The sequence below is a fragment of the Pseudophryne corroboree genome, chromosome 5, assembly GCF_028390025.1.
Source record: "Pseudophryne corroboree isolate aPseCor3 chromosome 5, aPseCor3.hap2, whole genome shotgun sequence".
NCBI lineage: Eukaryota > Metazoa > Chordata > Amphibia > Anura > Myobatrachidae > Pseudophryne > Pseudophryne corroboree.
The window spans coordinates 18,443,895-18,515,983 of record NC_086448.1 but is presented as its reverse complement, the minus strand read 5'-3'; the positions used below and the strand labels follow the sequence as shown (position 1 = coordinate 18,515,983).

The 72,089-nt window shown below is 48.8% G+C and overlaps 1 protein-coding gene across 3 annotated transcripts; it reads left to right on the top strand.

Annotated features, from left to right (window-relative positions):
- Nucleotides 1-47,123: 47,123 nt before the first annotated feature.
- Nucleotides 47,124-54,081, top strand: LOC134927104 (uncharacterized). Of its 3 annotated transcripts, none has more exons than XM_063921112.1 (2): nt 47,124-47,338; nt 51,855-54,081. In XM_063921112.1, the coding sequence occupies exon 2, from the start codon at nt 51,919-51,921 to the stop codon at nt 53,110-53,112; it is 1,194 nt and encodes a 397-aa protein (XP_063777182.1). In that variant the 5' UTR covers nt 47,124-47,338; nt 51,855-51,918; the 3' UTR covers nt 53,113-54,081. The 3 variants fall into 3 exon arrangements, with proteins under 3 accessions (XP_063777182.1, XP_063777183.1, XP_063777184.1); XM_063921113.1 differs by having other exon boundaries at nt 47,124-47,356; XM_063921114.1 differs by lacking the exon at nt 47,124-47,338 and adding an exon at nt 47,402-47,460.
- Nucleotides 54,082-72,089: the final 18,008 nt, after the last annotated feature.

Genomic DNA, 72,089 nt, shown 5'->3' with positions numbered 1-72,089 from the left:
AATGCTCTGCTCCTGGTCCTCCCTCTTACTGTATGATTACCATCACCTGTGCTGAACCCTAATACTGACCCAGTGCTCATACCTATGTCATACCTCCCAACATGGCCTCTCCAGGAGGACACAATGCTCTGCTCCTGCTCTTCCCTCTTACTGTATGATTACCATCACCTGTGCTGTACCCTAATACTGACCCAGTGCTCATACCTATGTCATACCTCCCAACATGACCCTCTCCAGGAGGACACAATGCTCTGCTCCTCCCTCTTACTGTATGATTACCATCACCTGTGCTGTACCCTAATACTGACCCAGTGCTCATACCCATGTCATACCTCACAACATGACCTCTCCAGGAGGACACAATGCTCTGCTCCTGCATTTCCCTCTTACTGTATGATTACCATCACCTGTGCTGTACCCTAATACTGACCCAGTGCTCATACCTATGTCATACCTCCCAACATGACCTCTCCAGGAGGACACAATGCTCTGCTCCTGCACTTCCCTCTTACTGTATGATTACCATCTCCTGTGCTGTACCCTAATACTGACCCAGTGCTCATACCTATGTCATACCTCCCAACATGACCTCTCCAGGAGGACACAATGCTCTGCTCCTGCTCCTCCCTCTTACTGTATGATTACCATCACCTGTGCTGTACCCTTATACTGACCCAGTGCTCATACCTATGTCATACCTCCCAACATGATCCTCTCCAGGAGGACACAATGCTCTGCTCCTCCCTCTTACTGTATGATTACCATCACCTGTGCTGTACCCTAATACTGACCCAGTGCTCATACCTATGTCATACCTCCCAACATGACCCTCTCCAGGAGGACACAATGCTCTGCTCCTGCTCTTCCTTCTTACTGTATGATTACCATCACGTGTGCTGTATCCTAATACTGACCCAGTGCTCATACCTATGTCATACCTCCCAACATGACCTCTCCAGGAGGACACAATGCTCTGCTCCTGCTCTTCCCTCTTACTGTATGATTACCATCACCTGTGCTTTACCCTAATACTGACCCAGTGCTCATACCTATGTCATACCTCCCAACATGACCCTCTCCAGGAGGACACAATGCTCTGCTCCTGCTCTTCCCTATTACTGTATGATTACCATCACCTGTGCTGTACCCTAATACTGACCCAGTGCTCATACCTATGTCATACCTCCCAACATGACCTCTCCAGGAGGGACAATGCTCTGCTCCTGCTCTTCCCTATTACTGTATGATTACCATCACCTGTGCTGTACCCTAATACTGACCCAGTGCTCATACCTATGTCATACCTCCCAACATGACCTCTCCAGGAGGACACAATGCTCTGCTCCTCCCTCTTACTGTATGATTACCATCACCTGTGCTGTACCCTAATACTGACCCAGTGCTCATACCTATGTCATACCTCCCAACATGACCTCTCCAGGAGGACACAATGCTCTGCTCCTCCCTCTTACTGTATGATTACCATCACCTGTGCTGTACCCTAATACTGACCCAGTGCTCATACCTATGTCATACCTCCCAACATGACCTCTCCAGGAGGACACAATGCTCTGCTCCTGCTCTTCCCTCTTACTGTATGATTACCATCACCTGTGCTGTACCCAAATACTGACCCAGTGCTCATACCTATGTCATACCTCCCAACATGACCTCTCCAGGAGGACACAATGCTCTGCTCCTGCTCTTCCCTATTACTGTATGATTACCATCACCTGTGCTGTACCCTAATACTGACCCAGTGCTCATACCTATGTCATACCTCCCAACATGACCTCTCCAGGAGGACACAATGCTCTGCTCCTGCTCTTCCCTCTTACTGTATGATTACCATCACCTGTGCTGTACCCTAATACTGACCCAGTGCTCATACCTATGTCATACCTCCCAACATGACCTCTCCAGGAGGACACAATGCTCTGCTCCTGCTCTTCCCTCTAACTGTATGATTACCATCACCTGTGCTGTACCCTAATACTGACCCAGTGCTCATACCTATGTCATACCTCCCAACATGACCTCTCTAGGAGGACACAATGCTCTGCTCCTGCACTTCCCTCTTACTGTATGATTACCATCACCTGTGCTGTACCCTAATACTGACCCAGTGCTCATACCTATGTCATACCTCCCAACATGACCTCTCCAGGAAGACATAATGCTCTGCTCCTGCTCTTCCCTCTAACTGTATGATTACCATCACCTGTGCTGTACCCTAATACTGACCCAGTGCTCATATCCATGTCATAACTCACAACATGACCCTCTCCAGGAGGACACAATGCTCTGCTCCTCCCTCTTACTGTATGATTACCATCACCTGTGCTGTACCCTAATACCGACCCAGTGCTCATACCTATGTCATACCTCCCAACATGACCTCTCCAGGAGGACACAATGCTCTGCTCCTGCTCCTCCCTCTTACTGTATGATTACCATCACCTGTGCTGTACCCTAATACCGACCCAGTGCTCATACCTATGTCATACCTCCCAACATGACCTCTCCAGGAGGACACAATGCTCTGCTCCTGCTCTTCCCTCTTACTGTATGATTACCATCACCTGTGCTGTACCCTAATACTGACCCAGTGCTCATACCCATGTCATACCTCACAACATGACCCTCTCCAGGGGGACACAATGCTCTGCTTCTGCTCTTCCCTCTTACTGTATGATTACCATCACCTGTGCTGTACCCTAATACTGACCCAGTGCTCATACCTATGTCATACCTCCCAACATGACCTTTCCAGGAGGACACAATGCTCTGCTCCTGCTCCTCCCTCTTACTGTATGATTACCATCACCTGTGCTAAACCCTAATACTGACCCAGTGCTCATACCTATGTCATACCTCCCAACATGACCTCTCCAGGAGGACACGATGCTCTGCTCCTGCTCTTCCCTCTTACTGTATGATTACCATCACCTGTGCTGTATCCTAATACTGACCCAGTGCTCATACCTATGTCATACCTCCCAACATGACCTCTCCAGGAGGACACAATGCTCTGCTCCTGCTCTTCCCTCTTACTGTATGATTACCATCACCTGTGCTGTACCCTAATACTGACCCAGTGCTCATACCTATGTCATACCTCCCAACATGACCCTCTCCAGGAGGACACAATGCTCTGCTCCTGCTCTTCCCTATTACTGTATGATTACCATCACCTGTGCTGTACCCTAATACTGACCCAGTGCTCATACCTATGTCATACCTCCCAACATGACCTCTCCAGGAGGGACAATGCTCTGCTCCTGCTCTTCCCTCTTACTGTATGATTACCATCACCTGTGCTGTACCCTAATACTGACCCAGTGCTCATACCCATGTCATACCTCCCAACATGACCTCTCCAGGAGGACACAATGCTCTGCTCCTCCCTCTTACTGTATGATTACCATCACCTGTGCTGTACCCTAATACTGACCCAGTGCTCATACCTATGTCATACCTCCCAACATGACCTCTCCAGGAGGACACAATGCTCTGCTCCTGCTCTTCCCTCTTACTGTATGATTACCATCACCTGTGCTGTACCCTAATACTGACCCAGTGCTCATACCCATGTCATACCTCACAACATGACCCTCTCCAGGAGGACACAATGCTCTGCTCCTGCTCTTCCCTCTTACTGTATGATTACAATCACCTGTGCTGTACCCTAATTCTGACCCAGTGCTCATACCTATGTCATACCTCCCAACATGACCTCTCCAGGAGGACACAATGCTCTGCTCCTGCTCTTCCCTCTTATTGTATGATTACCATCACCTGTGCTGTACCCTAATACTGACCCAGTGCTCATACCTATGTCATACCTCCCAACATGACCTCTCCAGGAGGACACAATGCTCTGCTCCTGCTCTTCCCTCTTACTGTATGATTACCATCACCTGTGCTGTACCCTAATACTGACCCAGTGCTCATACCCATGTCATACCTCCCAACATGACCTTTCCAGGAGGACACAATGCTCTGCTCCTGCTCCTCCCTCTTACTGTATGATTACCATCATCTGTGCTAAACCCTAATACTGACCCAGTGCTCATACCTATGTCATACCTCCCAACATGATCCTCTCCAGGAGGACACAATGCTCTGCTCCTGCTCTTCCCTCTTACTGTATGATTACCATCACCTGTGCTGTACCCTAATACTGACCCAGTGCTCATACCTATGTCATACCTCCCAACATGACCCTCTCCAGGAGGACACAATGCTCTGCTCCTGCTCTTCCCTCTTACTGTATGATTACCATCACCTGTGCTGTATCCTAATACTGACCCAGTGCTCATACCTATGTCATACCTCCCAACATGACCTCTCCAGGAGGACACAATGCTCTGCTCCTGCTCTTCCCTCTTACTGTATGATTACCATCACCTGTGCTGTACCCTAATACTGACCCAGTGCTCATACCTATGTCATACCTCCCAACATGACCCTCTCCAGGAGGACACAATGCTCTGCTCCTGCTCTTCCCTATTACTGTATGATTACCATCACCTGTGCTGTACCCTAATACTGACCCAGTGCTCATACCTATGTCATACCTCCCAACATGACCTCTCCAGGAGGGACAATGCTCTGCTCCTGCTCTTCCCTCTTACTGTATGATTACCATCACCTGTGCTGTACCCTAATACTGACCCAGTGCTCATACCCATGTCATACCTCCCAACATGACCTCTCCAGGAGGACACAATGCTCTGCTCCTCCCTCTTACTGTATGATTACCATCACCTGTGCTGTACCCTAATACTGACCCAGTGCTCATACCTATGTCATACCTCCCAACATGACCTCTCCAGGAGGACACAATGCTCTGCTCCTGCTCTTCCCTCTTACTGTATGATTACCATCACCTGTGCTGTACCCTAATACTGACCCAGTGCTCATACCCATGTCATACCTCACAACATGACCCTCTCCAGGAGGACACAATGCTCTGCTTCTGCTCGTCCCTCTTACTGTATGATTACCATCACCTGTGCTGTACCCTAATACTGACCCAGTGCTCATACCCATGTCATACCTCCCAACATGACCTCTCCAGGAGGACACAATGCTCTGCTCCTGCTCTTCCCTCTTACTGTATGATTACCATCACCTGTGCTGTACCCTAATACTGACCGAGTGCTCATACCTATGTCATACCTCCCAACATGACCTTTCCAGGAGGACACAATGCTCTGCTCCTGCTCTTCCCTCTTACTATATGATTACCATCACCTGTGCTGTACCCTAATACTGACCCAGTGCTCATACCTATGTCATACCTCCCAACATGACCTTTCCAGGAGGACACAATGCTCTGCTCCTGCTCCTCCCTCTTACTGTATGATTACCATCACCTGTGCTGAACCCTAATACTGACCCAGTGCTCATACCTATGTCATACCTCCCAACATGATCCTCTCCAGGAGGATACAATGCTCTGCTCCTGCTCTTCCCTCTTACTGTATGATTACCATCACCTGTGCTGTACCCTAATACTGACCCAGTGCTCATACCTATGTCATACCTCCCAACATGATCCTCTCCAGGAGGATACAATGCTCTGCTCCTCCCTCTTACTGTATGATTACCATCACCTGTGCTGTACCCTAATACTGACCCAGTGCTCATACCTATGTCATACCTCCCAACATGACCCTCTCCAGGAGGACACAATGCTCTGCTCCTGCTCTTCCCTCTTACTGTATGATTACCATCACCTGTGCTGTATCCTAATACTGACCCAGTGCTCATACCTATGTCATACCTCCCAACATGACCTCTCCAGGAGGACACAATGCTCTGCTCCTGCTCTTCCCTCTTACTGTATGATTACCATCACCTGTGCTGTACCCTAATACTGACCCAGTGCTCATACCTATGTCATACCTCCCAACATGACCCTCTCCAGGAGGACACAATGCTCTGCTTCTGCTCTTCCCTATTACTGTATGATTACCATCACCTGTGCGGTACCCTAATACTGACCCAGTGCTCATACCTATGTCATACCTCCCAACATGACCTCTCCAGGAGGGACAATGCTCTGCTCCTGCTCTTCCCTCTTACTGTATGATTACCATCACCTGTGCTGTACCCTAATACTGACCCAGTGCTCATACCTATGTCATACCTCCCAACATGACCTCTCCAGGAGGACACAATGCTCTGCTCCTCCCTCTTACTGTATGATTACCATCACCTGTGCTGTACCCTAATACTGACCCAGTGCTCATACCTATGTCATACCTCCCAACATGACCTCTCCAGGAGGACACAATGCTCTGCTCCTGCTCTTCCCTCTTACTGTATGATTACCATCACCTGTGCTGTACCCTAATACTGACCCAGTGCTCATACCCATGTCATACCTCACAACATGACCTCTCCAGGAGGACACAATGCTCTGCTCCTGCACTTCCCTCTTACTGTATGATTACCATCACCTGTGCTGTACCCTAATACTGACCCAGTGCTCATACCTATGTCATACCTACCAACATGACCTTTCCAGGAGGACACAATGCTCTGCTCCTGGTCCTCCCTCTTACTGTATGATTACCATCACCTGTGCTGAACCCTAATACTGACCCAGTGCTCATACCTATGTCATACCTCCCAACATGGCCTCTCCAGGAGGACACAATGCTCTGCTCCTGCTCTTCCCTCTTACTGTATGATTACCATCACCTGTGCTGTACCCTAATACTGACCCAGTGCTCATACCTATGTCATACCTCCCAACATGACCCTCTCCAGGAGGACACAATGCTCTGCTCCTCCCTCTTACTGTATGATTACCATCACCTGTGCTGTACCCTAATACTGACCCAGTGCTCATACCCATGTCATACCTCACAACATGACCTCTCCAGGAGGACACAATGCTCTGCTCCTGCATTTCCCTCTTACTGTATGATTACCATCACCTGTGCTGTACCCTAATACTGACCCAGTGCTCATACCTATGTCATACCTCCCAACATGACCTCTCCAGGAGGACACAATGCTCTGCTCCTGCACTTCCCTCTTACTGTATGATTACCATCTCCTGTGCTGTACCCTAATACTGACCCAGTGCTCATACCTATGTCATACCTCCCAACATGACCTCTCCAGGAGGACACAATGCTCTGCTCCTGCTCCTCCCTCTTACTGTATGATTACCATCACCTGTGCTGTACCCTTATACTGACCCAGTGCTCATACCTATGTCATACCTCCCAACATGATCCTCTCCAGGAGGACACAATGCTCTGCTCCTCCCTCTTACTGTATGATTACCATCACCTGTGCTGTACCCTAATACTGACCCAGTGCTCATACCTATGTCATACCTCCCAACATGACCCTCTCCAGGAGGACACAATGCTCTGCTCCTGCTCTTCCTTCTTACTGTATGATTACCATCACGTGTGCTGTATCCTAATACTGACCCAGTGCTCATACCTATGTCATACCTCCCAACATGACCTCTCCAGGAGGACACAATGCTCTGCTCCTGCTCTTCCCTCTTACTGTATGATTACCATCACCTGTGCTTTACCCTAATACTGACCCAGTGCTCATACCTATGTCATACCTCCCAACATGACCCTCTCCAGGAGGACACAATGCTCTGCTCCTGCTCTTCCCTATTACTGTATGATTACCATCACCTGTGCTGTACCCTAATACTGACCCAGTGCTCATACCTATGTCATACCTCCCAACATGACCTCTCCAGGAGGGACAATGCTCTGCTCCTGCTCTTCCCTATTACTGTATGATTACCATCACCTGTGCTGTACCCTAATACTGACCCAGTGCTCATACCTATGTCATACCTCCCAACATGACCTCTCCAGGAGGACACAATGCTCTGCTCCTCCCTCTTACTGTATGATTACCATCACCTGTGCTGTACCCTAATACTGACCCAGTGCTCATACCTATGTCATACCTCCCAACATGACCTCTCCAGGAGGACACAATGCTCTGCTCCTGTTCTTCCCTCTTACTGTATGATTACCATCACCTGTGCTGTACCCTAATACTGACCCAGTGCTCATACCTGTGTCATACCTCCCAACATGACCTCTCCAGGAGGACACAATGCTCTGCTCCTGCTCCTCCCTCTTACTGTATGATTACCATCACCTGTGCTGTACCCTAATACTGACCCAGTGCTCATACCTATGTCATACCTCCCAACATGACCTCTCCAGGAGGACACAATGCTCTGCTCCTGCTCTTCCCTCTTACTGTATGATTACCATCACCTGTGCTGTACCCTAATACTGACCCAGTGCTCATACCTATGTCATACCTCCCAACATGACCTCTCCAGGAGGACACAATGCTCTGCTCCTGCTCTTCCCTATTACTGTATAATTACCATCACCTGTGCTGTACCCTAATACTGACCCAGTGCTCATACCTATGTCATACCTCCCAACATGACCTCTCCAGGAGGACACAATGCTCTGCTCCTCCCTCTTACTGTATGATTACCATCACCTGTGCTGTACCCTAATACTGACCCAGTGCTCATACCTATGTCATACCTCCCAACATGACCTCTCCAGGAGGACACAATGCTCTGCTCCTGCTCTTCCCTCTTACTGTATGATTACCATCACCTGTGCTTTACCCTAATACTGACCCAGTGCTCATACCTATGTCATACCTCCTGACAATGCTAAATTCCTTTGTCGTATAAACAACCCTTATGAAGCTAAGAACACTGTACGCTGTTTACTTAAGAAATACCGTAATGATACGCTATTTGCGTAACGATCGCTCAGCCGTAGGCGAGACGCTCAAGCGTCACGTTCGCTCACGGCCCAGTGATCACAGGACACGTTATTGGTTATGTCTAGGGGAAAGATTCGCTGTAACGTAGCATACGCTAGAGACCACGAGGAGGTCACCAGCGGTGCAGACGCTCACAACACTATACCTTTATGTTAAACCTTATACCGATGAAACACACAGAATACCTTAATGTGAATACAGAGTGTAAATGCAACCTTGTGTAACCTGACTATCTACAAAGCTGTTTAAGCGTCACCGACGCTCAAGTGAACACTTAACACTATAGTAAATACACAGATACTGGTTTAGGGTTCCAAAGCCTATTATCTGTATTATGTCTAATATACTTGTAAAAGGGGATAACAGTACATATGATACACTACAATATAACAGAGACTTCCTAACCACAGAACTAAACAATAAATACAAAAAGACAATACTACACTGACCTAAATGCAATACGATACAATACTATAATACTATAAGGTATTTAAGAGAAAAAGAGGAGAGAGAGAGATAGAGAGAGAGAGAGAGAGATTGGCTCGCAGAAAGACAATGATTATGGAGAGAACTTACGCACAAAGGGTATGATCGCCAGCGCCTCGATATCCAGCTCCCGATTATCAGCAGATAACCGTTGATGAGAGAGTGAGAGCTGGATGTGGTCGGCCTGCCTATTTATGCTCCACACACAATGCAATCTCCTGGTCCTACAATCCCATTGTCCATTGGCCGAAGGAATTCGGCCCTGCATCATAACAAAAGGTCATAGGGTGATTCATACAGGTGGGCTGTGACGATTTCCAACAGCTCAGGTGGGTGGGAAACTGGGTTTCCCGCCGCATACCTGAGTATGTGCAAATCATAGAAATGGACATAAACTTCTTATGTCCATAACTATTCGCACGAGCGATTAATACGCTCCAAACCAACACCGGAATATTGCTAATTAAATACTCTTCCGATGGGTACCAAACACTGCAGTATGATTCCTGTTAAACCCTTCGTACGATGCAAAGAGGGATTCCTCAGCTCTGGGACATTATACTTTAACCAAACTTACAGAAACTATCAAAGGGATCATGATCTATAAACTACATTAATTGTGAACATTTGTAACTAATGAGTCGCACGCTACGATCACATAAACTCTACCGTAAATGCGCATACTGCGCGTGCGAGTGCACGCTATTGCGGGTATGCGCTTCCACGGGAGAGCGTACGCATGCGCAGCACGGACCAGTGTGCGGTGCAAATATGGCATCGTGCATAGAGACATTTTTCTGACTTCGACAGTCCACCCTTTGGCAGTCAATAATAACTGCCACAAAACATTTAAGGAGAAAAATGTAAGTCAGGGGTTAATTGATTTCCATGGTGGGGTAAGGAAGAAGAGAGGAGTAGGTGTGAAAAGGGTATGACCTAGTGAGAAAGTAGAAGCATGTGTGTATGAGTCCATGTTTGGAGGGTCATGTATCATCGTGCCGTACGTGTGGTAAATCAAGCTTCGAGGTATTGCGAAGTATACATTTGAATTCCTTCTTATCCTGTGGTACAGGTCTGTGGATGGGCTGTCAAACTTTACCGAGCTCATTTCGGCTGTAGTTGTAACAAAATGGGGATGCACATTTTAGTTGATGATACATGAATGGGGGAGGTATGTGGTTGCTGATATCTGTGCCTGAATTCCCTATCGTCTATGTGTGTCATTACCTGAGGGTTGTAGAGATGAAGATAGAGAACACTTATGAAAAATGCAATGGTATTCTATGTCAGGGAAATGTACATTCGTCGATTGAGGTCTTGATTGGTGTCGGTTGATTGGAGTCTTCTTCTTTGTGCTTTTGCTCATAAATCGTGAGTAAAGCAAACAACGTCCATGGATTTACAAAAAAATGTTGGGCTATCGTGATTTTAAAGTTCCTAGGGAAACTGGGGTACCCATGGCATTGTCCATCAAAATCTTGTATATCAGGTCGACTGCTCTTCTTCTTTCCATCTTTCCGTTGTCGGCCCCTTGGCTCATCAAATCCTTCGTCTACGTGGGTCTTTGTACCTCGGAGGAAAACATAGAAATGGGTGAAAGACGGACCGTATACTCATTACATCATTACGTCATGGTTTCTAGCATTGGGTCATAAATCAAATCCAGGTTAATTACAGTTTCCTCACTCCTTAAGCTCATCACTTTCGTACTTTGCTTGCACCTCATCAAAGCCTGCCCGCATCTAAATATCAATCCAAACGATATAACGACACCCAAAATACATAGGAGAAACTTTCCAACATCCATTATGACTCCTTGAGCCCAGTCTCCTAAACCGGAGAACCAATTTCGCGGGTTCAACCATGACACCCAACCAGTCAGCTCATTACCTACAGCAGCAAGGGTGAGATTGTGTTTTCGACGAAATTCCCACTTTAATTGCAGAATATCGTCCATCTTTTGGTCTATGACCTCTACCGGATCCTCGGTGCTATTTGTGATATACGTGCAACACTTTATGCCGTACTGTGTTGCCAATGTAACACAATATCCGCCTGTTACTGCTGTAAGGTAATTAAGAACCATCCTATGCTGAACTAGTTCTGTTTTATAAGCTTGAAGTTCTCTTCCAGTGTATCTAAACGTGTCATCATACATTTCAGTGATATTATCTAACAAATTGGCGAGTGCGGAAATGTATCTATAATTCATCACACCTCGAGCGGTGCGAGTGAAATCTAACGCTACCAGAACCTGAATCCCGGTGGATTCATGGATAAGATCAGAGGCCGGATGCTCTAACCTTTCTGACAGTTGTCTTTTAACAAGGTGCTCGTAGTGAGTGTGAGTATAAGGAGTTTGGGCACCACGGTGTATGTCCTTCATTTTGTCATGTGTAACAGTCATTACTTCAGGCAATACTTTTCCAATATAACACAATCCTTCAGAGTTTGGGGCAAGCCACTTGTACGCCTTTCTCCCGCATATGAAATATGCATCATCGGGGAGAACATAAGGGACGGAGAAGGACATGACCATGTTACAAACCTTCCAGGTGAAATCTCCTGACCCTAATTCTTCCATCTGTCTAATGCACGTATCAGTTTGTACGATATGTGCACAGTACCCTGGTGATACCTCTCCAACTCTAGTAATCCTATTTCCTAAGGTATATCGATACCGGAAAGATTTTCCTCTACTGGCTATGTGGCGTACGAGCTCTGTATCTGTAGGCATTCTATCTGCTCTGTGTGAAAAGGTCATGGTAAGGTTGCTCCATGACACTTCCCAATTTCCCGGTTTTCTGGGATTGGAGATGTTAAAACATAAGAGGGACCTATCCACATGGTATTGGTGGAGCTTTAAACTAGGAGGGCTGGAGATGTTAAACCTCCGGTCCACCGGTCTCCCACCACTTAGCTCAAGTACCTCCCCTAACGTTAAAGGAAATGGTACTAGCCCTGATTTACTGTGACCCTGAGGTACTTGAGAGCATACCCAACAATCTGTTTGGTTTAACACGTTACCCACTAAGGAGTGATAGTCACTCAATGGATGCCGGTCTATATGGATATTAAAACTAGATTGACATTTCTTTATGCATCCATCTTCAACCAGATTATCACAGAGCCTACAGATACAATTTTCCTCAGCTAACAATCCATCACAATTTCTTCTATCGGATCGTTTTCTGATACTCGCCTTTGCTTGTTGGTTTGGTTGATCTTGGAAAACTACGCCTCCATCATCATAATCGGAACCCATTCCAGAACCTCTCTCGACCTCTATGGTACTCTCGCCGGAACAGACTGCTCTGGTCAACATCATGGTTAACATCAAAATCCGGATTACAGTCTCTTGGGGCAAGTCCATCTTTGAGGAGGAAATAGAGAAGAATGAGAAGGGGGAAAAAGAAATTTTAAGGGAGAGGGGATGGGAAGTGGAGAAAACAATAAAAGGGAGAGGGGAGTCGACAGCTGCTTTCGGTCTTCAAGGCTCAGGTGCCGCCTCAGTCCTCCTGGAACAGACACTCTAGTGATACAACCTCTACCGTCTGTTCCTTATCACGGGACTTCTCTGGATCAGCAACCTTCTTGCAGTGGGATGAATGGACCCAAGTCTCTCTCTCAGCAACCTTCAATGCTGTGGTGCTAGTCAATAAGACCTGGTATGGTCCTTCCCATCTATCAATAAGACAACCTGAGCGTAGAAAATTTCGTATCATTACATAATCCCCAGGTTCAATGTCATGACAATTACTATCTGGTAAATCAGGAATCACCAACTTCAGATTATCATTTTGATTCTTCAACTGCTTACTCATATTAATTAAGTACTTTACAGTTACTTCATTGTTACATTCCAAATCATCCTGAGGGTTAATCATGACATGCGGTTGTCGACCAAACAGAATTTCAAAAGGAGACAGATTAAGAGGGGACCTGGGAGTGGTTCTGATACTATACAAAACAATGGGTAAAGCTTCTGGCCACGTCAATCCTGTCTCTGCCATTACTTTACTCAATTTATTTTTAATAGTGCTGTTCACTCTTTCGACCTTCGCGCTCGCCTGTGGACGGTACGGAGTGTGCAGCTTACTATCAATTCCCATCAACTTACACATTCCTTGAAAGACATCACCTGTAAAATGGGTACCCCTATCACTTTCAATGATTCTAGGGATACCATATCTACATACAAATTCCTGCACAATTTTCTTAGCTGTAAACATAGCGGTATTTGTAGCTGTTGGAAAAGCTTCGACCCAATTCGAGAAAACATCTATACAAACAAGTACATATTTCAAATTTCTACATGGGGGTAATTGAATGAAGTCAATTTGTATTACTTGGAAAGGGCCGCCGGCAGGTGGGATATGGGATGGTTCTGTTGGTATTGCTTTTCCAATATTCTTTCTCAGACAGGTAAGGCATGACATTGCTCTTTTACTAGCATGAGAGGAGAATCCTGGGGCGCACCAGTATGCTCTTACCAATTTGCACATCCCCTCCTTGCCTAGATGAGTCAGCCCGTGAGCTGCTTCAGCCAGACACGGAAGGTATGCCCTGGGGGCCACTGGTTTACCATGTCCATCCGTCCAGAGCCCTGAGGACTCCTGGCCATATCCCTTTGCCTTCCAGACTGCTCTCTCCTGAGTGGAACACAAATTCTGCATTTCACACAACTTTCGTGTGTTGATGGTATTAAATACCATCAGTTGTGTGGTGTCTGTCCGTATGGGGGTAGCAGCTGCAAGCTTTGCAGCTTCGTCTGCTCGGCTGTTACCAAGGGATACTGGGTCTTGGCTATATGTATGTGCTTTACATTTGATAACAGCCACTCTGTCGGGTTCCTGTATCGCTGTTAGAAGCCTTTTTATGTGAGCTGCATGCGCTATCGGTGTACCAGCTGCCGTCATGAAATTTCTGAGACGCCATAGCGCTCCGAAATCATGGACTACCCCGAACGCGTATCTAGAATCGGTGTAGATATTGGCAGACTTACCCTTAGCCAATTCACATGCTCTGGTTAGGGCGACCAGTTCAGCAACCTGGGCTGAGTGAGGTGGGCCTAGCGGTTCCGCTTCTATGGTGTCTTGGTCATCTACGACTGCGTATCCAGTACACAAGTCTCCCGAGTCTGACTGTCTGTGACAACTACCGTCCGTGTAGAACGTGAGTTCTGCATCTTCTAGTGGATTGTCACTGATGTCAGGCCTTGCGGTAAAATTTTGGGTCAAATATTCCATACAATCATGTGTATCTTCCTTTGCATTAAATCCTCCTTCCCCATCACTCTCACCTCCCACCCTTTGTGCCTGTCCAGGCACACCTGGGAGAAATGTTGCAGGGTTTAATGCGCTGCATCTCCTTATGGTGATGTTTACTGGGGCCATTAATGCCAATTCCCATCTCGTAAACCTTGCTGATGAGACATGTCTGGTTTGGGCAGAATTCAATAAGGCCGATACCGCATGTGGTGTATGGATTGTGAGGTTGTGGCCTAGCACGACATCTTCGCTTTTCGTCACTAGCAATGCTATCGCCGCAACGCTACGCAAGCATGTGGGGAGGGATCGCGCTACCGTGTCTAGCTGAGCGCTGTAGTATGCAATTGGCCTGCTGGCATCACCGTGTTTTTGTGTTAGTACACCTGCTGCGCACCCAGCACTTTCTGTTCCGTATAGTTCAAAGGGTTTCCCATAGTCTGGCATACCTAGTGCTGGTGCCTGCGTTAGGCACTGTTTGAGTCTCTCAAATGCTGTTTCAGATTCGTCTGTATGCGAAATCCGATCAGGTTTGTTTGAAGAGACCATTTCCTGCAAAGGTAGCGCCAATATGGAAAACCCTGGGATCCAATTACGGCAATACCCACACATTCCTAAAAACGTCCTGATCTGTTGCTGGGTTTGTGGCAGTGTCATGTCTCTAATGGCTTGGATTCTATCAGCGGTCAGGTGTCTCAGTCCTTGTGTTAGACAGTGTCCCAAGTATTTTACCTTAGCTTGGCATAATTGCAACTTGTCTTTAGAGACCTTGTGACCTGTGTCTGAAAGATGAAACAGGAGCTGTTTCGTATCCTTCAGGGATGCCTCCAATGAATCAGAACACAGTAGTAGATCATCCACGTACTGTATCAACACTGATCCACTTTCCGGTTGGAAAGACTGTAAACAATCATGCAAAGCCTGAGAAAATATACTTGGACTATCTATGAAACCTTGGGGTAACCGAGTCCACGTGTATTGGACTCCTCTGTATGTGAATGCAAACAAATATTGGCTGTCAGGGTGCAGAGGTACCGAAAAGAAAGCGGAGCAGAGGTCAATAACAGTGAAAAATTTGGCAGTGGGAGGAATTTGCATTAGGATGACAGCTGGATTAGGCACTACGGGGAACTGACTCTCAACTATTTTGTTAATCCCCCTTAGATCCTGCACTAGCCTGTAACCCCTCCCCCCACTCTTTTTAACAGGGAAGATGGGACTATTTGCTGTGCTGGACGTTCTTACTAGAATGCCCTGTTGTAGCAAGCGCTCTATTACCGGGAAAACTCCTAACTCCACCTCTGGCTTCAGAGGATACTGTGGGATTTTTGGAGCTATCCTACCATCTTTTACTTGTACTACTACTGGAGCTACATTTGCCATTAATCCAGTGTCCTGTCCATCTTTTGTCCAAAGCGACTCTGGTATCTGAGATGTCATCTCTTCTATTTGGGATGGATTCCTATTTGTCATAATGGAATGTGACATTAATTTTGATGGGGAGTCTAACATGTCTCGTACTTCCTGAGCGTGATTCTCAGGGATGTCCAAGAATACACCTTCAGGAGTACAATAAATGACGCAACCCATTTTACATAGTAAGTCTCTTCCCAGGAGATTGGTCGGTGCCGATGCAGCCAGCAAAAAGGAATGCTTGGTATGCAAAGGCCCTATTGTAATCTCGGCTGGTTTGCTAACAGGGTAGTGCTGGACTACTCCTGTTACTCCTATGGCTGGAACTGTCCTACCAGTGGTTCTCATGCCCACTGTCGAATTGATCACTGACTTGGCCGCCCCTGTGTCTACAAGAAAGTTTAAAGTTTTACCGGCTACATTGATTGCAATCTCTGGTTCGCTTCCAAGACTGGCAATCAATTTAACTGGTTGCAGATTACAGGTATGGCCACACCCCTATTGGGTATGCTGACCTCCCTGAATCCCGCTGGCAGCAACTACTTGTGAGGGAGTTAGCTGGGAACTACCAGAGGCATGCCAATCTCTGTTTGGGGGATATCTTTTTGTTTCCCCTGTATGTGGCTCAAAACTCCGCCTCTGTGGACCCTGCTCCCAATGTCGTGTGTGGTGTTGTTGTCTAGGGGGTTGAAAAGATCTTTGTACATTTCTTACTCTACAGTCTCGTGCAAAATGTCCTGGTTTGTTACAAGAAAAACATGTTATTACACTTGCCTTACCCACAGGATTCGGTGGTACATACGCAGGCTGCCTTGTGGTCAGCGCCTGTATACTTACGGACATCAACTTATCACTTTGCGACTCCCTGTGCCTAGTGATATTTCTGTCGTGATCAATAGCAGCCTCTCTCAAGGTGGACACTGACAGACCTCGCCAACATGGCTGCGTGGTCTGTACCCTAGCTTTTAATGTTTCTTTCAAACCATCCATCAGTACAGATACTGCTACTTCTCGATGGTTTGGGTTGGTCTTTATGTCTTCTATACCAGTGTACTTTGCCATTTCTAATAGTGCCCGGTGAAAATATTCTATTGCCGTTTCGGACTCCTTTTGCTTAATGGAAAATATTTTATTCCATTTAACAACGGCTGGGAAATACTCTTTTAGCTGTAAATTTATCCTTTTTACATTATCCTTGTTGTACACGTCTGTAAGCGGTACATCTTTATCCAATGCACAATCAGCTAAAAACTGAGTTGCATCAACATTGGAAGGTAAACAAGCTCTTAGCAGTATCTGCCAATCCTTGTTGTTGGGTTCTACCGTGTTACCTAAATCCCTGATGTATTTTTGGCTAGCAACTAAATCCTTCCTGGGGTCAGGAAATTCGGACACTATTGTTCTTAATTCCATTCTGGAAAATGGAGTGTACATGGCAATGTTCCTTATGGGAGTGGCGCCAGACACATCTGTTTTTCCATTGGGAACTGCTATTACCCTTACAGGAGCAATTCTAACAGCCTCTTCCTGTGTAGATTCTACAGCTTGTTGTGGTACAATTGTTTCAGTGTAGTGCATGGTGCCGTACTTACCCGTTGACACGACCTCACCTATCCCTCCGCTAGGGGCTTTCACTAATCTCGTGGGTGTCGCTGTGCCTACTGTGGTCTCTGCTATGGTGGCTGCAAGAGAGAGAGCTGAAATTGTTGCTGAATCGTCTTCTTGATCACACTCCTGAGGAAGGTTCAAAACAGGGTACATCTTGCACGGGTTAATACTTGCATGAGTTATTTGGTTAACATCATTAACATTTACAGTGTTACTAAGAGTTTGTGTTTTACAACCCAGTGCGTTTCTCTCCGCAATCAACTTCTCTCCTGCAATGTATGGTGGAGGAGGAGCTGTGGCAATCAACTTCCTGACTGCCCCAGATCCCGCCGCCAGAGCCAAACCTCTCTGTATCTCACCTTCCTGGTGCCATAACTGTAAATAATCATGATGCTGAATTCGTCTCTTTGCTGATTTTACGAGACATATCCTCCTCCTTAAATTTTGTAACACCTCTGGACTGAAGCTACCTATTCTTGGGAACTTGTCCCTGTCTTGTACAGTCATTCTCTCCCATTCATCACATAAAGATTCGGTGTGAATTCCATATTTTTCACACATTACATATCGTGCCGACCCAACTGGTCGGTTCACAGAATCAACCTGAACCAGGGTTGATCGCCCCCTACCTGAGCAACTGGCCCCCATAGTCTGTAGGTGTTGCTTAGTCCTCCTTGGATTTTCTGTATCAAGGTTTTCAGCAAGCCTTTACAGACAACCAAATTACTCCACAGTAGGCCGGCGGTGGCGGTTTACCGAGTACCCCACTCACTCGCCCACCTCGACCAATACGACCTGTAAACACCGTTATGATGCCAGCGTACTCGATACAGGGCCCCTATGGAACCTTCAGTTTACTGGAACATATGAGGGTTACCCGCAGGACACTTACTCTTTCCAGTAAAGTTGGGGTTGTTAGATAGTTCCTGAGTGACCAGCGAACTTCCCTTCCAAAAATAAAAAATTACACAAATCACGTCAGAGTGTACAAATAGCGTTTGTGACCACTTTACTCTAATGGTATTTAGGTCAGATTACTAACTACTGCACACAATTACGTGTGGTCCAATCGTTCAGTACACGAGCACTACTTGTCATGTACTGAAAGACCAATGGAATCGATGTTTCCGGCCGCGATTCCTTCAACCAGAGCTTGTATGGCCTATATGGGTTCTGCACCAACACCCCAGGCGTTGTGCCACTGGACTTTTATAGCGGACCTTTTACCTTACGACCTCCTGGTCTTGTTCCTTATGACCTCCTGGTCTTGTTACCTTATGGTCCGCTATACTCTAATGCTCAAATATTATTTAACCAGAGATGCCTCCCTGGCCACCGTATATGTCACTTACACGTATGTTCCTTAACGAGTACCCGACTTTCCTTTTGGTTCCACCTTTAAAATTGTATAAACTTTTGTATACAAACACACTCACTCAACACATGTACACTTTGTTTCTATATCTATTTCTGCGCAGAAATTGTCTTCAGGCCAAAAGTGTTACCAATTAGGAGCAGGATCTGTTAAACTAAATTTCAGATTTTCCAAAAAATAGATTTGCGTTATTTACCGCGTCGCGTTATCTACCGCTGTGCGTTACTTATCGCTTTTGCGCTAATTATCGCTTTTCGTGACTTGGGCTACGTGGGCGTAACCAGACGCTACGTTGCGTAATGAACGCTGCGTGCGTCTGCCTTTTGGATTGCGTACGCTAGTCTTTGTTAGCGACACGTGTACGCAATGCAAAGGATCCACCGTAACACAATATATTTATTTATCAATGTAGATGATCCCTGATCATCTACCGCAATCCACACTGACTGCCTTGTATCTCAGACAAACCGTGTGTTTGTTCTATACTTTAACTATTACCTCTACTTTTAAATAACAGCAAATCTCTTTTTAGCACTTTCTATCAACTATAAAAAAATTGGCAAACAGGAATAGTGATATACGAAATTTGAAAAAGAAATGCAGATAAATGTATGCGTACGCAAGACAAAAGAAAAATAAACAGTTTTAAAAGACACAAGCGTTTTGTTCTTACTTCCGGTTACCGGGTTCCTTCAGCACTCTTTACCTAAGCGAAGCAGACGCTTATCCCGTCAGCAACTGCGAGATAACCTCCCACCCTTTGCTGGAGGGATAATGTCTGCTGATCTACCTAGTGCAGATGTGAAAAGGACCGGACGAGCCCGCAATTGACAATGCTAAATTCCTTTGTCGTATAAACAACCCTTATGAAGCTAAGAACACTGTACGCTGTTTACTTAAGAAATACCGTAATGATACGCTATTTGCGTAACGATCGCTCAGCCGTAGGCGAGACGCTCAAGCGTCACGTTCGCTCACGGCCCAGTGATCACAGGACACGTTATTGGTTATGTCTAGGGGAAAGATTCGCTGTAACGTAGCATACGCTAGAGACCACGAGGAGGTCACCAGCGGTGCAGACGCTCACAACACTATACCTTTATGTTAAACCTTATACCGATGAAACACACAGAATACCTTAATGTGAATACAGAGTGTAAATGCAACCTTGTGTAACCTGACTATCTACAAAGCTGTTTAAGCGTCACCGACGCTCAAGTGAACACTTAACACTATAGTAAATACACAGATACTGGTTTAGGGTTCCAAAGCCTATTATCTGTATTATGTCTAATATACTTGTAAAAGGGGATAACAGTACATATGATACACTACAATATAACAGAGACTTCCTAACCACAGAACTAAACAATAAATACAAAAAGACAATACTACACTGACCTAAATGCAATACGATACAATACTATAATACTATAAGGTATTTAAGAGAAAAAGAGGAGAGAGAGAGATAGAGAGAGAGAGAGAGAGATTGGCTCGCAGAAAGACAATGATTATGGAGAGAACTTACGCACAAAGGGTATGATCGCCAGCGCCTCGATATCCAGCTCCCGATTATCAGCAGATAACCGTTGATGAGAGAGTGAGAGCTGGATGTGGTCGGCCTGCCTATTTATGCTCCACACACAATGCAATCTCCTGGTCCTACAATCCCATTGTCCATTGGCCGAAGGAATTCGGCCCTGCATCATAACAAAAGGTCATAGGGTGATTCATACAGGTGGGCTGTGACGATTTCCAACAGCTCAGGTGGGTGGGAAACTGGGTTTCCCGCCGCATACCTGAGTATGTGCAAATCATAGAAATGGACATAAACTTCTTATGTCCATAACTATTCGCACGAGCGATTAATACGCTCCAAACCAACACCGGAATATTGCTAATTAAATACTCTTCCGATGGGTACCAAACACTGCAGTATGATTCCTGTTAAACCCTTCGTACGATGCAAAGAGGGATTCCTCAGCTCTGGGACATTATACTTTAACCAAACTTACAGAAACTATCAAAGGGATCATGATCTATAAACTACATTAATTGTGAACATTTGTAACTAATGAGTCGCACGCTACGATCACATAAACTCTACCGTAAATGCGCATACTGCGCGTGCGAGTGCACGCTATTGCGGGTATGCGCTTCCACGGGAGAGCGTACGCATGCGCAGCACGGACCAGTGTGCGGTGCAAATATGGCATCGTGCATAGAGACATTTTTCTGACTTCGACACTCCCAACATGACCCTCTCCAGGAGGACACAATGCTCTGCTCCTGCTCTTCCCTATTACTGTATGATTACCATCACCTGTGCTGTACCCTAATACTGACCCAGTGCTCATACCTATGTCATACCTCCCAACATGACATCTCCAGGAGGGACAATGCTCTGCTCCTGCTCTTCCCTATTACTGTATGATTACCATCACCTGTGCTGTACCCTAATACTGACCCAGTGCTCATACCTATGTCATACCTCCCAACATGACCTCTCCAGGAGGACACAATGCTCTGCTCCTCCCTCTTACTGTATGATTACCATCACCTGTGCTGTACCCTAATACTGACCCAGTGCTCATACCTATGTCATACCTCCCAACATGACCTCTCCAGGAGGACACAATGCTCTGCTCCTCCCTCTTACTGTATGATTACCATCACCTGTGCTGTACCCTAATACTGACCCAGTGCTCATACCTATGTCATACCTCCCAACATGACCTCTCCAGGAGGACACAATGCTCTGCTCCTGCTCTTCCCTCTTACTGTATGATTACCATCACCTGTGCTGTACCCTAATACTGACCCAGTGCTCATACCTATGTCATACCTCCCAACATGACCTCTCCAGGAGGACACAATGCTCTGCTCCTGCTCTTCCCTATTACTGTATGATTACCATCACCTGTGCTGTACCCTAATACTGACCCAGTGCTCATACCTATGTCATACCTCCCAACATGACCTCTCCAGGAGGACACAATGCTCTGCTCCTCCCTCTTACTGTATGATTACCATCACCTGTGCTGTACCCTAATACTTGCCCAGTGCTCATACCTATGTCATACCTCCCAACATGACCTCTCCAGGAGGACACAATGCTCTGCTCCTCCCTCTTACTGTATGATTACCATCACCTGTGCTGTACCCTAATACTGACCCAGTGCTCATACCTATGTCATACCTCCCAACATGACCTCTCCAGGAGGACACAATGCTCTGCTCCTGCTCTTCCCACTTACTGTATGATTACCATCACCTGTGCTGTACCCTAATACTGACCCAGTGCTCATACCCATGTCATACCTCACAACATGACCTCTCCAGGAGGACACAATGCTCTGCTCCTGCACTTCCCTCTTACTGTATGATTACCATCACCTGTGCTGTACCCTAATACTGACCCAGTGCTCATACCTATGTCATACCTCCCAACATGATCCTCTCCAGGAGGACACAATGCTCTGCTCCTCCCTCTTACTGTATGATTACCATCACCTGTGCTGTATCCTAATACTGACCCAGTGCTCATACCTATGTCATACCTCCCAACATGACCCTCTCCAGGAGGACACAATGCTCTGCTCCTGCTCTTCCCTCTTACTATATGATTACCATCACCTGTGCTGTATCCTAATACTGACCCAGTGCTCATACCTATGTCATACCTCCCAACATGACCTCTCCAGGAGGACACAATGCTCTGCTCCTGCTCTTCCCTCTTACTGTATGATTACCATCACCTGTGCTGTACCCTAATACTGACCCAGTGCTCATACCTATGTCATACCTCCCAACATGACCCTCTCCAGGAGGACACAATGCTCTGCTCCTGCTCTTCCCTATTACTGTATGATTACCATCACCTGTGCTGTACCCTAATACTGACCCAGTGCTCATACCTATGTCATACCTCCCAACATGACCTCTCCAGGAGGGACAATGCTCTGCTCCTGCTCTTCCCTCTTACTGTATGATTACCATCACCTGTGCTGTACCCTAATACTGACCCAGTGCTCATACCCATGTCATACCTCCCAACATGACCTCTCCAGGAGGACACAATGCTCTGCTCCTGCTCCTCCCTCTTACTGTATGATTACCATCACCTGTGCTGTACCCTAATACTGACCCAGTGCTCATACCTATGTCATACCTCCCAACATGACCTTTCCAGGAGGACACAATGCTCTGCTCCTGCTCCTCCCTCTTACTGTATGATTACCATCACCTGTTCTGTACCCTAATACTGACCCAGTGCTCATACCTATGTCATACCTACCAACATGACCTTTCCAGGAGGACACAATGCTCTGCTCCTGCTCCTCCCTCTTACTGTATGATTACCATCACCTGTGCTGTACCCTAATACTGACCCAGTGCTCATACCTATGTCATACCTCCCAACATGATCCTCTCCAGGAGGACACAATGCTCTGCTCCTCCCTCTTACTGTATGATTACCATCACCTGTGCTGTACCCTAATACTGACCCAGTGCTCATACCTATGTCATACCTCCCAACATGACCCTCTCCAGGAGGACACAATGCTCTGCTCCTGCTCTTCCCTCTTACTATATGATTACCATCACCTGTGCTGTATCCTAATACTGACCCAGTGCTCATACCTATGTCATACCTCCCAACATGACCTCTCCAGGAGGACACAATGCTCTGCTCCTGCTCTTCCCTCTTACTGTATGATTACCATCACCTGTGCTGTACCCTAATACTGACCCAGTGCTCATACCTATGTCATACCTCCCAACATGACCCTCTCCAGGAGGACACAATGCTCTGCTCCTGCTCTTCCCTATTACTGTATGATTACCATCACCTGTGCTGTACCCTAATACTGACCCAGTGCTTATACCTATGTCATATCTCCCAACATGACCTCTCCAGGAGGGACAATGCTCTGCTCCTGCTCTTCCCTATTACTGTATGATTACCATCACCTGTGCTGTACCCTAATACTGACCCAGTGCTCATACCTATGTCATACCTCCCAACATGACCTCTCCAGGAGGGACAATGCTCTGCTCCTGCTCTTCCCTCTTACTGTATGATTACCATCACCTGTGCTGTACCCTAATACTGACCCAGTGCTCATACCTATGTCATATCTCCCAACATGACCCTCTCCAGGAGGACACAATGCTCTGCTCCTCCCTCTTACTGTATGATTACCATCACCTGTGCTGTACCCTAATACTGACCCAGTGCTCATACCTATGTCATACCTCCCAACATGACCTCTCCAGGAGGACACAATGCTCTGCTCCTGCTCTTCCCTCTTACTGTATGATTACCATCACCTGTGCTGTACCCTAATACTGACCCAGTGCTCATACCCATGTCATACCTCCCAACATGACCTCTCCAGGAGGACACAATGCTCTGCTCCTGCTCTTCCCTCTTACTGTATGATTACCATCACCTGTTCTGTACCCTAATACTGACCCAGTGCTCATACCTATGTCATACCTACCAACATGACCTTTCCAGGAGGACACAATGCTCTGCTCCTGCTCCTCCCTCTTACTGTATGATTACCATCACCTGTGCTGTACCTTAATACTGACCCAGTGCTCATACCTATGTCATACCTCCCAACATGATCCTCTCCAGGAGGACACAATGCTCTGCTCCTACCTCTTACTGTATGATTACCATCACCTGTGCTGTACCCTAATACTGACCCAGTGCTCATACCTATGTCATACCTCCCAACATGACCCTCTCCAGGAGGACACAATGCTCTGCTCCTGCTCTTCCCTCTTACTGTATGATTACCATCACCTGTGCTGTATCCTAATACTGACCCAGTGCTCATACCTATGTCATACCTCCCAACATGACCTCTCCAGGAGGACACAATGCTCTGCTCCTGCTCTTCCCTCTTACTGTATGATCACCATCACCTGTGCTGTACCCTAATACTGACCCAGTGCTCATACCTATGTCATACCTCCCAACATGACCCTCTCCAGGAGGACACAATGCTCTGCTCCTGCTCTTCCCTATTACTGTATGATTACCATCACCTGTGCTGTACCCTAATACTGACCCAGTGCTCATACCTATGTCATACCTCCCAACATGACCTCTCCAGGAGGGACAATGCTCTGCTCCTGCTCTTCCCTATTACTGTATGAATACCATCACCTGTGCTGTGCCCTAATACTGACCCAGTGCTCATACCTATGTCATACCTCCCAACATGACCTCTCCAGGAGGGACAATGCTCTGCTCCTGCTCTTCCCTCTTACTGTATGATTACCATCACCTGTGCTGTACCCTAATACTGACCCAGTGCTCATACCTATGTCATACCTCTCAACATGACCTCTCCAGGAGGACACAATGCTCTGCTCCTCCCTCTTACTGTATGATTACCATCACCTGTGCTGTACCCTAATACTGACCCAGTGCTCATACCTATGTCATACCTCCCAACATGACCTCTCCAGGACGACACAATGCTCTGCTCCTGCTCTTCCCTCTTACTGTATGATTACCATCACCTGTGCTGTACCCTAATACTGACCCAGTGCTCATACCCATGTCATACCTCACAACATGACCTCTCCAGGAGGACACAATGCTCTGCTCCTGCACTTCCCTATTACTGTATGATTACCATCACCTGTGCTGTACCCTAATACTGACCCAGTGCTCATACCTATGTCATACCTCCCAACATGACCTCTCCAGGAGGGACAATGCTCTGCTCCTGCTCTTCCCTATTACTGTATGATTACCATCACCTGTGCTGTACCCTAATACTGACCCAGTGCTCATACCTATGTCATACCTCCCAACATGACCTCTCCAGGAGGGACAATGCTCTGCTCCTGCTCTTCCCTCTTACTGTATGATTACCATCACCTGTGCTGTACCCTAATACTGACCCAGTGCTCATACCTATGTCATACCTCCCAACATGACCTCTCCAGGAGGACACAATGCTCTGCTCCTGCTCTTCCCTCTTACTGTATGATTACCATCACCTGTGCTGTACCCTAATACTGACCCAGTGCTCATACCTATGTCATACCTCCCAACATGACCCTCTCCAGGAGGACACAATGCTCTGCTCCTGCTCTTCCCTATTACTGTATGATTACCATCACCTGTGCTGTACCCTAATACTGACCCAGTGCTCATACCTATGTCATACCTCCCAACATGACCTCTCCAGGAGGGACAATGCTCTGCTCCTGCTCTTCCCTATTACTGTATGATTACCATCACCTGTGCTGTACCCTAATACTGACCCAGTGCTCATACCTATGTCATACCTCCCAACATGACCTCTCCAGGAGGGACAATGCTCTGCTCCTGCTCTTCCCTCTTACTGTATGATTACCATCACCTGTGCTGTACCCTAATACTGACCCAGTGCTCATACCTATGTCATATCTCCCAACATGACCCTCTCCAGGAGGACACAATGCTCTGCTCCTCCCTCTTACTGTATGATTACCATCACCTGTGCTGTACCCTAATACTGACCCAGTGCTCATACCTATGTCATACCTCCCAACATGACCTCTCCAGGAGGACACAATGCTCTGCTCCTGCTCTTCCCTCTTACTGTATGATTACCATCACCTGTGCTGTACCCTAATACTGACCCAGTGCTCATACCCATGTCATACCTCCCAACATGACCTCTCCAGGAGGACACAATGCTCTGCTCCTGCTCTTCCCTCTTACTGTATGATTACCATCACCTGTTCTGTACCCTAATACTGACCCAGTGCTCATACCTATGTCATACCTACCAACATGACCTTTCCAGGAGGACACAATGCTCTGCTCCTGCTCCTCCCTCTTACTGTATGATTACCATCACCTGTGCTGTACCCTAATACTGACCCAGTGCTCATACCTATGTCATACCTCCCAACATGATCCTCTCCAGGAGGACACAATGCTCTGCTCCTACCTCTTACTGTATGATTACCATCACCTGTGCTGTACCCTAATACTGACCCAGTGCTCATACCTATGTCCTACCTCCCAACATGACCCTCTCCAGGAGGACACAATGCTCTGCTCCTGCTCTTCCCTCTTACTGTATGATTACCATCACCTGTGCTGTATCCTAATACTGACCCAGTGCTCATACCTATGTCATACCTCCCAACATGACCTCTCCAGGAGGACACAATGCTCTGCTCCTGCTCTTCCCTCTTACTGTATGATCACCATCACCTGTGCTGTTCCCTAATACTGACCCAGTGCTCATACCTATGTCATACCTCCCAACATGACCCTCTCCAGGAGGACACAATGCTCTGATCCTGCTCTTCCCTATTACTGTATGATTACCATCACCTGTGCTGTACCCTAATACTGACCCAGTGCTCATACCTATGTCATACCTCCCAACATGACCTCTCCAGGAGGGACAATGCTCTGCTCCTGCTCTTCCCTATTACTGTATGAATACCATCACCTGTGCTGTGCCCTAATACTGACCCAGTGCTCATACCTATGTCATACCTCCCAACATGACCTCTCCAGGAGGGACAATGCTCTGCTCCTGCTCTTCCCTCTTACTGTATGATTACCATCACCTGTGCTGTACCCTAATACTGACCCAGTGCTCATACCTATGTCATACCTCCCAACATGACCTCTCCAGGAGGACACAATGCTCTGCTCCTCCCTCTTACTGTATGATTACCATCACCTGTGCTGTACCCTAATACTGACCCAGTGCTCATACCTATGTCATACCTCCCAACATGACCTCTCCAGGACGACACAATGCTCTGCTCCTGCTCTTCCCTCTTACTGTATGATTACCATCACCTGTGCTGTACCCTAATACTGACCCAGTGCTCATACCCATGTCATACCTCACAACATGACCTCTCCAGGAGGACACAATGCTCTGCTCCTGCACTTCCCTCTTACTGTATGATTACCATCACCTGTGCTGTACCCTAATACTGACCCAGTGCTCATACCTATGTCATACCTACCAACATGACCTTTCCAGGAGGACACAATGCTCTGCTCCTGCTACTCCCTCTTACTGTATGATTACCATCACCTGTGCTGTACCCTAATACTGACCCAGTGCTCATACCCATGTCATACCTCACAACATGACCTCTCCAGGAGGACACAATGCTCTGCTCCTGCACTTCCCTCTTACTGTATGATTACCATCACCTGTGCTGTACCCTAATACTGACCCAGTGCTCATACCTATGTCATACCTCCCAACATGACCCTCTCCAGGAGGACACAATGCTCTGCTCCTCCCTCTTACTGTATGATTACCATCACCTGTGCTGTACCCTAATACTGACCCAGTGCTCATACCTATGTCATACCTCCCAACATGACCTCTCCAGGAGGACACAATGCTCTGCTCCTGCTCTTCCCTCTTACTGTATGATTACCATCACCTGTGCTGTACCCTAATACTGACCCAGTGCTCATACCCATGTCATACCTCCCAACATGACCTCTCCAGGAGGACACAATGCTCTGCTCCTGCTCTTCCCTCTTACTGTATGATTACCATCACCTGTTCTGTACCCTAATACTGACCCAGTGCTCATACCTATGTCATACCTACCAACATGACCTTTCCAGGAGGACACAATGCTCTGCTCCTGCTCCTCCCTCTTACTGTATGATTACCATCACCTGTGCTGAACCCTAATACTGACCCAGTGCTCATACCTATGTCATACCTCCCAACATGGCCTCTCCAGGAGGACACAATGCTCTGCTCCTGCTCTTCCCTCTTACTGTATGATTACCATCACCTGTGCTGTACCCTAATACTGACCCAGTGCTCATACCTATGTCCTACCTCCCAACATGACCCTCTCCAGGATGACACAATGCTCTGCTCCTGCCTCTTACTGTAGGATTACCATCACCTGTGCTGTACCTTAATACTGACCCAGTGCTCATACCTATGTCATACCTCCCAACATGATCCTCTCCAGGAGGACACAATGCTCTGCTCCTCCCTCTTACTGTATGATTACCATCACCTGTGCTGTACCCTAATACTGACCCAGTGCTCATACCTATGTCATACCTCCCAACATGACCCTCTCCAGGAGGACACAATGCTCTGCTCCTGCTCTTCCCTCTTACTGTATGATTACCATCACCTGTGCTGTATCCTAATACTGACACAGTGCTCATACCTATGTCATACCTACCAACATGACCTTTCCAGGAGGACACAATGCTCTGCTCCTGCTCTTCCCTCTTACTGTATGATTACCATCACCTGTGCTGTACCCTAATACTGACCCAGTGCTCATACCTATGTCATACCTCCCAACATGACCCTCTCCAGGAGGACACAATGCTCTGCTCCTGCTCTTCCCTCTTACTGTATGATTACCATCACCTGTGCTGTACCCTAATACTGACCGAGTGCTCATACCTATGTCATACCTCCCAACATGACCTTTCCAGGAGGACACAATGCTCTGCTCCTGCTCTTCCCTCTTACTAGATGATTACCATCACCTGTGCTGTACCCTAATACTGACCCAGTGCTCATACCTATGTCATACCTCCCAAAATGACCTTTCCAGGAGGACACAATGCTCTGCTCCTGCTCCTCCCTCTTACTGTATGATTACCATCACCTGTGCTGTACCCTAATACTGATCCAGTGCTCATACCTATGTCATACCTCCCAACATGATCCTCTCCAGGAGGATACAATGCTCTGCTCATCCCTCTTACTGTATGATTACCATCACCTGTGCTGTACCCTAATACTGACCCAGTGCTCATACCTATGTCATACCTCCCAACATGACCCTCTCCAGGAGGACACAATGCTCTGCTCCTGCTATTCCCTCTTACTGTATGATTACCATCACCTGTGCTGTATCCGAATACTGACCCAGTGCTCATACCTATGTCATACCTCCCAACATGACCTCTCCAGGAGGACACAATGCTCTGCTCCTGCTCTTCCCTCTTACTGTATGATTACCATCACCTGTGCTGTACCCTAATACTGACCCAGTGCTCATACCTATGTCATACCTCCCAACATGACCCTCTCCAGGAGGACACAATGCTCTGCTCCTGCTCTTCCCTATTACTGTATGATTACCATCACCTGTGCTGTACCCTAATACTGACCCAGTGCTCATACCTATGTCATACCTCCCAACATGACCTCTCCAGGAGGGACAATGCTCTGCTCCTGCTCTTCCCTCTTACTGTATGATTACCATCACCTGTGCTGTACCCTAATACTGACCCAGTGCTCATACCTATGTCATACCTCCCAACATGACCTCTCCAGGAGGACACAATGCTCTGCTCCTCCCTCTTACTGTATGATTACCATCACCTGTGCTGTACCCTAATACTGACCCAGTGCTCATAGCTATGTCATACCTCCCAACATGACCTATCCAGGAGGACACAATGCTCTGCTCCTGCTCTTCCCTCTTACTGTATGATTACCATCACCTGTGCTGTACCCTAATACTGACCCAGTGCTCATACCCATGTCATACCTCACAACATGACCTCTCCAGGAGGACACAATGCTCTGCTCCTGCACTTCCCTCTTACTGTATGATTACCATAACCTGTGCTGTACCCTAATACTGACCCAGTGCTCATACCTATGTCATACCTCCCAACATGGCCTCTCCAGGAGGACACAATGCTCTGCTCCTGCTCTTCCCTCTTACTGTATGATTACCATCACCTGTGCTGTACCCTAATACTGACCCAGTGCTCATACCTATGTCATACCTCCCAACATGACCCTCTCCAGGAGGACACAATGCTCTGCTCCTCCCTCTTACTGTATGATTACCATCACCTGTGCTGTACCCTAATACTGACCCAGTGCTCATACCTATGTCATACCTCCCAACATGACCCTCTCCAGGAGGACACAATGCTCTGCTCCTGCTCTTCCCTCTTACTGTATGATTACCATCACCTGTGCTGTACCCTAATACTGACCGAGTGCTCATACCTATGTCATACCTCCCAACATGACCTTTCCAGAAGGGCACAATGCTCTGCTCCTGCTCTTCCCTCTTACTAGATGATTACCATCACCTGTGCTGTACCCTAATACTGACCCAGTGCTCATACCTATGTCATACCTCCCAACATGACCTTTCCAGGAGGACACAATGCTCTGCTCCTGCTCCTCCCTCTTACTGTATGATTACCATCATCTGTGCTGTACCCTAATACTGACCCAGTGCTCATACCTATGTCATACCTCCCAACATGATCCTCTCCAGGAGGATACAATGCTCTGCTCATCCCTCTTACTGTATGATTACCATCACCTGTGCTGTACCCTAATACTGACCCAGTGCTCATACCTATGTCATACCTCCCAACATGACCCTCTCCAGGAGGACACAATGCTCTGCTCCTGCTATTCCCTCTTACTGTATGATTACCATCACCTGTGCTGTATCCGAATACTGACCCAGTGCTCATACCTATGTCATACCTCCCAACATGACCTCTCCAGGAGGACACAATGCTCTGCTCCTGCTCTTCCCTCTTACTGTATGATTACCATCACCTGTGCTGTACCCTAATACTGACCCAGTGCTCATACCTATGTCATACCTCCCAACATGACCCTCTCCAGGAGGACACAATGCTCTGCTCCTGCTCTTCCCTATTACTGTATGATTACCATCACCTGTGCTGTACCCTAATACTGACCCAGTGCTCATACCTATGTCATACCTCCCAACATGACCTCTCCAGGAGGGACAATGCTCTGCTCCTGCTCTTCCCTCTTACTGTATGATTACCATCACCTGTGCTGTACCCTAATACTGACCCAGTGCTCATACCTATGTCATACCTCCAGACATGACCTCTCCAGGAGGACACAATGCTCTGCTCCTCCCTCTTACTGTATGATTACCATCACCTGTGCTGTACCCTAATACTGACCCAGTGCTCATAGCTATGTCATACCTCCCAACATGACCTCTCCAGGAGGACACAATGCTCTGCTCCTGCTCTTCCCTCTTACTGTATGATTACCATCACCTGTGCTGTACCCTAATACTGACCCAGTGCTCATACCCATGTCATACCTCACAACATGACCTCTCCAGGAGGACACAATGCTCTGCTCCTGCACTTCCCTCTTACTGTATGATTACCATCACCTGTGCTGTACCCTAATACTGACCCAGTGCTCATACCTATGTCATACCTCCCAACATGGCCTCTCCAGGAGGACACAATGCTCTGCTCCTGCTCTTCCCTCTTACTGTATGATTACCATCACCTGTGCTGTACCCTAATACTGACCCAGTGCTCATACCTATGTCATACCTCCCAACATGACCCTCTCCAGGAGGACACAATGCTCTGCTCCTCCCTCTTACTGTATGATTACCATCACATGTGCTGTACCCTAATACTGACCCAGTGCTCATACCTATGTCATACCTCCCAACATGACCTCTCCAGGAGGACACAATGCTCTGCTCCTGCTCTTCCCTCTTACTGTATGATTACCATCACCTGTGCTGTACCCTAATACTGACCCAGTGCTCATACCCATGTCATACCTCACAACATGACCTCTCCAGGAGGACACAATGCTCTGCTCCTGCATTTCCCTCTTACTGTATGATTACCATCACCTGTGCTGTACCCTAATACTGACCCAGTGCTCATACCTATATCATACCTCCCAACATGATCCTCTCCAGGAGGACACAATGCTCTGCTCCTCCCTCTTACTGTATGATTACCATCACCTGTGCTGTACCCTAATACTGACCCAGTGCTCATACCTATGTCATACCTCCCAACATGACCCTCTCCAGGAGGACACAATGCTCTGCTCCTGCTCTTCCCTCTTACTGTATGATTACCATCACCTGTGCTGTATCCTAATACTGACCCAGTGCTCATACCTATGTCATACCTCCCAACATGACCTCTCCAGGAGGACACAATGCTCTGCTCCTGCTCTTCCCTCTTACTGTAGGATTACCATCACCTGTGCTGTACCCTAATACTGACCTAGTGCTCATACCTATGTCATACCTCCCAACATGACCCTCTCCAGGAGGACACAATGCTCTGCTCCTGCTCTTCCCTATTACTGTATGTTTACCATCACCTGTGCTGTACCATAATACTGACCCAGTGCTCATACCTATGTCATACCTCCCAACATGACCTCTCCAGGAGGGACAATGCTCTTCTCCTGCTCTTCCCTATTACTGTATGATTACCATCACCTGTGCTGTACCCTAATACTGACCCAGTGCTCATACCTATGTCATACCTCCCAACATGACCTCTCCAGGAGGGACAATGCTCTGCTCCTGCTCTTCCCTCTTACTGTATGATTACCATCACTTGTGCTGTACCCTAATACTGACCCAGTGCTCATACCTATGTCATACCTCCCAACATGACCTCTCCAGGAGGACACAATGCTCTGCTCCTGCTCTTCCCTCTTACTGTATGATTACCATCACCTGTGCTGTACCCTAATACTGACCCAGTGCTCATACCTATGTCATACCTCCCAACATGACCTCTCCAGGAGGACACAATGCTCTGCTCCTGCTCTTCCCTCTTACTGTATGATTACCATCACCTGTGCTGTACCCTAATACTGACCCAGTGCTCATACCTATGTCATACCTCCCAACATGACCTCTCCAGGAGGACACAATGCTCTGCTCCTGCTCTTCCCTCTTACTGTATGATTACCATCACCTGTGCTGTACCCTAATACTGACCCAGTGCTCATACCTATGTCATACCTCCCAACATGGCCTCTCCAGGAGGACACAATGCTCTGCTCCTGCATTTCCCTCTTACTGTATGATTACCATCACCTGTGCTGTACCCTAATACTGACCCAGTGCTCATACCTATGTCATACCTCCCAACATGACCCTCTCCAGGAGGACACAATGCTCTGCTCCTCCCTCTTACTGTATGATTACCATCACCTGTGCTGTACCCTAATACTGACCCAGTGCTCATACCTATGTCATACCTCCCAACATGACCTCTCCAGGAGGACACAATGCTCTGCTCCTGCTCTTCCCTCTTACTGTATGATTACCATCACCTGTGCTGTACCCTAATACTGACCCAGTGCTCATACCCATGTCATACCTCCCAACATGACCTCTCCAGGAGGACACAATGCTCTGCTCCTGCTCTTCCCTCTTACTGTATGATTACCATCACCTGTTCTGTACCCTAATACTGACCCAGTGCTCATACCTATGTCATACCTACCAACATGACCTTTCCAGGAGGACACAATGCTTTGCTCCTGCTCCTCCCTCTTACTGTATGATTACCATCACCTGTGCTGAACCCTAATACTGACCCAGTGCTCATACCTATGTCATACCTCCCAACATGGCCTCTCCAGGAGGACACAATGCTCTGCTCCTGCTCTTCCCTCTTACTGTATGATTACCATCACCTGTGCTGTACCCTAATACTGACCCAGTGCTCATACCTATGTCCTACCTCCCAACATGACCCTCTCCAGGAGGACACAATGCCCTGCTCCTGCTCTTCCCTCTTACTGTATGATTACCATCACCTGTGCTGTACCTTAATACTGACCCAGTGCTCATACCTATGTCATACCTCCCAACATGATCCTCTCCAGGAGGACACAATGCTCTGCTCCTCCCTCTTACTGTATGATTACCATCACCTGTGCTGTACCCTAATACTGACCCAGTGCTCATACCTATGTCATACCTCCCAACATGACCCTCTCCAGGAGGACACAATGCTCTGCTCCTGCTCTTCCCTCTTACTGTATGATTACCATCACCTGTGCTGTATCCTAATACTGACCCAGTGCTCATACCTATGTTATACCTACCAACATGACCTTTCCAGGAGGACACAATGCTCTGCTCCTGCTCCTCCCTCTTACTGTATGATTACCATCACCTGTGCTGAACCCTAATACTGACCCAGTGCTCATACCTATGTCATACCTCCCAACATGGCCTCTCCAGGAGGACACAATGCTCTGCTCCTGCTCTTCCCTCTTACTGTATGATTACCATCACCTGTGCTGTACCCTAATACTGACCCAGTGCTCATACCTATGTCCTACCTCCCAACATGACCCTCTCCAGGAGGACACAATGCTCTGCTCCTGCTCTTCCCTCTTACTGTATGATTACCATCACCTGTGCTGTACCTTAATACTGACCCAGTGCTCATACCTATGTCATACCTTCCAACATGATCCTCTCCAGGAGGACACAATGCTCTGCTCCTCACTCTTACTGTATGATTACCATCACCTGTGCTGTACCCTAATACTGACCCAGTGCTCATACCTATGTCATACCTCCCAACATGACCCTCTCCAGGAGGACACAATGCTCTGCTCCTGCTCTTCCCTCTTACTGTATGATTACCATCACCTGTGCTGTACCCTAATACTGACCCAGTGCTCATACCTATGTCATACCTCCCAACATGATCCTCTCCAGGAGGACACAATGCTCTGCTCCTCCCTCTTACTGTATGATTACCATCACCTGTGCTGTACCCTAATACTGACCCAGTGCTCATACCTATGTCATACCTCCCAACATGACCCTCTCCAGGAGGACACAATGCTCTGCTCCTGCTCTTCCCTCTTACTGTATGATTACCATCACCTGTGCTGTATCCTAATACTGACCCAGTGCTCATACCTATGTCATACCTCCCAACATGACCTTTCCAGGAGGACACAATGCTCTGCTCCTGCTCCTCCCTCTTACTGTATGATTACCATCACCTGTGCTGTACCCTAATACTGACCCAGTGCTCATACCTATGTCATACCTCCCAACATGACCCTCTCCAGGAGGACACAATGCTCTGCTCCTGCTCTTCCCTCTTACTGTATGATTACCATCACCTATGCTGTACCCTAATACTGACCCAGTGCTCATACCTATGTCATATCTCCCAACGGGTGGTCTTCAGTATGCCGGCTGTCGGGATCCCGGCGCACAGTATACCGGCGCCGGAATGCCGACAGCCGGCATACCGACACTTATTCTCCCTCATGGGAGTCCACGACCCCCCTGGAGGGAGAATAAAATAGCGTGGCGCTTAGCGCGCCATCATGCTTGCAGCGTGGCGAGCGCAGCGAGCCCGCAAGGGTCTCGTTTGTGCTCGCCACACTGTCGGTATGCCGGCGCCGGTATGCTGGTCGCCGGGAGCCCGATCGCCGGCATACCATACTACACCCCTCCCAACATGACCTCTCCAGGAGGACACAATGCTCTGCTCCTGCTCTTCCCTCTTGCTGTATGATTACAATCACCTGTGCTGTACCCTAATACTGACCCAGTGCTCATACCTATGTCATACCTCCCAACATGACCTCTCCAGGAGGACACAATGCTCTGCTCCTGCTCTTCCCTCTTACTGTATGATTACCATCACCTGTGCTGTACCCTAATACTGACCCAGTGCTCATACCTATGTCATACCTCCCAACATGACCCTCTCCAGGAGGACACAATGCTCTGCTCCAGGTCTTCCCTCTTACTGTATGATTACCATCACCTGTGCTGTACCCTAATACTGACCCAGTGCTCATACCTATGTCATACCTCCCAACATGACCTCTCCAGGAGGACACAATGCTCTGCTCCTGCATTTCCCTCTTACTGTATGATTACCATCACCTGTGCTGTACCCTAATACTGACCCAGTGCTCATACCTATGTCATACCTCCCAACATGACCCTCTCCAGGAGGACACAATGCTCTGCTCCTGCTCTTTCCTCTTACTGTATGATTACCATCACCTGTGCTGTACCCCAATACTGACCCAGTGCTCATACCCATGTCATACCTCACAACATGACCCTCTCCAGGAGGACACAATGCTCTGCTTCTGCTCGTCCCTCTTACTGTATGATTACCATCACCTGTGCTGTACCCTAATACTGACCCAGCGCTCATACCTATGTCATACCTCCCAACATGACCCTCTCCAGGAGGACACAATGCTCTGCTCCTCCCTCTTACTGTATGATTACCATCACCTGTGCTGTACCCTAATACTGACCCAGTGCTCATACCTATGTCATACCTCCCAACATGACCTCTCCAGGAGGACACAATGCTCTCTCCTGCTCTTCCCTCTTACTGTATGATTACCATCACCTGTGCTGTACCCTAATACTGACCCAGTGCTCATACCTATGTCATACCTCCCAACATGACCTCTCCAGGAGGACACAATGCTCTGCTCCTGCTCTTCCCTCTTACTGTATGATTACCATCACCTCTGCTGTACCCTAATACTGACCCAGTGCTCATACCTATGTCATACATCCCAACATGACCCTCTCCAGGAGGACACAATGCTCTGCTCCTGCTCTTCCCTCTTACTGTATGATTACCATCACCTGTGCTGTACCCTAATACTGACCCAGTGCTCATACCTATGTCATACCTCCCAACATGACCCTCTCCAGGAGGACACAATGCTCTGCTCCTGCTCTTCCCTCTTACTGTATGATTACCATCACCTGTGCTGTACCCTAATACTGAACCAGTGCTCATACCTATGTCATACCTCCCAACATGACCTCTCCAGGAGTACACAATGCTCTGCTCCTGCTCTTCCCTATTACTGTATGATTACCATCACCTGTGCTGTACCCCAATACTGACCCAGTGCTCATACCTATGTCATACCTCCCAACATGACCTCTCCAGGAGGACACAATGCTCTGCTCCTGCTCTTCCCTCTTATTGTATGATTACCATCACCTGTGCTGTACCCTAATACTGACCCAGTGCTCATACCTATGTCATACCTCCCAACATGACCCTCTCCAGGAGGACACAATGCTCTGCTCCTGCTCCTCCCTCTTACTGTATGATTACCATCACCTGTGCTGTACCCTAATACTGACCCAGTGCTCATACCTATGTCATACCTCCCAACATGACCTCTCCAGGAGGACACAATGCTCTGCTCCTGCTCTTCCCTCTTATTGTATGATTACCATCACCTGTGCTGTACCCTAATACTGACCCAGTGCTCATACCTATGTCATACCTCCCAACATGACCCTCTCCAGGAGGACACAATGCTCTGCTCCTGCTCCTCCCTCTTACTGTATGATTACCATCACCTGTGCTGTACCCTAATACTGACCCAGTGCTCATACCTATGTCATACCTCCCAATATGACCTCTCCAGGAGGACACAATGCTCTGCTCCTGCTCTTCCCTCTTATTGTATGATTACCATCACCTGTGCTGTACCCTAATACTGACCCAGTGCTCATACCTATGTCATACCTCCCAACATGACCCTCTCCAGGAGGACACAATGCTCTGCTCCTGCTCTTCCCTCTTACTGTATGATTACCATCCCCTGTGCTGTACCCTAATACTGACCCAGTGCTCATACCTATGTCATACCTCCCAACATTACCTCTCCAGGAGGACACAATGCTCTGCTCCTGCTCTTCCCTCTTACTGTATGATTATCATCACCTGTGCTGTACCCTAATACTGACCCAGTGCTCATACCTATGTCATACCTCCCAACATGACCTCTCCAGGAGGACACAATGCTCTGCTCCTGAACTTCCCTCTTACTGTATGATTACCATCACCTGTGCTGTACCCTAATACTGACCCAGTGCTCATACCTATGTCATACCTCCCAACATGACCTCTCCAGGAGGACACAATGCTCTGCTCCTGCTCTTCCCTCTTATTGTATGATTACCATCACCTGTGCTGTACCCTAATACTGACCCAGTGCTCATACCTATGTCATACCTCCCAACATGACCCTCTCCAGGAGGACACAATGCTCTGCTCCTGCTCCTCCCTCTTACTGTATGATTACCATCACCTGTGCTGTACCCTAATACTGACCCAGTGCTCATACCTATGTCATACCTCCCAACATGACCCTCTCCAGGAGGACACAATGCTCTGCTCCTGCTCTCCCCTCTTACTGTATGATTACCATCACCTGTGCTGTACCCTAATACTGACCCAGTGCTCATACCTATGTCATACCTCCCAACATGACCCTCTCCAGGAGGACACAATGCTCTGCTCCTGCTCTCCCCTCTTACTGTATGATTACCATCACCTGTGCTGTACCCTAATACTGACCCAGTGCTCATACCTATGTCATACCTCCCAACATGACCTCTCCAGGAGGACACAATGCTCTGCTCCTGGACTTCCCTCTTACTGTATGATTACCATCACCTGTGCTGTACCCGAATACTGACCCAGTGCTCATACCTATGTCATACCTCCCAACATGACCCTCTCCAGGAGGACACAATGCTCTGCTCCTGCTCTTCCCTCTTACTGTATGATTACCATCACCTGTGCTGTACCCTAATACTGACCCAGTGCTCATACCTATGTCATACCTCCCAACATGACCTCTCCAGGAGTACACAATGCTCTGCTCCTGCTCTTCCCTATTACTGTATGATTACCATCACCTGTGCTGTACCCCAATACTGACCCAGTGCTCATACCTATGTCATACCTCCCAACATGACCCTCTCCAGGAGGACACAATGCTCTGCTCCTGCTCTCCCCTCTTACTGTATGATTACCATCACCTGTGCTGTACCCTAATACTGACCCAGTGCACATACCTATGTCATACCTCCCAACATGACCCTCTCCAGGAGGACACAATGCTCTGCTCCTGCTCTCCCCTCTTACTGTATGATTACCATCACCTGTGCTGTACCCTAATACTGACCCAGTGCTCATACCTATGTCATACCTCCCAACATGACCTCTCCAGGAGGACACAATGCTCTGCTCCTGGACTTCCCTCTTACTGTATGATTACCATCACCTGTGCTGTACCCGAATACTGACCCAGTGCTCATACCTATGTCATACCTCCCAACATGACCCTCTCCAGGAGGACACAATGCTCTGCTCCTGCTCTTCCCTCTTACTGTATGATTACCATCACCTGTGCTGTACCCTAATACTGACCCAGTGCTCATACCTATGTCATACCTCCCAACATGACCTCTCCAGGAGTACACAATGCTCTGCTCCTGCTCTTCCCTATTACTGTATGATTACCATCACCTGTGCTGTACCCCAATACTGACCCAGTGCTCATACCTATGTCATACCTCCCAACATGACCTCTCCAGGAGGACACAATGCTCTGCTCCTGCTCTTCCCTCTTATTGTATGATTACCATCACCTGTGCTGTACCCTAATACTGACCCAGTGCTCATACCTATGTCATACCTCCCAACATGACCCTCTCCAGGAGGACACAATGCTCTGCTCCTGCTCCTCCCTCTTACTGTATGATTACCATCACCTGTGCTGTACCCTAATACTGACCCAGTGCTCATACCTATGTCATACCTCCCAACATGACCTCTCCAGGAGGACACAATGCTCTGCTCCTGCTCTTCCCTCTTACTGTATGATTACCATCACCTGTGCTGTACCCTAATACTGACCCAGTGCTCATACCTATGTCATACCTCCCAACATGACCTCTCCAGGAGGACACAATGCTCTGCTCCTGCTCTTCCCTCTTACTGTATGATTACCATCACCTGTGCTGTACCCTAATACTGACCCAGTGCTCATACCTATGTCATACCTCCCAACATGACCCTCTCCAGGAGGACCCAATGCTCTGCTCCTGCTCCTCCCTCTTACTGTATGATTACCATCACCTGTGCTGTACCCTAATACTGACCCAGTGCTCATACCTATGTCATACCTCCCAACATGACCTCTCCAGGAGGACACAATGCTCTGCTCCTGCTCTTCCCTCTTATTGTATGATTACCATCACCTGTGCTGTACCCTAATACTGACCCAGTGCTCATACCTATGTCATACCTCCCAACATGACCCTCTCCAGGAGGACACAATGCTCTGCTCCTGCTCTTCCCTCTTACTGTATGATTACCATCCCCTGTGCTGTACCCTAATACTGACCCAGTGCTCATACCTATGTCATACCTCCCAACATTACCTCTCCAGGAGGACACAATGCTCTGCTCCTGCTCTTCCCTCTTACTGTATGATTATCATCACCTGTGCTGTACCCTAATACTGACCCAGTGCTCATACCTATGTCATACCTCCCAACATGACCTCTCCAGGAGGACACAATGCTCTGCTCCTGCTCTTCCCTCTTATTGTATGATTACCATCACCTGTGCTGTACCCTAATACTGACCCAGTGCTCATACCTATGTCATACCTCCCAACATGACCCTCTCCAGGAGGACACAATGCTCTGCTCCTGCTCCTCCCTCTTACTGTATGATTACCATCACCTGTGCTGTACCCTAATACTGACCCAGTGCTCATACCTATGTCATACCTCCCAACATGACCTCTCCAGGAGGACACAATGCTCTGCTCCTGCTCTTCCCTCTTATTGTATGATTACCATCACCTGTGCTGTACCCTAATACTGACCCAGTGCTCATACCTATGTCATACCTCCCAACATGACCCTCTCCAGGAGGACACAATGCTCTGCTCCTGCTCTTCCCTCTTACTGTATGATTACCATCCCCTGTGCTGTACCCTAATACTGACCCAGTGCTCATACCTATGTCATACCTCCCAACATTACCTCTCCAGGAGGACACAATGCTCTGCTCCTGCTCTTCCCTCTTACTGTATGATTATCATCACCTGTGCTGTACCCTAATACTGACCCAGTGCTCATACCTATGTCATACCTCCCAACATGACCTCTCCAGGAGGACACAATGCTCTGCTCCTGCTCTTCCCTCTTATTGTATGATTACCATCACCTGTGCTGTACCCTAATACTGACCCAGTGCTCATACCTATGTCATACCTCCCAACATGACCCTCTCCAGGAGGACACAATGCTCTGCTCCTGCTCCTCCCTCTTACTGTATGATTACCATCACCTGTGCTGTACCCTAATACTGACCCAGTGCTCATACCTATGTCATACCTCCCAACATGACCCTCTCCAGGAGGACACAATGCTCTGCTCCTGCTCTCCCCTCTTACTGTATGATTACCATCACCTGTGCTGTACCCTTATACTGACCCAGTGCTCATACCTATGTCATACCTCCCAACATGACCCTCTCCAGGAGGACACAATGCTCTGCTCCTGCTCTCCCCTCTTACTGTATGATTACCATCACCTGTGCTGTACCCTAATACTGACCCAGTGCTCATACCTATGTCATACCTCCCAACATGACCTCTCCAGGAGGACACAATGCCCTGCTCCTGGACTTCCCTCTTACTGTATGATTACCATCACCTGTGCTGTACCCGAATACTGACCCAGTGCTCATACCTATGTCATACCTCCCAACATGACCCTCTCCAGGAGGACACAATGCTCTGCTCCTGCTCTCCCCTCTTACTGTATGATTACCATCACCTGTGCTGTACCCTAATACTGACCCAGTGCTCATACCTATGTCATACCTCCCAACATGACCCTCTCCAGGAGGACACAATGCTCTGCTCCTGCTCTTCCCTCTTACTGTATGATTACCATCACCTGTGCTGTACCCTAATACTGACCCAGTGCTCATACCTATGTCATACCTCCCAACATGACCTCTCCAGGAGGACACAATGCTCTGCTCCTCCCTCTTACTGTATGATTACCATCACCTGTGCTGTACCCTAATACTGACCCAGTGCTCATACCTATGTCATACCTCCCAACATGACCCTCTCCAGGAGGACACAATGCTCTGCTCCTGCTCTTCCCTCTTACTGTATGATTACCATCACCTGTGCTGTACCCTAATACTGACCCAGTGCTCATACCTATGTCATACCTTCCAACATGACCTCTCCAGGAGGACACAATGCTCTGCTCCTCCCTCTTACTGTATGATTACCATCACCTGTGCTGTACCCTAATACTGACCCAGTGCTCATACCTATGTCATACCTCCCAACATGATCCTCTCCAGGAGGAAACAATGCTCTGCTCCTGCTCTTCCCTCTTACTGTATGATTACCATCACCTGTGCTGTACCCTAATACTGACCCAGTGCTCATACCTATGTCATACCTCCCAACATGACCCTCTCCAGGAGGACACAATGCTCTGCTCCTGCTCTTCCCTCTTACTGTATGATTACCATCACCTGTGCTGTACCCTAATACTGACCCAGTGCTCATACCTATGTCATACCTCCCAACATGACCCTCTCCAGGAGGACACAATGCTCTGCTCCTGCGCTTCCCTCTTACTGTATGATTACCATCACCTGTGCTGTACCCTAATACTGACCCAGTGCTCATACCTATGTCATACCTCCCAACATGACCTCTCCAGGAGGAAACAATGCTCTGCTCCAGGACTTCCCTCTTCATTTATGATTGACTGCACCTGTGGTGAACACCTTTCTTATCCATAAATTAAGAGAAAAGTCCAGGAGCAGGGCATTGTGTCCTCCTAGAGAGGGTCATGTTGGGAGGCATGCTTTCACACAAGCAGTAACCCCGTTGCCCTATTGTCAGCAGTAGAGAATCTTGGTCCCCTATAGCAGCGGTTCCCAACCTGTGGTACGCGTACCCCAGGGGGTATGCTGCGGACTGCTCGGGGGTACTTAAAAACAAAGCCAGTAATGGCGGAAGTCTCCAGCATCCCCCGGCGCATGCGCTGTCGTGCTTGGAGGACGCTAGGCAGTCCTGTAAGTGTGGCGCCAAACACTGCTTCCATATCTCGGCCTGCTGGGAGCATGACTGTGATGTAATCACGTTCCCGCGGTTGGCGCAGAGAGGACCCTGGGTGCTGGCTGGGCATATGTATAGGTCGCAGAGTCTCTGTCACCCCCGCGTCTTGTTTTATTCTTGCTGGCGGGGGGCAGGCAGGGACCAGGGCGGCAGGAGTCAAGACTCGGAGGTAATGGAATGAATTTTAATTACTCAGCATTGTGATTTCTGCGGAATTAAATATATATATATATATATATATATATATCTAACAAAGACAAACTTTTCTAGCGAGGACGGGGGGCGGGGGATTTATGAGACAAGAGGGTACTCATAAATGAAAAGCCTAATCAAGGGGTACGGGAGAAAAAAAAGTTTGGGAACCGCTGCCCTATAGTCAGCAATTATAAGCCTGGTCCCCTATAGTCAGCAATATATAAACCTGGTCCTTATAGTCAGCAATATATAAGCCTGGTCCCCTATAGCCAGCAATATATAAGCCTGGTCCCCTATAGCCAGCAATATATAAGCCTGGCCCCCTAATCAGCAATATATAAACCTGGTCCCCTATAGCCAGCAATATATAAGCCTGGCGCACTATAGCCAGCAATATATAATAATAGACCCCTATAGACAGCAATATATGACTAGTCCCCTATAGCCAGCAATATATAAGCCTGGTCCCCTATAGCCAGCAATATATATATAAACCTGGTCCCCTATAGTCAGCAATATATAAGCCTGGTCCCCTATAGTCAGCAATATATAAGCCTTGCGCACTATAGCCAGCAATATATAATAATAGACCCCTATAGACAGCAATATATGACTAGTCCCCTATAGTCAGCAATATATAAGCCTTGTCCCCTATAGTCATCAATGTATAAGCCTGGTCCCCTATAGTCAGCAATATATAAGCCTGGTCCCCTATAGCCAGCAATATATAAGCCTGGTCCCCTATAGTCAGCAATATATAAGCCTGGTCCCCTATAGCCAGCAATATATAAGCCTGGCCCCCTAGTCAGCAATATATAAACCTGGTCCCCTATAGCCAGCAATATATAAGCCTGGCCCCCTATAACCAGCAATTATAAACCTGGTCCCCTATAGTCAGCAATATATAAGACTGGTCCCCTATAGTCAGCAATATATATATATATATATATATATATATATATATAAAAACCTGGTCCCCTATAGCCAGCAATACATAAGCCTGGTACCCTATAGTCAGCAATATTTAAACCTGGTCCCCTATAGTCAGCAATATATAAACCTGGTCCCCTAAAGCCAGCAATATATAAGCCTGGCCCCCTATAACCAGCAATATATAAGCCTGGCCCCCTATAACCAGCAATTATAAACCTAGTCCCCTATAGTCAGTAATATATAAGCCTGGTCCCCTATAGTCAGCAATATATATAACCCTGGTCCCCTATAGTCAGCAATATATAAGCCTGGCCCACTATTGCCAGCAATATATAATAATAGACCCCTATAGCCAGCAATATATAAGCCTGGCCCCCTCTAACCAGCAATTATAAACCTGGTCCCCTATAGTCAGCAATATATAAGCCTGGTCCCCTATAGTCAGCAATATATATATATAAACCTGGTCCCCTACAGTCAGCAATATATAAGCCTGGTCCCCTATAGTCAGCAATATATAAGCCTGGCGCACTATAGCCAGCAACATATAATAATAGACCCCTATAGACAGCAATATATAAAGCTGGTCCCCTATAGTCAGCAATATATAAGCCTGGCCCACTATAGCCAGCAATATATAATAATAGACCCCTATAGACAGCAATATATGACTAGTCCCCCATAGGCAGCAATATATAATCCTGGACCCCTATAGCCAGCAAAATATAAGCCTGGCCCCCTATAGTCAGCAATATATAAGCCTGGTCCCCTATAGTCAGCAATAGATAAGCCTGGTCCCCTATAGTCAGCAATATCTATAAACCTGGTCCCCTATAGCCAGCAATATATAAGCCTGGCCCCCTATAACCAGCAATTATAAACCTGGTCCCCTATAGTCAGCAATATATAAGACTGGTCCCCTATAGACAGCAATATATATATATATATATATATATATATATATATATATATATAAACCTGGTCCCCTATAGCCAGCAATACATAAGCCTGGTACCCTATAGTCAGCAATATTTAAACCTGGTCCCCTATAGTCAGCAATATATAAACCTGGTCCCCTAAAGCCAGCAATATATAAGCCTGGCCCCCTATAACCAGCAATATATAAGCCTGGCCCCCTATAACCAGCAATTATAAACCTGGTCCCCTATAGTCAGTAATATATAAGCCTGGTCCCCTATAGTCAGCAATATATATAAACCTGATCCCCTATAGTCAGCAATATATAAGCCTGGCCCACTATAGCCAGCAATATATAATAATAGACCCCTATAGACAGCAATATATGACTAGTCCCCCATAGGCAGCAATATATAATCCTGGACCCCTATAGCCAGCAAAATATAAGCCTGGCCCCCTATAGTCAGCAATATATAAGCCTGGTCCCCTATAGTCAGCAATATCTATAAACCTGGTCCCCTATAGCCAGCAATATATAAGCCTGGTCCCCTATAGCCAGCAATATATAAGCATGGTCCCCTATAGCCAGCAATATATAAACCTGGTCCCCTATAGCCAGCAATATATAAACCTGGTCCCCTGTAGCCAACAATATATAAGCCTGGTCCCCTATAGTCAGCAATATATATATATATATATATATATATATAAAGCTGGTCCCCTATTGCCAGCAATATATAAACCTGGTCCCCTATAGCCAACAATATATAAGCCTGGTCCCCTATAGTCAGCAGTATATAAAGCTGGTTCCCTATAGCCAGCAATATATAAGTCTGGCCCCCTATAACCAGCAATTATAAACCTGGTCCCCTATAGTCAGCAAGATATAAAGTGGTCCCCTATAGTCAGCAATATACAAGCCTGGTCCCCTATAGTCAGCAATATATAAAGCTGGTCCGATATAGCCAGCAATATATAAGCCTGGTCCCCTATAGTCAGCAATATATAAACCTGGTCCCCTATAGTCAGCAATATATAAACCTGTTCCCCTATAGTCAGCAATATATAAACCTGGTCCCCTATAGCCAGCAATATATAAGCCTGGTCCCCTATAGTCAGCAATATATAAACCTGGTCCCCTATAGCCAGCAATATATAAGCCTAGACCCCTATAGTCAGCAATATATAAACCTGATCTCCTATTGGCAGCAGTATATACGCCTGGTCCCCTGGTCAGCAGTGGGGCATAATAACTATATATCCTCATATACTAGGACAAGTGACTCACACACACAACAATACATTATTGAGTATTCACTATTGAGTAGTGAATACCAATATGGCGGCTGGTGACTTCCGGCGGCTTCGCCTGACTTCCGGGAGTAGTAGCATGGCCGCGGCGGTCTGTTCTGTGAATCAGGGGAGCCGGGGCTCAGGGCTGCCGGCTGATGTGTGTCGCGTGCGTGTCACAGAACTTTATTGATGCGCTGGGGAGCCGGACAGAGGGGAGAGCGGCCGCCGCTGTGAGTGACGGGTACACGGTGAGGGGGGAGGGGCATGTGTAATGTGTGTGATATGTAATGTGCTGCTGCTCATAGATCAGTACTGAGTATTGTCACAGAGACATACAGGGTAATTGTATATGGTACGTGGTGCCCCTATACGTCAGTGATATAGGAGCTGTGTACATGGTGCCCCTACAGGTCAGTGATATAGTAGCTGTGTACATGGTGCCCCTATAGGTCAGTGATATAGTAGCTGTGTACATGGTGCCCCTATACGTCAGTGATATAGTAGCTGTGTACATGGTGCCCCATACGTCAGTGATATTGGAGCTGTGTACATGGTGCCCCTATAGGTCAGTGATATAGTAGCTGTGTACATGGTGCCCCATACGTCAGTGATATTGGAGCTGTGTACATGGTGCCCCTATAGGTCAGTGATATAGTAGCTGTGTACATGGTGCCCCTATACGTCAGTGATATAGGAGCTGTGTACATGGTGCCCCTACAGGTCAGTGATATAGTAGCTGTGTACATGGTGCCCCTATAGGTCAGTGATATAGTAGCTGTGTACATGGTGCCCCTATACGTCAGTGATATAGTAGCTGTGTACATGGTGCCCCATACGTCAGTGATATTGGAGCTGTGTACATGGTGCCCCTATAGGTCAGTGATATAGTAGCTGTGTACATGGTGCCCCTATACGTCAGTGATATAGTAGCTGTGTACATGGTGCCACTATACGTCAGTGATATAGGAGCTGTGTACATGGTGCCCCTATAGGTCAGTGATATAGTAGCTGTGTACATGGTGCCCCTATACGTCAGTGATATAGTAGCTGTGTACATGGTGCCCCATACGTCAGTGATATTGGAGCTGTGTACATGGTGCCCCTATAGGTCAGTGATATAGTAGCTGTGTACATGGTGCCCCTATACGTCAGTGATATAGTAGCTGTGTACATGGTGCCACTATACGTCAGTGATATAGGAGCTGTGTACATGGTGCCCCTATAGGTCAGTGATATAGTAGCTGTGTACATGGTGCCCCTATACGTCAGTGATATAGTAGCTGTGTACATGGTGCCCCATACGTCAGTGATATTGGAGCTGTGTACGTGGTGCCCCTATAGGTCAGTGATATAGTAGCTGTGTACATGGTGCCCCATACGTCAGTGATATTGGAGCTGTGTACATGGTGCCCCTATAGGTCAGTGATATAGTAGCTGTGTACATGGTGCCCCTATACGTCAGTGATATAGGAGCTGTGTACATGGTGCCCCTATAGGTCAGTGATATAGTAGCTGTGTACATGGTGCCCCATACGTCAGTGATATTGGAGCTGTGTACATGGTGCCCCTATAGGTCAGTGATATAGTAGCTGTGTACATGGTGCCCCTATAGGTCAGTGATATAGTAGCTGTGTACATGGTGCCCCTATACGTCAGTGATATAGTAGCTGTGTACATGGTGCCACTATACGTCAGTGATATAGGAGCTGTGTACATGGTGCCCCTATAGGTCAGTGATATAGTAGCTGTGTACATGGTGCCCCTATACGTCAGTGATATAGTAGCTGTGTACATGGTGCCCCATACGTCAGTGATATTGGAGCTGTGTACGTGGTGCCCCTATAGGTCAGTGATATAGTAGCTGTGTACATGGTGCCCCATACGTCAGTGATATTGGAGCTGTGTACGTAGTTCCCCTGTAGGTCAGCAATACGGGAGGTGTGTACGTGGTTCCCCTATACGTCAGTGATATAGTAGCTGTTTACATGGTGCCCCGATAGGTCAGTGATATAGGAGCTGTGTACATGGTGCCCCTATAGGCCAGTGATATAGGAGATGACCTGGTGCCCCTATAGGTCAGTGATATAGGCGCTGTGTACATGGTGCCCCTATACGTCAGTGATATAGGAGCTGTGTACATGGTGCCCCTATACGTCAGTGATATAGGAGCTGTGTACATGGTGCCCCTATAGGTCAGTGATATAGTAGCTGTGTACATGGTGCCCCTACAGGTCAGTGATATAGGAGCTGTGTACATGGTGCCCCTATAGGTCAGTGATATAGTAGCTGTGTACATGGTGCCCCTATACGTCAGTGATATAGTAGCTGTGTACATGGTGCCCCATACGTCAGTGATATTGGAGCTGTGTACGTGGTGCCCCTATAGGTCAGTGATATAGTAGCTGTGTACATGGTGCCCCATACGTCAGTGATATTGGAGCTGTGTACGTAGTTCCCCTGTAGGTCAGCAATACGGGAGGTGTGTACGTGGTTCCCCTATACGTCAGTGATATAGTAGCTGTTTACATGGTGCCCCGATAGGTCAGTGATATAGGAGCTGTGTACATGGTGCCCCTATAGGCCAGTGATATAGGAGATGACCTGGTGCCCCTATAGGTCAGTGATATAGGCGCTGTGTACATGGTGCCCCTATACGTCAGTGATATAGGAGCTGTGTACATGGTGCCCCTATACGTCAGTGATATAGGAGCTGTGTACATGGTGCCCCTATAGGTCAGTGATATAGTAGCTGTGTACATGGTGCCCCTACAGGTCAGTGATATAGGAGCTGTGTACATGGTGCCCCTATAGGTCAGTGATATAGTAGCTGTGTACATGGTGCCACTATACGTCAGTGATATAGGAGCTGTGTACATGGTGCCCCTATACGTCAGTGATATAGTAGCTGTGTACATGGTGCCACTATACGTCAGTGATATAGGAGCTGTGTACATGGTGCCCCTATACGTCAGTGATATAGGAGCTGTGTACATGGTGCCCCTACAGGTCAGTGATATAGGAGCTGTGTACATGGTGCCCCATACGTCAGTGATATTGGAGCTGTTTACATGGTGCCCCTATAGGCCAGTGATATAGGAGATGTGTACATGGTGCCCCTATAGGCCAGTGATATAGGAGATGTGTACATGGTGCCCCTATAGGCCAGTGATATGGAAGCTGTGTATGTTGTGCTCCTATAGGTCGGTGATATAGGAGCTGTGTACGTGGTTCCCCTATAGACCAGTGATATAGGAGCTGCATACATGGTGCCCCTATAGGTCAGAGATATGGGAACTGTACATGGTGCCCTATAGGTCAGTGATATAGCAGGTGTGTACATGGTGCCCATATAGGTCAGTGATATAGGAGCGGTGTACGTGGTTTCCGTATAGATCAGATATACAGGAGCAGTGTACGTGGTGCCCATATAGATCAGATATACAGGAGCAGTGTACGTGGTGTCCCTATAGGTCAGCGATAAGGAACCTGTATACCTAGTACCCCTATAGGTAAGCGATATGGGAACTGTACGCGGGGCTTCTATGGGTCAGCAATACGGATGATACATACATGGTGCCCATATAGGTCAGTGATACCAAAGTGTGTATACGGTGTCCCTATAGATCAGTGATACCGGAGTGTGTATATGGTGCCCCTATAGGTCAGTGATACCGGAGTGTGTATATGGTGCCCCTATAGGTCAGTGATACCGGAGTGTGTATATGGTGCCCCTATAGGTCAGTGATACCAGGGTGTGTATACGATGCCCCTATAGATCAGTGATACCGGAGTGTGTATATGGTGCCCTTATAGGTCAGTGATACCAGAGTGTGTATATGGTATCCCTATAGGTCAGTGATACCGGAGTGTGTATACGGTGCCCCTATAGGTCAGTAATACCGGAGTGTGTATATGGTGGCGCTATAGGTCAGTGATACGGGAGTGTGTACATGGTGCCCCTACAGGTCAGTGATACCGGAGTGTGTATATGGTATCCCTATAGGTCAGTGATACGGGAGTGTGTACATGGTGCCCCTATAGGTCAGTGATACCGGAGTGTGTATATGGTGCCCCTATAGGTCAGTGATACCAGAGAGTGTATATGGTATCCCTATAGGTCAGTGATACCGGAGTGTGTATACGGTGCCCCTATAGGTCAGTGATACCGGAGTGTGTATATGGTGGCGCTATAGGTCAGTGATACGGGAGTGTGTACATGGTGCCCCTATAGGTCAGTGATACCGGAGTGTGTATATGGTGCCCCTATAGGTCAGTGATACCAGGGTGTCTATATGGTGTCCCTATAGGTCAGTAATACCGGGGTGTGTATATGGTGTCCCTATAGGTCAGTAATACCGGGGTGTGTATATGGTGTCCCTATAGGTCAGTAATACCGGGGTGTGTATATGGTGTCCCTATAGGTCAGTAATACCGGGGTGTGTATATGGTGTCCCTATAGGTCAGTAATACCGGAGTGTGTATATGGTGTCCCTATAGGTCAGTGATACCGGAGTGTGAATATGGTGTTCCTATAGGTCAGTGATACCGGAGTGTGTATATGGTGTCCCTGTAGGTCAGAGATACGGGAACGGTGTCCAAGTCCATCTATGACCCTATGATCCAAGTTCTGGACCGTCCCATCCTCAGTGCTTTGCGTTGCTTATACCCTGTGAGGGTGGCACAAGTGGTAGATGGGTGAAGAATGAGCTGACTCCAGTAGCTGATTAGTGTCTCTTGTATTTTCAGGTGTGATGCCAGGTGGTTCCTCGAGTGGTTGGGCCCACTTTAGTATGTAAAGAATCCGGAAGGAATGTCCCGAGAAAGAAAGTTGCAGCGGCAGGAACCTCCTGGGCCAGAATGTTCCCCAGAGGCCAGTGTCCCGTCCTGTCCCCAAGTTCCCTCTTCCTCTGGGAGGTCAGGGCAAAGAGGCCCAAGGACTAAGCACCAGGGTCCCTTCCCATTCAGCCTTTTGCCGGTTGACTGCCAGCTGCACATATTCTCTTTCCTTTCCGAAGTAGAGAAGTGTACGGCTGCGCTGGTCTGCGCGGACTGGAGTAAGCTAATGCGCACCCCGCGGCTCTGGAGAGTGGCCGACTTCATGAGGCTAGGAGCCATCCTGTCCGGCATGGATGGGGTGCTGGTGTCCGTCAGAGAATTTGAGAGGTGGAAGGAGTGGGTGCACCAGTATGCCTACCACCTCACTTCCCGCGGAGCCAGCCTGTTGGTCCTTCGCGCCAGTTTTGATTTGGGAGACCAGAGGACCAAGTGGGCTGATTTCCTCCTGCAGTTCCTGGACGGCGTGCACTGCGGAGAGCTGCAGGAGCTGGAACTGAACTGGACGCTGACGCACCTGGAGCCCCTGGATTTCTACCCTCCCGGAAGCATGGCCCAGATATGCCTGGCCAAGACCGATCAGTTCAACAGCTTCCAGACTCTGTTTGAGCGCCTCACCCGTACCTCGCCCAAGCTGAGCCGCATGAAGCTGCCGTTTGATTGGTCTGAACACTCGGTGTCGCTTCTAACGCACTTTCAGAACCTAAGCAAGCTAGAACTGAACTATTTCTGGGTCTTTAAGAGCGTTCAGCCGGAAACGATGCAAGAACTCACGAGGTCGCTTCCCAAGCTGAAGACTTTGATCCTGCAGGTCCTGGTCCCGGTGAAGGACCTGGGAGTCTCTTACCCTCTGGTGTCCAAGTCCTTGGAGTTTTTAGATGTGTCTCAGAGCCGCGGGTTGGTCTTCAGCCACCTGGACTTGCCCTCCTTGAGAGAGCTCAAGGTGAAGAAAACGATCAGAGGGATTATCCTAAATCGTAGGACCCGGGTGGCACTTCAGACCCGTTGGTCCTGCTTGTACGAGCTCCTCAAAGTGGGCACCCCTAAACTTCAGGTGTTCAACTTGCACACACTACTGCCCAACTGGCAGACGCAGAATTACCTGGAGCTCAGCGAGGTCTTACTGCAGTCCTGTTACTGCATCCAACACACGGACACGTGGCTGCTGTGACCGGAAGGGGGCAGGGATCCTGCGCCTGCCACGGGTGTAGCACAGGGTAGCGTTCTGCAGCAGGCCGGGAATATCCTTTCATTCATCTCAGGAAATTGATATTACCAGACAAAACTCGTTAATAAATTGCAAAGTGTGATCCTGGCGTTCTCCTGATAGCATGGACATATAAGCACGGACATGGTCATTAGAAGCTGTGTAACACTCTCTACACTTTATTTCATTAGTTAATTTTTCTTTTTTAAAACTAGTTTCTTAACCAAACTTACAATAACACGGGGAAGATTAGCGTGACAAGCGCTCGCCTCCATACGGAGAACGTGGGCGGGAACGGTATCCACATTGGACTGTACGGACCAGACGCATGCCTGCAGTGGGGTTACTGGGCTGTTGCATTCTGAAAGTGCTACTTGCTGCATCCTGTTGCACACTAGGGCCTGATTCAGATTTGTAAGTAAAGCAAAAAAAGCAAGTACGAAAGCGAGGGGGGAAAATCCATTGATATGTTTCTGTGCAGGGTAAATACTGGCTGCATTATTCTTACACTGCAATTTAGATTTCAGTTTGAACACACCCCACCCAAATCTAACTCTCTCTGCACATGTTACATCTGCCCCCCCCCCCCCTGCAGCGCAGCACGTTTTTTCCCGAATGCACAGTTACTGGATTTTTTTTACTTTGACCGCACATCAGAACCAGGCCTGAATGCAGCGCACGGGAATCACTACACTCCGCTCATGTGAATTGGGCGTAATGGCGAATGTTATTACATCCAATCTGTTTTCTGTGATATGTTGGCTTTCAGCACAATGCGCTAGTTTTCCTTCTCTCATCGTGGTCTATAGGTAACGGCCTGTCCTCTGACTACGAGGCTGCAGCTATGACCGTTACGTGATGAAATGGGTGGACACGGTTATAAAGCGAATGTAAATATTCTTTTATTAAAGGCGTCAGTGCTTTTCTTAATCACCCCTGGTTTGTATATAAATGTGATGTGAAATGTTTTTTGTTGTATTTTGTGATGTCCTGAATACGGCGGCTCTGGCTGATCTTCTCCCCTATCCCGCATACTGTGGTAGGGGGAACTCTGGTGTCATCATAGGATACCAGGGGGGCTCACTTCTGACCTCAGAATTCCCCGGGCATTACAGCACACATTTACACCAGCAGCGCCGTGGGTATTACGTGTACAAGCAGATTTTACCATGTTTCCTAAATTTACATGCCTGCCCAGCTGTAATGACTGGCCAGACATATGGAGCGGCCGACTGGTAAGTGTGTATAGCCATGTACCAACCAGCAGAGGTACTATATATAATCCTATATTAGGAAGCAGATGTGCTCGTATGATTGCATCAGTGTACCTACCTATATCATGGACTAGCCAGCAGAGGTGCCCACTATATCCTAGCACTGGACTATGCCCAGCTCATTGCTACTGGGGGTTAGTCACCAGCAGAGATGGGTGATTAGTAGTTGCTGGCTCCATGTGCTGAAACGCTTCCTGTGATGTCACTTCCTCTATGTAATGACGGAAGTCCAAACAGTAAATCATATCTATGCAAAGTTCAGGCCTAGTCCTGTTTCTGTGCTGTGCAAGGAGATGACTTGTGCGGGCAAAAACGACATTGTCACCCTTATAAAGCTTGTCTACATAATCATCTAGTCTCATGGTTACATTAGGCCCTAGGGCACAGGATTATGGCGAGGCTGCATTCTGTGAGGAACCTTCACCCCAGGAGCCAATACTTTTCTCTCATAGTCGCTTCCATCTTGTCTGCTAACCTGTACACTTACCCAGAAAAGCGGGCGCTGCGGCCAGGAGGTGACGCAGAGAAACCGTTACTGGGTTTCCATTCAGAAAACCCATGGAGACTGGTGGTGCTGGGTGTGTGAGAACCTATGGACACTGGTGGTGGTTGGTGGGTGAGAACCTATGGACACTGGTGGTGGTGGTTGGTGGATGAGAACCTATGGACACTGGTGGTGGTGGTGGTGGTGGTTGGTGGGGAGAACCTATGGACACTTGTGGTGCTGGGTGTGAGAGAACCTATGGACACTAGTGATTCTGGGTGTGTGAGAACCTATGGACACTGGTTGTAATTGGTGGGTAAGAACCTCTGAAAGCTAGTGGTGCTCTATGTGTGAGAACCTATGGACACTGGTTGTGGTTGGTGTGTGAGAACCTTTGGACACTAGTGGTGCTGGGTATGCAAGATCCTATGGACACTGGTTGTGGTTGGTGGGTGAGAACGTATGGACACTGGTAGTGGTGCTGGGTGTTTGAGAACCTATGGACACTGGTGGTAGTTGGTGGGTGAGAACCTATGGACACTGATAGTGGTTCTGGGTGTGTGAGAACCTATGGACACTGGTGGTGGGTGAGAACCTATGGACACTAGTGGTGCTGGGTGTTTGAGAACCTATGGACATTAGTGGTTCTGGGTATGTGAGAACCTATGGAAACTGGTGGTGGTTGGTGGGTGAGAACCTGTGGACACTAGTGGTGCTGGGTGAGAACCTATGGACACTAGTGGTGCTAGGTGTGTGAGAATCTATGGACACTGGTAGTGGTGCTGGGTGTGAGAACCTATGGACACTGGTGGTGGTTGGCGGGTGAGAACCTATGAACACTGGTAGTGGTGGTGGGCAGTGCCGTAACTAGGCATTTTAGCGCTGTGTGCAAGAAACGACATTGGCGCCGCCCCCCCCCCCCCCCCCCCCCCCAATGTAAGTTAGGGGCAGTGCGCGCCGTAAAAATATATAGGGGCGTGGCCACAAAATAATAGCAATTCATACTACGGTGCACAGTAGTCTCCATTATTCAAATTACGCTGCACAGTAGCGCCACTACACCAGGTAGAGCCTCTTTTACACATTACGGCAGCCAGTCCCCCTTTTTACACATTGCGACAGCCAGTCCACCTTTTTACACACTGCGGCAGCCAGTCCCCCTTTTTACACATTGCGACAGCCAGGCCCCCTTTTTACACATTGCGACAGCCAGGCCCCCTTTTTACACATTGCGACAGCCAGGCCCCCTTTTTACACCTTATGGCAGACGGTGTACCCCTGAGAGAGAGAGAGAGACATACTTACCATCTCCCCGCTGACAGGCTCCTCGTGCAGCTCCCTCGGTGCAGGCAGGTGAGAAGGAGGAGGAGGGAGGGGGACTGGAGCCGCAGCAGCGCTATTGCATTGGTAGTAAGCGCCGCTGCAGCTGTCCCCTCTCCTTTCGTATTGGCTGCCTGGCGCTGCTGTGGATGCTGGGATGAAGGAACCGCATCCCAGCATCCACAGCAGCGCCGGGCAGCCAATACGGAAGGAGAGGGGACAGCTGCAGCGGCGCTTACTACCAATGAAATAGCGCTGCTGCGGCTCCAGTCCCCCTCCCTCCTCCTCGTTCTCCGCTGCCCAGTGCTGCAACTCTCCTCCACAGCGCGGCGGCGCATGGCGCAGACTTCAGAGGCGGCATGTAATGCATGCCGCTGGCCGTGCGCCCACAGGGCAACTGCGCTGTGTGCCAGGCACACTTGGCACACACGTAGTTACGGCCCTGGTGGTGGGTGTGTGAGAACCTATGGACACTGGTAGTGGTGCTGTGTGTGAGAACCTATTGACACTGGTGGTACTGGGTGTGTGAGAACCTATGGACGCTGGTTGTGGTTGGTGGGTGAGAACCTATGGACACTAGTGGTGCTGGGTGTGAGAACCTATGGAAATTAGTGGTTCTGGGTATGTGAGAACCTATGGAAACTGGTGGTGGTTGGTGGGTGAGAACCTATGGACACTAGTGGTGCTGGGTGTTTGAGAACCTATGGAAATTAGTGGTTCTGGGTATGTGAGAACCTATGGAAACTGGTGGTGGTTGGTGGGTGAGAACCTATGGACACTAGTGGTGCTGGGTGAGAAACTATGGACACTAGTGCTGGGTGTTTGAGAAACTATGGACACTAGTGCTGGGTGTGTGAGAATCTATGACACTGGTAGTGGTGCTGTGTGAGAGAACCTATGGGCACTGGTGGCTTTTGGTGGGTGAGAACCTATGGACCCTGGTAGTGGTGCTGTGTGTGAGAACCTATGGACACTGGTGGTGGTTGGTGGGTGAGAACCTATGAACACTGGTAGTGGTGGTGGGTGTGTGAGGACCTATGGATACGTGGTGGTTGGTGATTGAGAACCTATGGACTGTGGTTGGTGGGTGAGAAGCTATGGACACTGGTGGAGGTCGTGGGTGAGAACCTCTGAACACTTGTTGCTGGGTGAGAAACTATGGACACCAGTGGTGCTTGGTGTGTGGGAACCTATGGACACTGGTGGTGGTTGGTGGGTGAGAACCTATGAATACTGGTAGTGGTGCTGTATGAGAACCTATGGACACTGGTGGTGGTTGGTGGGTGAGAACCTATGAACACTGGTGGTGGTTGGTGGGTGAGAACCTATAAACACTGGTAGTGGTGGTGAGTGTGTGAGAACCTATGGTGGTTGGTGGGTGAGACAATCTATGAACACTGGTAGTTATTTCTGGGTGTGTGAAAACCTATTGACCCTGGTGGTGGTTGGTGTGTGAGAACCTATGGACACTTGTGGTTGCTGGGTGAGAACCTATGGACACTAGTGGTACTTGGTGTGAGAACCTATGAACACTGGTAGTGGTGGTGGGTGTGTGAGAACTTATGGACACTGGTAGTGGTTGTTGGGTGAGAACCTATGGACACTAGTGGTGCTGGGTGTGTGAGAACCTATGGACGTTGATGGGTGAGAACCTATGGACACTAGTGGTGCTGGGTGTGCGGGAACCTATGGACGCTGATAGTGGTTGATGGGTGAGAACCTATGGACACTAGTGGTGCTGGGTGTGTGAGAACCTATAGACGCTGATAGTGGTTGATGGGTAAGAACCTATGGACACTAGTGGTGCTGGGTGTGTGAGAACCTACGGACGCTGATAGTGGTTGATGGGTGAGAACCTATGGACACTAGTGGTGCTGGGTGTGTGAGAACCTATGGACGCTGATAGTGGTTGATGGGTGAGAACCTATGGACACTAGTGGTGCTGGGTGTGTGAGAACCCATGGACACTGGTAGTGGTGCTGTGTGTGAGAACCTATGGACACTGGTAGTGGTGCTGTGTGTGAAAACCTATGGACACTGGTAGTGGATGATGGGTGAGAACCTATGGAAACTAGTGGTGCTGGGTGTGTGAGAACCTATGGACGCTGATAGTGGTTGATGGGTGAGAACCTATGGACACTGGTAGTGGTGCTGTGTGTGAGAACCTATGGACACTGGTAGTGGTGCTGTGTGTGAGAACCAATGGACACTGGTAGTGAATGATGGGTGAGAACCTATGGACACTAGTGGTGCTGGGTGAGTGAGAACCTATGAACACTGGTGGTGGGTGTGAACTTATGGACACTAGTGGTACTGGGTGTGTGAGAACCTATGGACGCTGATAGTGGTTGATGGGTGAGAACCTATGTTCACTAGTGGTGCTGGGTGTTTGTTAACAATACGGTTACAATACGGGGGGAGGTTACAGTATGTCGACATTCTAACATTTAACCACGGTCTACGTGATGAATGTTAATATATTTTCTCTAACGTCCTAGTGGATGCTGGGGACTCCGTAAGGACCATGGGGAATAGACGTGCTCCGCAGGAGACAGGGCACTTCAAGAAAGAATTTGGATACTGGTGTGCTCTGGCTCCTCCCTCTATGTCCCTCCTCCAGACCTCAGTTTGAATCTGTGCCCGGACGAGCTGGGTGCTACTTAGTGAGCTCTCCTGAGCTTGCTATAAGAAAGTATTTTGTTAGGTTTTTTTATTTTCAGAGAGATCTGCTGGCAACAGACTCCCTGCATCGTGGGACTGAGGGGAGAGAAGCAGCCCTACTCACTGAAGATGGGTCCTGCTTCTTAGGCTACTGGACACCATTAGCTCCAGAGGGATCGTACACAGGATCTCACCCTTTGTCGTCCGATCCCGGAGCCGCGCCGCCGTCCCCCTCGCAGAGCCGGAAGACAGAAGCCGGTGACAGACGCAAGAAGACTTCAAAAGCGGTGGCAGAAGACTCCAGTCTTCAAACTGAGGTAGCGCACAGCACTGCAGCTGTGCGCCATTGCTCCCACATTAAACCCACACACTCCAGTCACTGTAGGGTGCAGGGCGCGCGGGGGGGGGGGGGGCGCCCTGGGCAGCAATTAGGAACCTCTTGGCAAAAAGTAGCATATATACAGTTGGGCACTGTGTATATGCATGAGCCCCCGCCATTATTTTACACACAAACGCGGGACAGCACTCACCAGCGCCATTTTCTCTCCACAGCTCCGCTGAGAGGAAGCTCCCCAGGCTCTCCCCTGCAGAAACACGGTAGAAAGAGGGTAAAAAGAGAGGGGGGGGGGGGCACATAATTTAGGCGCAAAAAGCTTTATATACAGCAGCTACTGGGTTAACACTAAGTTACTGTGTGATTCCTGGGTCATATAGCGCTGGGGTGTGTGCTGGCATACTCTCTCTCTCTGTCTCTCCAAAGGGCCTTGTGGGGGAACTGTCTTCAAAAAGAGCATCCCCTGTATGTGTGTGGTGTGTCGGTACGCTTGTGTCGACATGTTTGACGAGGAAGGCTATGTGGAAGCAGAGCGGGAGCAAATGAATGAGGAGTCGCCGCCGACACCTGATTGGATGGATATGTGGAAGGTTTTAAATGATAATGTTAATTCCTTGAATAAAAGGTTGGATAAAGTTGAAACCTTAGGACAGTCAGGGTCTCAGCCCATGCCTGATCCTATGTCGCAGAGGCCGTCAGGGTCTCAGAAGCGCCCACTATCCCAAATTGTTGACACAGAGTCTGACTCCAGTGTCGGCTATGATGATGCAAAGTTACAGCCTAAATTGGCTAAAGCTATACGTTATATGATTATAGCAATGAAGGAGGTGTTGCACATCACAGAGGAAACCCCAGTCCCTGACAAGAGGGTTCATATGTATGGGGAAAAAAGGCAGGAGGTGACCTTTCCCCCTTCACATGAGCTAAATGAGTTATGTGAAAAGGCTTGGGAATCTCCAGATCAGAAACTGCAGATTTCCAAACGGATGCTTATGGCGTATCCTTTCCCGCCAACGGACAGATACGCTGGGAATCCTCCCCTAGGGTGGATAAAGTTCTAACACGCTTATCTAAGAGGGTAACCCTGCCGTCACAGGATACGGCCACCCTAAAAGATGCTGCGGATAGAAAGCAAGAGGGTACCCCGAAGTCCATTTATACACATTCCGGTACCTTGCTAAGGCCGGCAATTGCGTCGGCCTGGGTGTGTAGTGCTGTAGCAGCATGGACGGATACCTTATCTGAGGAACTGGATACCTTAGACAAGGATACTATATTAATGACCCTGGGGCATATAAAAGACGCTGTCCTATATATGAGAGATGCTCAAAGAGACATTAGCCTACTGGGCTCTAGAATAAATGCAATGTCGATTTCTGCCAGAAGGGTCCTGTGGACTCGGCAATGGACAGGCGATGCCGACTCAAAAAGGCACATGGAGGTTTTACCTTACAAGGGTGAGGAACTGTTTGGGGAGGGTCTCTCGGACCTGGTCTCCACAGCTACTGCTGGAAAGTCACATTTTTTGCCATATGTTCCCTCACAACCTAAGAAAGCACCGTATTACCAAATGCAGTCCTTTCGTCCACAAAAAGGCAAGAAAGTCCGAGGTGTGTCCTTTCTTGCTGGAGGCAAGGGTAGAGGAAAGAAGCTGCACAACACAGCTAGTTCCCAGGAACAGAAGTCCTCCCCGGCTTCTTCTAAATCCACCGCATGACGCTGGGGCTCCACAGGCGGAGCTAGGCCCGGTGGGGGCGCGTCTCCGAAATTTCAGTCACTCCCAGGTGGATCCCTGGGTAATAGAGATTGTGTCTCAGGGATACAAGCTGGAATTCGAGGAGATGCCCCTCACCGATACCTCAAATCGGCCCTGCCAGCTTCCCCCTTAGAGAGGGAAATTGTGTTAGCTGCAATTCACAAATTGTATCTTCAGCAGGTGGTGGTCAAGGTTCCCCTCCTTCAACAAGGAAAGGGTTATTATTCGACCATGTTTGTGGTTCCGAAACCGGACGGTTCGGTCAGACCCATATTGAATTTAAAATCCCTGAACATATACCTGAAAAGGTTCAAGTTCAAGATGGAATCGCTCAGAGCGGTCATCGCAAGCCTGGAAGGGAGGGATTTTAGGGTGTCTCTGGACATAAAGGATGCATACCTTCATGTCCCCATTTATCCACCTCATCAGGCGTACCTCAGATTTGTGGTACAGGATTGTCATTACCAATTCCAGACGTTGCCGTTTGGTCTATCCACGGCACCGAGAATTTTTACCAAGGTAATGGCGGAAATGATGGTGCTCCTACGAAAGCAAGGGGTCACAATTATCCCATACTTGGACGATCTCCTCATAAAGGCGAGGTCCAGAGAGCAGTTGCTGATCAGCGTAGCACGCTCTCGGGAAGTGTTACAACAGCACGGCTGGATTCTAAATATTCCAAAGTCGCAGTTGATTCCTACGACTCGTCTGCCCTTCCTGGGCATGATTCTGGACACAGACAAGAAGAGGGTTTATCTCCCGATGGAGAAGGCTCAGGAGCTCATGACACTGGTCAGAGACCTATTAAAACCAAAACAGGTGTCGGTGCATCACTGCACGCGAGTCCTGGGAAAGATGGTCACATCATACGAGGCCATTCCCTTTGGCAGGTTCCATGCGAGGACCTTTCAATGGGATCTGTTGGACAAGTGGTCCGGATCACATCTACAGATGCATCGGCTGATCACCCTATCCCCCAGGGCCAGGGTGTCTCTCCTGTGGTGGCTACAGAGTGCTCACCTTCTCGAGGGCCGCAGATTCAGCATTCAGAACTGGGTCCTGGTGACCACGGATGCAAGCCTCCGAGGGTGGGGGGCAGTCACACAGGGAAGAAATTTCCAAGGGCTGTGGTCAAGTCAGGAGACTTGCCTTCACATCAATATCCTGGAACTAAGGGCCATAATACAACGCCCTAAGTCAAGCAGAGACCCTGCTTCGCGACCAATCGGTGCTGATTCAGTCAGACAACATCACCGCAGTGGCTCATGTAAACCGCCAAGGCGGCACAAGGAGCAGGGTGGCGATGGCGGAAGCCACCAAAATTCTTCGCTGGGCGGAGAATCACGTGCAAGCACTGTCAGCAGTGTTCATTCCGGGAGTGGACAACTGGGAAGCAGACTTCCTCAGCAGGCACGACCTCCACCCGGGAGAGTGGGGACTTCATCAAGAAGTCTTCACGCAGATTGCAAGTCGGTGGGAGCTGCCACAGGTGGACATGATGGCATCCCGCCTCAACAAAAAGCTACAGAGGTATTGCGCCTGGTCAAGAGATCCTCAGGCGATAGCTGTAGACGCACTAGTGACACCGTGGGTGTTCCAGTCGGTTTATGTATTTCCTCCTCTTCCTCTCATACCCAAGGTGCTGAGAATCATAAGAAAAAGAGGAGTGAGAACAATACTCATTGTTCCGGATTGGCCAAGAAGGACTTGGTATCCAGATCTGCAAGAAATGCTCACAGAGGACCCATGGCCTCTGCCTCTAAGACAGGACTTGTTGCAACAGGGGCCCTGTCTATTTCAAGACTTACCGTGGCTGCGTTTGACGGCATGGCGGTTGAACGCCGGATCCTAGCAGAAAAAGGCATTCCGGATGAGGTTATTCCTACGCTGATAAAGGCTAGGAAGGACGTGACGGCTAAACATTATCACCGTATATGGCGAAAATATGTTGCTTGGTGTGAGGCCAGGAATACGGAGGAATTCCAGCTGGGCCGTTTCCTTCACTTCCTACAGTCGGGAGTGACTTTGGGCCTGAAATTGGGTTCCATTAAGGTCCAGATTTCGGCCCTATCCATTTTCTTTCAAAAAGAACTGGCTTCTCTTCCTGAAGTTCAGACGTTTGTAAATGGAGTGCTGCATATTCAGCCCCCTTTTGTGCCTCCAGTGGCACCTTGGGATCTTAACGTGGTGTTGAGTTTCCTGAAGTCACACTGGTTTGAGCCACTCAAGACCGTGGAGTTAATATTTCTCACGTGGAAGGTGGTCATGCTATTAGCCTTGGCTTCAGCTAGGCGTGTGTCAGAATTAGCGGCTTTGTCACATAAAAGCCCCTTTCTGGTTTTCCATATGGACAGGGCAGAATTGCGGACCCGTCCACAATTTCTGCCAAAAGTGGTGTCATCTTTTCATATGAACCAACCTATTGTGGTGCCTGTGGCTACTCGTGACTTGGAGAATTCCGAGTTACTAGATGTGGTCAGGGCTTTGAAGGTTTATGTAGCCAGAACGGCTAGAGTCAGGAAAACTGAGTCGCTGTTTATCCTGTATGCATCCAACAAGCTGGGTGCTCCTGCTTCAAAGCAAACTATTGCTCGCTGGATCTGTAACACGATTCAGCAGGCTCATTCTGTGGCTGGACTGCCGCTTCCAAAATCAGTAAAAGCCCACTCCACAAGGAAGGTGGGCTCTTCTTGGGCGGCTGCCCGAGGGGTCTCGGCATTACAGCTTTGCCGAGCAACTACTTGGTCGGGTTCGAACACTTTTGCAAAGTTTTACAAGTTTGATACCCTGGCTGAGGAGGACCTTGTGTTTGCTCATTTGGTGCTGCAGAGTCATCCGCACTCTCCCGCCCGTTTGGGAGCTTTGGTATAATCCCTATGGTCCTTACGGAGTCCCCAGCATCCACTAGGACGTTAGAGAAAATGAGATTTTACTTACCGGTAAATCTATTTCTCGTAGTCCGTAGTGGATGCTGGGCGCCCGTCCCAAGTGCGGACTTCTTCTGCAATACTTGTATATAGTTATTGCTTAAATAAGGGTTATGTTGTGGTTGCATCAGGGTGGATCTGATGCTCCGTTGTTGTTCATACTGTTAACTGGGTTAGTTTATCACGAGTTATACGGTGTGATTGGTGTGGCTGGTATGAGTCTTGCCCTGGATTCCAAAATTCTTTCCTTGTACTGTCAGCTCTTCCGGGCACAGTTTCTCTAACTGAGGTCTGGAGGAGGGACATAGAGGGAGGAGCCAGAGCACATCAGTATCCAAATTCTTTCTTGAAGTGCCCAGTCTCCTGCGGAGCCCGTCTATTCCCCATGGTCCTTACGGAGTCCCCAGCATCCACTACGGACTACGAGAAATAGATTTACCGGTAAGTAAAATCTTATTAAATGGTGACATTTTTTAGACGACCTGTGCCACGTGCTCTCCGCATATTCCCATGTACTGTACACCATATGGGCACCAGGAGAGTTTGCACAATTGTTTAGCAAACGTGTGGTTCCTGAATGACCTCTACTGACCGCATACTGTGCACGGACTAGGAATTATCGCCTGATCCAAGCTGCCGCAGCAGGGACAGAGAGCGCAGAACATTTCTGTTTCTCTGTATGTCAGGCAGATCCTCGCTTATTCCCATATTCCAGGCACAATCCTGAATATCAAATTCCCTTTTTTCACTTAGTTTAGATGAAGGAATATCTGCTCCTGATTCATGAGAAACATTATATTATGTTACTCTCTAACCCCGGATCCTGAGCTCTGCCGCTTATACAGAAAATGTAATATAAATTCATCTGTTTCCATGGTAAACCAGCTCCTGTTCCACTAGCTGAACCTGCAGCTCTCACCTAATTTATCTCTCCTAACACCCAATCGCTGCCTGTTCTCCGGAGGTGCCCTGCCAATGTAATGTATTAGGCTACATGTCCCGGGCATTTCATTACCGGAACGCTGCACAAACAGCAGATAAATCACTGGCAACGTTCATTTATACACGTATACTGTTGTACAGCAGCCTTCACTTACCTCTTGCCAGACAACTTACTGTATCTCCTCCCTGCCTGGTGCACCTTCAGTGTACTTACCTGTCTAATGCGACTGCGGTGTACTTACTGTCTGCTGTTACCTGCCTGATAAGCCTGCGGTGTACTTACTGCCTGCTGTTACCTGTCTAATGCGCCTGCAGTGTACTTACTGCCTCCTGTTACCTGCCTGATGCGCCTGCTGTATACTTACTGTCTGCTGTTACCTGCCTGATGCACCTGCTGTATACTTTCTGTCTGCTGTTACCTGCCTGATGCACCTGCTGTATACTTTCTGTCTGCTGCTACTTGCCTGATGCGCCCGCTGTGTACTTACTGCCTGCTTTTACCTGCCTGATGCACCTGCGGTGTACTTATTGCCTGCTTTTACCTGCCTGATGTGCCTGCGGTGTACTTACTGCCTGCTTTTACCTGCCTCATGCGCCAGCGGCGTACTTACTGCCTGCTTTTACCTGCCTGATGTGCCTGCGGTGTACTTACTACCTGCTTTTACCTGCCTCATGCGCCAGCGGCGTACTTACTGCCTGCTTTTTCCTGCCTGATGAGCCTGCAGTGTACTTATTGCCTGCTTTTACCTGCCTGATGCGCCTGCGGTGTACTTACTGCCTGCTTTTACCTGCCTGATGTGCCTGCGGTGTACTTACTGCCTGCTTTTACCTGCCTCATGCGCCAGCGGCGTACTTACTGCCTGCTTTTTCCTGCCTGATGAGCCTGCAGTATACTAAATGCCTGCTTTTACCTTCCTGATGGCCTGCAGTGTACTTACTGCCTGCTGTTACTTGTTTGATGTGCCTGCGGTGTACTTACTGCCTGCTTTTTCCTGCCTGATGAGCCTGCAGTGTACTTACCGCCTGCTTTTACCTGCCTAATGAGCCTGCAGTGTACTTACTGCCTGCTTTTACCTGCCTGATGAGCCTGCAGTGTACTTACTGCCTGCTTTTACCTGCCTGATGCGCCTGCTGTGTTCTTACTGTCTGCTGTTACCTGTTTGATGCGCCGGCAGTGTACTTACTGCCTCCTGTTACCTGCCTGATGCGCCTGCTGTATACTTACTGTCTGCTGTTACCTGCCTGATGCACCTGCTGTATACTTTCTGTCTGCTGTTAACTGCGTGATGCACCTGCTGCATACTTTCTGTCTGCTGCTACTTGCCTGATGCGCCCGCTGTGTACTTACTGCCTTCTTTTACCTGCCTGATTCACCTGCGGTGTACTTATTGCCTGCTTTTACCTGCCTGATGCGCATGCGGTGTACTTGCTGCGTGCTTTTACCTGCCTTATGTGCCTGCGGTGTACTTACTGCCTGCTTTTTCCTGCCTGATGCGCATGCGGTGTACTTACTGCCTGCTTTTACCTGTCTGATGTGCCTGCGGTGTACTTACTGCCTGCTTTTACCTGCCTCATGCGCCAGCGGCGTACTTACTGCCTGCTTTTTCCTGCCTGATGAGCCTGCAGTGTACTTATTGCCTGCTTTTACCTGCCTGATGCGCCTGCGGTGTACTTACTGCCTGGTTTTACCTGCCTGATGTGCCTGCGGTGTACTTACTGCCTGCTTTTACCTGCCTCATGCGCCAGCGGCGTACTTACTGCCTGCTTTTTCCTGCCTGATGAGCCTGCAGTGTACTTATTGCCTGCTTTTACCTGCCTGATGCGCCTGCGGTGTACTTACTGCCTGCTTTTACCTGCCTGATGTGCCTGCGGTGTACTTACTGCCTGCTTTTACCTGCCTCATGCGCCAGCGGCGTGCTTACTGCCTGCTTTTTCCTGCCTGATGAGCCTGCAGTATACTAAATGCCTGCTTTTACCTTCCTGATGGCCTGCAGTGTACTTACTGCCTGCTGTTTCCTGCCTGATGAGCCTGCAGTGTACTTACCGCCTGCTTTTACCTGCCTGATGAGCCTGCTGTATACTTACTGTCTGCTGTTACCTGCCTGATGCACCTGCTGTATACTTTCTGTCTGCTGTTACCTGCCTGATGCACCTGCTGTACACTTTCTGTCTGCTGCTACTTGCCTGATGCGCCCGCTGTGTACTTACTGCCTGCTTTTACCTGCCTGATGCACCTGTGGTGTACTTATTGCCTGCTTTTACCTGCCTGATGTGCCTGCGGTGTACTTACTGCCTGCTTTTACCTGCCTCATGCGCCAGCGCCGTACTTACTGCCTGCTTTTTCCTGCCTGATGAGCCTGCAGTGTACTTACTGCCTGCTTTTTCCTACCTGATGAGCCTGCAGTGTACTTACTGCCTGCTTTTAAATGCCTGATGAGCCTGCAGTGTACTTACTGCCTGCTTTTAAATGCCTGATGAGCCTGCAGTGTACTTACTGCCTGCTTTTACCTGCCTGATGCGCCTGCAGTGTACTTACTGCCTGCTGTTACCTGTTTGATGCACCGGTAGTGTACTTACTGCCTACTTTTACCTGCCTGGTGTGCCCGCTGTGTACTTACTGCCTGCTTTTAGTTGCCTGATGCGCCCACTGTGGACTTACTGCCTGCTTTTACCTGCCTGATGTGCCCCCTGTGTACTTACTGCCTGATGTGCCCCCTGTGTACTTACTGCCTGCTTTATGCACCTGCAGTGTACTTACTGCATTTTACCTGCCTGATGCGCCTGCTTGCTGCTTGCTTTTACCTGCCTAATACGCCCGCAGTGTGCTTACTGCCTGCTTTTACCTGCCTGATGCGCCTGCGGTGTACTTACTGCCTGCTTTTACCTGCCTGATGTGCCCGCTGTGTACTTACTGCCTGCTTTTACCTGTCTGATGTGCCTGCGGTGTACTTATTGCCTGGTTTTACTTGTCTGAAGTGCCTGCAGTGTATTTACTGCCTGCTTTTACCTGCCTGATGAGCCTGTGGTGTACTTACTGCCTGCTTTTACCTGTCTGATGCATCTGCAGTGTACTTACTGCCTGCTTTTACCTGCCTGATGTGCCCCCTGTGTACTTACTGCCTGCTTTATGCGCCTGCAGTGTACTTACTGCCTTTTACCTGCCTGATGCGCCTGCGGTGTACTTACTGCTTGCTTTTACCTGCCTGATGCGCCTGCTTACTGCTTGCTTTTACCTGCCTAATATGCCCGCAGTGTGCTTACTGCCTGCTTTTACCTGCCTGATGCGCCTGCGGTGTACTTACTGCCTGCTTTTACCTGTCTGATGTGCCTGCGGTATATTTACTGCCTGGTTTTACCTGCCTGATGCGCCTGCGGTGTACTTACTGCCTGCTTTTACCTGCCTGATGCGCCTGCGGTGTACTTACTGCCTGCTTTTACCTGCCTGATGCGCCTGTGGTGTACTTACTGCCTGCTTTTACCTGTCTGATGTGCCTGCGGTGTATTTACTGCCTGGTTTTACCTGCCTGATGAGCCTGTGGTGTACTTACTGCCTGCTTTTACCTGTCTGATGCATCTGCAGTGTACTTACTTGTCTAATGCACCTGCGGTGTACTTACTGCCTGTTTTTACCTGTCTGATGCGCCTGTGGTGTACTTACTGCCTGCTTTTACCTGCCTGATGCGCCTGCGGTGTACTTACTTGTCTGGTGCGCCTGCAGCATACTTACCTGTCTGGTGCGCCTGCAGCGTACCTACCTGTCCGGTGCGCCTGCAGCGTACCTACCTGTCCGGTGCGCCTGCAGCGTACCTACCTGTCCGGTGCGCCTGCAGCGTACCTACCTGTCTGGTGCGCCTGCAGCGTACTTGCTGTCTGCTTTAACTCTGTCACGGGTGAAATTCCAGTTTTCCTGCAAAATTTTTCTTTTCTTTTTTTAATACATAGCGACCATTCCACAGTTATTTATATGGCAGAAAGTTTATTTCATTATAGATTTGCAGGAGTTTAACAGTTTTCAGAGTCGCCTGCTGAGATGTTCCTGATGTGCCCCCGCCGTTGGTGCTCAACTGTGCCTCCTCACCTCTGCTTGTGTCTGTAACCCTCCTCTCTTCAGCCACCTCTGTCACTCCTTCCGAAATCCCATTTCTCCGCCTCACAGCTGTGCTCCCCTCCGCCTCTCATGCTAGAACGTAAGCAGGGCCCTCTTCCTCTCAGGCTAGAACGTAAGCAGGGCCCTCTTCCTCTCAGGCTAGAACGTAAGCAGGGCCCTCTTCCTCTCAGGCTAGAACGTAAGCAGGGCCCTCTTCCTCTCAGGCTAGAACGTAAGCAGGGCCCTCTACCTCTCAGGCTAGAACGTAAGCAGGGCCCTCTACCTCTCAGGCTAGAACGTAAGCAGGGCCCTCTTCCTCTCAGGCTAGAACTTAAGCAGGGCCCTCTCCCTCTCAGGCTAGAACGTAAGCAGGGCCCTCTTCCTCTCAGGGTAGAATGTAAGCAGGGCCCTCTTCCTCTCAGGCTAGAACGTAAGCAGGTCCCTCTCAGGCTAGAACGTAAGCAGGGCCTCTCCCTCTCAGGCTAGAACGTAAGCAGGTCCCTCTCCCTCTCAGGCTAGAACGTAAGCAGGGCCCTCTCCCACTCATACTAGAACGTAAGCAGGGCCCTCTCCCTCTCAGGCTAGAACGTAAGCAGGGCCCTCTCCCTCTCAGGCTAGAACGTAAGCAGGGCCCTCTCCCTCTCAGGCTAGAACGTAAGCAGGGCCCTCTCCCTCTCAGGCTAGAATGTAAGCAGGGCCCTCTCCCTCTCAGGCTAGAATGTAAGCAGGGCCCTCTCCCTCTCAGGCTAGAATGTAAGCAGGGCCCTCTCCTTCTCAAGCTAGAACATAAGCAGGGCACTCTCCTCTCTTCAGCCACCTCTGTCACTCCTTACGAAATCCCATTTCTCTGCCCCACAGCTGTGCTCCCCTCCGCCTCTCATGCTAGAACGTAAGCAGGGCCCTCTCCCTCTCAGGCTAGAGCGTAAGCAGGGCCCTCTCCCTCTCAGGCGAGAACGTAAGCAGGGCCCTCTCCCTCTCATGGTAGAATGTAAGCAGGGCGCTCTCCCTCTCAGGCGAGAACGTAAGCAGGGCCCTCTCCCTCTCATGCTAGAATGTAAGCAGGGCGCTCTCCCTCACAGGCTAGAACGTAAGCAGGGCCCTCTCCCTCTCAGGCTAGAACGTAAGCAGGGCCCTCTCCCTCTCGGGCTAGAACGTAAGCAGGGCCCTCTCCCTCACAGGCTAGAACGTAAGCAGGGCTCTCTCCCTCTTGGGCTAGAACGTAAGCAGGGCCCTCTCCCTCTCGGGCTATAACGTAAGCATGGCCCTCTCCCTCTCGGGCTAGAACGTAAGCAGGGCCCTCTCCCTCTCGGGCTAGAACGTAAGCAGGTCCCTCTCCCTCTCGGGCTAGAACGTAAGCAGGGCCCTCTCCCTCTCAGGCTAGAACGTAAGCAGGGCCCTCTCCCTCTCAGGCTAGAACGTAAGCAGGGCCCTCTCCCTCTCAGGCTAGAACGTAAGCAGGGCCCTCTCCCTCCAAGGCTAGAACGTAAGCAGGGCCTTCTCCCTCCTGGGCTTGAATGTAAGCAGGGCCCTCTCCCTCTCATTCTAGAACGTAAGCAGGGCCCTCTCAGGCTAGAACGTAAGCAGGGCCCTCTCAGGCTAGAACGTAAGCAGGGCCCTCTCAGGCTAGAACGTAAGCAGGGCCCTCTCAGGCTAGAACGTAAGCAAGGCCCTCTCCCTCTCAGGCTAGAACGTAAGCAGGGCCCTCTCTCTCTCGGGCTAGAATGTAAGCAGGGCCCTCTCCCTCTCTCTCGGGCTAGAACGTAAGCAGGGCCCTCTCCCTCTCGGGCTAGAACGTAAGTAGGGCCCTCTCCCTCTCGGGCTAGAATGTAAGCAGGGCCCTCTCCCTCTCGGGCTAGAACGTAAGCAGGGCCCTCTCAGGCTAGAACGTAAGCAGGGCCCTCTCCCTCTCGGGCTAGAACGTAAGCAGGGCCCTCTCCCTCCCGGGCTAGAACGTAAGCAGGGCTCTCCCGGGCTAGAACGTAAGCAGGGCCCTCTCCCTCCCAGGCTAGTACGTAAGCAGGGCCCTCTCCCTCCCAGGCTAGAACGTAAGCAGGGCCCTCTCCCTCTCAGGCTAGAACGTAAGCAGGTCCCTCTCAGGCTAGAACGTAAGCAGGGCCCTCTCCCTCTCAGGCTAGAACGTAAGCAGGTCCCTCTCAGGCTAGAACGTAAGCAGGGCCCTCTCCCTCCCAGGCTAGAACGTAAGCAGGGCCCTCTCCCTCTCAGGCTAGAACGTAAGCAGGGCCCTCTCCCTCTCAGGCTAGAACGTAAGCAGGGCCCTCTCCCTCTCAGGCTAGAACGTAAGCAGGTCCCTCTCAGGCTAGAACGTAAGCAGGTCCCTTTCAGGCTAGAGCGTAAGCAGGGCCCTCTCCCTCTCAGGCTAAAACGTAAGCAAGGCCCTCTCCCTCTCAGGCAAGAACGTAAGCAGGGCCCTCTCCCTCCCAGGCTAGAACGTAAGCAGGGCCCTCTCCCTCCCAGGCTAGAACGTAAGCAGGGCCCTCTCCCTCCCAGGCTAGAATGTAAGCAGGGCCCTCTCCCTCTCAGGCTAGAACGTAAGCAGGGCCCTCTCCCTCTAAGGCTAGAACGTAAGCAGGGCCCTCTCCCTCTCAGGCTAGAATGTAAGCAGAGCCCTCTCCCTCTCAAGCTAGAACGTAAGCAGGGCCCTCTCCCTCTCATTCTAGAACGTAAGCAGGAACCTCTCAGGCTAGAACGTAAGTAGGGCCCTCTCCCTCTCAGGCTAAAACGTAAGCATGGCCCTCCCCCTCTTAGGCTAGAATGTAAGCAGGGCCCTCTTCCTCTCAAGCTAGAACGTAAGCAGGGCCCTCTCCCTCTCAGGCTAGAATGTAAGCAGGGCCCTCTCAGGCTAGAACGTAAGTATGGCCCTCTCCCTCTCAGGCTAAAACGTAAGCAGGGCCCTCTCAGGCTAGAACGTAAGTAGGGCCCTCTCCCTCTCATTCTAGAACGTAAGCAGGGCCCTCTCCCTCTCATTCTAGAACGTAAGCAGGGCCCTCTCCCTCTCAGGCTAGAACGTAAGCAGGGCCCTCTCAGGCTAGAAGCAGTAGCGGATCTTGCCACGGGCAAGCAGGACTTTTGCCCGGGGCGCCGCCGCCAGAGGACCTTTGCTGTGCGGTGCGCGATGACGTCATCGTGCACCGCCAT

Excerpts from the sequence above, each read along its gene's own strand:
- LOC134927104 (XM_063921112.1), top strand. The coding sequence starts at position 51,919 with ATGTCCCGAGAAAGAAAGTTGCAGCGGCAGGAACCTCCTGGGCCAGAA.